The sequence below is a fragment of the Ornithorhynchus anatinus genome, chromosome X5 (genome assembly GCF_004115215.2).
Source record: "Ornithorhynchus anatinus isolate Pmale09 chromosome X5, mOrnAna1.pri.v4, whole genome shotgun sequence".
Classification (NCBI taxonomy): Eukaryota; Metazoa; Chordata; class Mammalia; order Monotremata; family Ornithorhynchidae; genus Ornithorhynchus; species Ornithorhynchus anatinus.
The window spans coordinates 44,387,047-44,459,135 of record NC_041753.1 but is presented as its reverse complement, the minus strand read 5'-3'; positions in this window follow the sequence as shown (position 1 = coordinate 44,459,135).

Sequence of the window (72,089 nt, the reverse complement as noted above, 5' to 3'; positions counted from 1 at the left end):
GAGCATTCAGTGAGAATCAAATGAGGCAGTTAAGGAAAACGATGAGTGCAGGTTGAGTGCAGGTGACAGCCAATCAACTGGGGTAGCTGGTAGATGTGGAAATTTACAATAAAGCAAAGCCAAAATCCCAATTCTTCTACACTAATGCTAGAAGCCTAAAACAGAAAAATGGTGTGTTGGAATGCTTGGCGGCAAGTGAAGCCTTGACATAATTGGCATCTCTGAGACTTGGTGAGGAGAATAAAATCAATGGGCTAGAATGGGAAAATCAATGGGACCTCTCAGCTGCCTTTGACACTGTTGACCACCCCTTCCTCTGAGAAACTCTCTCCAGCCTCAGTTTTCTCAAAGCGATAGTCTGGATCTTTTTTCATTTCCCCGACCACTCCTCCTCAGTCTCCTTTTACAGGCTCTACATCCTCTCCTCACCTTTTAACTGGGGATGTTCCACAAGGCTCAGTTCTGGGTCCCCTACTCATTTTGCTCATTGAGTTGTTTTCTCGGAGAGCTCATCTGCTACTATAGGTTAAGTTTTGAGGCCTAGTGGAAAGAGCATGGGCCAGGGAGTCGGAGGACCTGGGTTCTAATCCCAGCTCTAATCCCAGAGAAGCAGCGTGGCTCAGTGGAAAAGAGCACGGGCTTTGGAGTCAGGGGTCATGAGTTCGAATCCCAGCTCTGCCACTTGTCAGCTGTGTGACTGTGGGCAAGTCACTTAACTTCTCTGTGCCTCAGTTCCCTCATCTGTAAAATGGGGATTAAGACTGTGAGCCCCACGTGGGACAACCTGATTTCCCTGTGTCTACCCCAGCGCTTAGAACAGTGCTCTGCACATAGTAAATGCTTAACAAATACCAACATTATTATTATTAGCTCTGCCACTCCCAGCTCTGCCACCTGCCTTCTGGGTGACCTTGGGAAAATCACTTAACTTCTCCATGCCTGAGCTACCCCATCTGTAAAATGGATATTAAATCTTCCTCCCTCTGACTGTAGGCCCCATGTGTGAGAAGAACTGTGTCCACTCTGATTATCTTTTATCTACCTTAGCCCTTAGTACAGTGCCTGGCACATTTTGTAAGTGCTTAATAAAGTACCAATGAAAAAAAAAGATAAATTGTTACCACGCAAAGGTGCCATCTCCATAGGGTCTACGGATGGGGGCCATTTGTACCCAAGGCCTTATGCAGCCTATATATAATATTAATATGTGTATTTAAACTTTTACTACATGCCAGGCACTGTTCTAAAATTCGCTTGGACACAAGCAAATTGGGTTGGACACAAGCCTAGAGGTCCTGAAGCAGTAGCTCAAGACTCATGTAGCAACCTCAAAGATGTCTAGTGTGTGTTCTTTGACTCGGTGCTGGGGACAAGGGAAGAAAGTGGAGGAGAAGTCATTAGGTGGAATAATGTACTGCAGACCCGTTATTGGGGAAAGATTGAAAAAAGTATCTGACGAGACCCAAGAATTTCCAGTCAGGGCTGAAAACACCTAAAAATAATGACTCGCTAGCCTGTTAGTTCTTCGAAGTCTGTTACTTCCTAGTCCTTGTACTCCATTCCCTTCGTGCACCTCCTGCTCAAAATAAAAATTTGGTACCTAGGCTAACACCTCCAAATCTACTTCATTAGCTTTGCTCTCTCAGCTACTTTACAACCTCATACCTTCTCCTGCCTCTTGGACATCTCTGTATGGATAACCTATTGGTGCTTTAAACTCAATTTGTCCAAAACCTGAAATCCTCCCTCCTTTGCCTTCTCCTTTTTTTTTTTTAAAAAAAAATGATATTTGTTAAGCACTTACTATGTGTCAACTACTGTTATAAGCACTGGAGTAGGTACAAGTTAATTCAGGTTGAGGCCTTTCTCCTCCTCCTTTCATTGTTGACAACACCACTATTTTTCCTGTTCCAGAAACTGGCAACCTTGGTAATGAGAGTCATCTTTGACTCTCTTTTACCTCCCACATTCAGTGGTTCTCTAAATTCCACAGGTTTTCCTCTGCAGTATTTTATGCTTCTGGTCCTTACTCTCTACCATATTGGCGCTACCTTGGCTGAAGTCCTTATCACATCCCAGCTGAATTACTATAGCACATGCATTTCTTGGCAAATGAGCCAAACAAAATGAAAGCTTTGAGCATTTGCAAAGATCCATAGAATTTCTGATCTTCCACATGCTGTGTGATGTATTTATGTCACACTGTGCATGTTGCAGTATGATGACATCATTGTGCTACACGGCTGCTTGATGGCATCAACTGTTATTGTCAGTCAGGGATGGGAAAGATGAGGAGATGGAAAGCAGGGAAGGTCAGAGAGAAGGGAACAGAAGGGTGGCTGAGGGAAAAGAAGGGGAAAAAGGGAAGGAGAAAATGGGAGAGAAGGGTGGGGCTAGAAGAGAGGCCAGGGAGAGAGAGTCAGCAGCAAGTGTCCTGCCCATGGAATTCCACCAGGTGGGACAAGAGGATGTGGAGGCCCCCAGGAGGTCACAGACCTGATTTCCTGGCTTAGGGGCCCCAGGGTGCCTGTAGAAGCTCTAGGGAAACCCAGCTTTGACTGGTAAATTATTTTCCTCATCCATCCAGGCAGGGAGTTTCCAACCCTCGTGACAGCTGGAAAGAGGGGAATCCCCACCGACCCAGGATGGTTCTGTGTGCTTGGCAGCTTTCCATCCAGCTCTTGCCCCCTGGCTCCAGGACCCTACGACACCCTGACTCCCCTACTTCCTGACTCTCATTTTCTCTCCTGCCGTTGAAAGGCTACCGAGCTGGGTGGGAAGGAGGTAGGTAGGTGGGGGGTCACATTTCAATCCCCACCCCTGCCCTGCCCTGCCCACCGGGCCCATTTGGGAGAAGTCACTTGCCCCCTTTAGTGCAAGCAGGAGAAACTGGGCGAGGAGGGGGCAGGGGGACTTGGGAAAACCAGTGATTGTCAGACAGTGGAGAGAGAGAAAGCTGAGAGAGAATAATAGAAAACTAAATTTACATCTACTCCACTGAGGCCTGGACTTGGGGCACTGTTTCTGGATCTGGAACATCTGGAGGCTTGCAATAAGTGGTCGCAATGGTCGCAATACTGCCACAGTGGATGGACTTACTCCCTTCCCTGATGCTTTCCTGCCCAGTCCTTAGCCCCCCTGTAGCTGCACTCATTGTATGTGACCCCGAAGACTGGCTCTTGGCCACAGCATGCATTAATAATAATAATACTGTTGGTATTTGTTAAGCGCTTACTATGTGCAGAGCACTGTTCTAAGTGCTGGGGTAGATACAGGGTATCAGGTTGTCCCACGTGAGGCTCACAGTTAATCCCCATTTTACAAATGAGGTAACTGAGGCACAGAGAAGTTAAGTGACTTGCCCACAGTCACACAGCTGACAAGTGGTGGAGCCAGGATTTGAACCCATGATCTCTGACTCCCAAGCCCGAGCTCTTGCCATTGAGCCACGCTGCTTCGGGGTGAGCAGTCTCCTTCTACTGTCCTGCTTTGGTGCCATTGCTCCTCTCTGCAGTCAGTGCGTGCAGGGAGTGGGGAGAGAAGAGAATGGCTTGAGCTGAGGGTGCCATTCAGTGAAGTTGTGGAGTTGCCATCTTGGAGCCCAGTTTCCAACTCTAGAAGGTGGGACAGGGGACACAGCCCAGCTACTTCATGCTCAGCTTCATGCAAAATATTTTGCTGTGAAGGCAGTGTTAATAGGATCACCTTCACAGTGCAGAGTCTTCAGGTGGGAGCCTATGCTTGAGAACCACATTTGATTCAAAGAAGAGCCATATGCAGTTTGTGAGCATTGGGTTCCCAACCACTGCTGTAAAAGCTTCCTTAACATTCACCCAGTCTCAAAGGCCCTGCCACCCACCTTCAGTCTAGCCTACATAAAATTGCTTGTTTCTTTCTTTTTTCTTTTTTTTTTTGATGATATTTGTTAAGAGCTTACTAAGTGTCAAGCACTGTTCTAAGCACCGGGGTAGATGCAAACTCATCAGCTTAGACAAAATCCCCATCCCACATGGGGCTCACAGTCTAAGCAGAAGGGAGAATGTGTATTTTGTACTCCCCACTTTGCAGTTGAGGAAACTGAGGCACAGAGAAGTGAAGTGACTTGCCCAAGGTCACACAGCAGGTAAGTGGCAGAGCTAGGATTAGAATGCAGATCCTCGGACTCCCAGGCCCGGGCTTTATAATAGTTGTGGTATTTGTTAAGCGCTTAGTGTGTGTCTGGCACTGTACTCAGCGCTGGGGTAGATTCGAGATAAGGCCTGCTGCTTCCCTTTTTTCATCTTACAGTACTATTCAAAACACATCATTAATAACAATCCCTTTATCTTCCCATTAGACAAAACCTGCTATCATAAGTAGCAAACAGCAGGTGGATCATTAGGTGGGAGACTGTATAGATGGAAGAGACACAGTGTAGAACTTATTTAGAGCAGGCTGGGTGAAATTATAGGACACTTGAGCAGGCTTTGTTTGGAGGAAGAGAAGATGGGGTAGTCTACCGATCAGTCGGTTAATTAGTGGTATTTATTGAGCACGTACTATATCCAGAACACTATAACTAAGAATTTGGGAGAGTACAATACAATGGAATTGGCAGAAATGTTCTCTGCCCACAATGAGTTTACAGTCTGGGGAGCAAGGGGAGGTTCAAACTGGTGGGCTTCATATAGCCTAAATTTCATTAATAATTGAATTACTCCAAAAACCTTAAGATTGCTGAAGCATTTTCCTTTTTTGTGTTTCCTCCAGTTTTGCCTACCAATTCTCTTTCGCATCTTCTTATCTCCCAAATACAGTCCAAAAAAATCACAGGCCCTACCATTTTCTGGAAAGCTGCCTCTCCCATTCTTATAATCCTGAATTTTTCTATACAACTGAATGCCTTTCTTGCTCTTCTGCCATTATCATGATGCCAACTGCATAGGACCGTACTGACTCCATGTGGAACCTGCTCCTTCTGCCCTCTCCTTTTTTTCCCAACAGGGTTTATGGAGGTGCTGCATGCCCAGCAATAAGGCTCTACTGTTCAAGTATGTAGGAGTTGGGTACAAGGGCACCCTACCTCACCACCCTCCCGATCTCTAGATCTTTGCCAATTTACTGATTTATGCACTGATCTTATGTAGTTTAGGGTGCATTCAGAAACACCACTGGATTTTGTAATAGACTGAATGTTGAGGCTGCGTGGCTAATGGAAAAATCATGGGAGTGGGAAATTAGAAGACATGATCTAGGGGAAAGGTCACGGACTTGGGTTCTAATCCCAGCTCCACCACTTTTCTGCTTTGTTCTGGAGCCGGGATTAGAACTCAGACCTGGGATCCTTAGTCTTGTATCTAGCCCAGTGGTTGGTACAATGCTTGTCACACTATGCTTATCAGACATCATAGTTATTATTATTAGGAGACCGAGATCTTAATCCCAGCTTTGTTGCTGGCCTGCTGTATGTTCTTGGGCAAGTCACTTAGCCTCTTTGTGCCTCAGTTTCCTCATCTCTAAAATGGAGATGAGATGCATGCTCTCATTGTTTCTTTGATTGTGAGTCCCATATGGGCTAGGGGCTAAATCTAATCTACCTAGTATCTACCTAGTACTTTGTAAGGTCCTGTGCATTTAATGAACCTCATAATTATATAAAGATGACACAAATGTTGGTAGCTTCTCGGTCAGGTAGGATGGTATAGTTGTTGACCATGATGAATAACTTGAGAAGAGGAATGGGTTCAGGAAGGAAGGTGAGGCATTCAGTTTCATCCATGTTGAGTTTAAGATTTCCATGGGACAGCCATGTGGAGATGTCCTGGAGGCAAGAAGAAATGCAAGATTTCAGAGCCAGTGAAAAATCAGGTCTGGTGAGGTAGATTTGGGTGTCAACTGCATAGTGGTGGTATCTAAAGTCATTAGGGGGGATGAGCTCCCTGAGAGAGTGACTGTATAGGAAGAAGGGTAGGTGACCCAAAACAGAGTCTTAATAAGCATGGAGGTATTTAAGTGCTCTGTATAGGTCAAGTGCTGGACTAGTTAGAGCTTAGAATTTAGAGTGGATCAGTTAAAGTCCCTGCCCACATGGGGGCTCAGTCTGAATAGAAGGGAGAACAGGTATTGAAACTTGCCCAAGGTCACACAGCAGACAAGCGGCGGAGTGGGGATTAGAACCTAGGTCTTCTGACTCCAAGGCCCGTGCTCTTTCTAATATCTACACTGCTTCTCTAACAAGATAATTAGGTCACAGATGGTCTCTGTCCCATATGCGGCTCACAGTCTAGGGGCTAGTTAGAGCAGGAATTGAACCTCCATTTTACAAATGAGGAAACTGAGGTACAGAGAAGTGAAGTGACTTGTCCCAGGTCATGCAGCAAGCAAGTGGCAGAGTGGGGATTAGAACCAGGTCTTCTGACTCCCAGGCCCATGATCTTTCCAACATCTACACTGCTTCTCTAACAAGATAATTAGGTCAGACACGGTCCCTGTCCCATATGCAGTTCACAGTCTAGGGGCTAGTGAGAACAGGAATTGAATTTCCATTTTACAAAGAAGGAAACTGAAGTACAGAGAAGTGAAGTGACTTGTCTAAGATCACATAGAAAGCAAGTATCAGAGTTGGAATTAGAACCTAGGTCCTCTTATGGATAAGAAAATTGGTGGGCCTTAGTGACATGGTGGGTTTAGTGTTCCTAAGCTCTAGTTCAGGTCCTTTCAAATCTTTTTTTAGAAACTTTGTCAAGGTTTAACCTGAAGAACCCCCTACCCATCATATATCCCTCGCATCGTGGCTCAGTGGAAAGAGCACGGGCTTTGGAGTCAGAGGTCATGGGTTCAAATCCCAGCTCTGCTACTTGTCAGCTGTGTGACTGTGGGCAAGTCACTTAACTTCTCTGTGCCTCAGTTACCTCATCTGTAAAATGGGGATTAAGACTGTGAGCCCCACGTGGGACAATCTGATTGCCCTGTGTCTACCCCAGCGTTTAGAACAGTGCTCTGCACATAGTAAGCGCTTAACAAATACCAACATTATTATTATTATCTTCCCCCTCATCCCCAACCCCTTCAAACAGCACTCTCCAATATACTTCACTCATTCAATCGTATTTATTGAGCGCTTACTGTGTGTGCAGCACTGTACTAAGCATGTGGGAAAGTACAATACAGCAATAAAGAGAGACAATCCCTGCCCATAAAGAGCTCACAGTCTCCCACAGTAATGCATACAATGAAAAACTTAACCGGAACTAGTCAAATAGCTGAGAGATGATTAAAAAAAGAGCTCTTGTATGCCTTAAAGCTTTTTTTAATGTTATTTGTCAAGTGCTTACTTTGTGCCAGCCACTGTACTAAGTGCTGGGATAGATACAAGCTAATCAGGTTGGACATCTATCTACCGCAGTGTTTAGTACATTAGCTGGCACATATTAAGTGCTTAACAAATGCCACTGAAAAATAATAGTGCGTCTAGGAAGACCTAAATAGGGAGTAATTCCAGTATAAGCCATTGAATATTCAAATGAAAAATCAAACAAAAATGTACATATATACATAAATGCAGAGGAAAACCCTAAATATGGCCCATGTTAATACCACACTCAACAATAGCTATGAAACAGGTGAGGATACAGTAGTGTCTGCTGCTGAAATGGTCTAAATGACCACACACTGCAAATGCTCCCCTTGCCAACTGTTTCACAGTGCGAGCTGTTGGCTACATGGGTACTGAATGGGAGAACGCCGATGGCTCAGCAGAACTCATCATCACTACTGAACAAGCAAATCAAGTACCTGTTCTGCTGACAGTAGGCTCTCCTTTTTCCTCCCCTTCATTTCTGCGCCCCCCCCCCCCATTAAAGCCTTGTGGAAGTAGACAGCCCCATATTGGTCTTGGTTGCTTGGGAGGCAGTCAGTAGTCAATAACATGGATTAAGTGCTTAGTGTGTGAAGCCCCCTACTAAACACTGGCAAGCGTATATGGTCATTGACTCAGACCCAAACTGGCTCATCAGTAGCTCAACAGTCTAAGCAGAGGAGGAGAGCAGACATCCAGGGAAAGGTCAATGATTCATATGAGTCAGAGCAAGGAAAAACCGATTTATGTATGCATTACTCAGTCTGATTTTTCAAGGCACTAGCAAAAATACTCTGTAATCTTTCTATGTATATAGCGTGGAAGAAACCTTTAGGCACAGTCACACAGAAAATGAAATCTCACAGACTTAGTGAGGTCTTCCACATGTGAAGAGCTCCTTGTTCATTCAATTATTCATTCATTCATTCATTCAATCGTTTTTATTGAGCACTTACCGTGTACAGAGCACTGTACTAAGTGCTTGGAAAGTGCAGTTCAGCAATAAAGAGAGATAATCCCTGTCCACACCGGCTTTACAGTCTAGAAGACTGTGGGCAGGGATTTCTTGTGGGCAAGGAACATGTCTACCAACTCTGTTGTATTGTAAATCTTCAAAACACTTAGTAAGAATGCTCTTCAGACAGTAAGCGCGCAACAAATACCATTGATTGATTGAAAACCATACTATATGAGAAGGAGCATGGCCTAGTGGAAAGAGCACAAACTCAGAAGTCAGAGGCCTTGGGTTGTAGTCCTGGCTCTGCCACCTGTCTGCTGTGTGACCTTGGGAAAGTCACTTGATTTCTCTGGGCCTCAGTGTCCTCATCTGTAAAATGGGGATTCAGTGGACTGTGTCCAACCTGATTATCTTGTATTTACCCCAGCCCTTAGTACAGTACTTGGTACATAGTAAGCACTTAAGTACCCCCCCCCCCCCACAAACATATACCCAGAATCACAAACAATGAAATCCTGGCACAGATAATAACAATAATAATGTTGGTATTTAAGTGCTTACTATGTGCAGAGCACTGTTCTAAGCACTGGGGTAGATACAGGGTAATCAGGTTGTCCCACTTGAGGCTCACAGTCTTAATCCCCATTTTACAGATGAGGTAACTGAGGCACAAAGAAGTTAAGTGACTTGTCCACAGTCACACAGCTGACAAGTGGCAGAGCTGGGATTCAAACCCATGACCTCTGACTCCAAAGCCCGTGCTCTTTCCACTGAGTGACGCTGCTTCCATCTCCTATTATGGTGGCTATGCTTTCCTTTAGAGGGCTGTGCTGGGGTGGACATATGAGGAGAATGAACACTGTTACACAACCAAGTGCATAGTTGACATAAAGAGGAGGGCAGCTAGGGGAAATAAAGGGCTTAGTTAGGAAAGGCCTCTTGGAAGAGATGTTATTTTTAGGAGGGGTTTTGAAGGTGGGGAGAGTGATAGACTCAGATATGAAAGGAGAAGGAGTTCCAGACGAGAGGGAGGTTATGGGCAAGGGGTCAGTGATGGGATAGACAAGATCGAGGTACTGTGAATAGGTTGGCATTCGAGGTGCAAAGTGTGTGTGTTGACTTATAGCAGGAGAGCAACGAGGTTAGGTAGGAGGGAGTAAATGATTGAGTGCCATAAAATCGATGGTAAGGAGTTTCTGTTTGATGCAGAGGTGGATGGGCAGCCATTAGAGGTCTTTGAGGAGTGGGGAGATATGGACTGAACGGTTTTGTAGAAAAATGATCCTGGCAGCAGAGTGAAGTATGGACTGGAGTGAGGAGAGACAGGAGGCTGGGAGGTCAGCAGAGAGGCTGATGCTAAAATCAAGGCGGGATAGGATAAGTGCTTGGATTAACATAGTAGCAGTTTGGATGGAAAGGAAAAGGTGGATTTTAGAGGTATCGTGAAGGTAGAACTTACCGGATTTTGTGGTAGATTGAAGTTGTGGGTTGAATGAGAAATATGAGTCCAGAATAATGCCAAGGTTGTAGGCTTGTGAGACAGAGAAGATGGTGGTGCTATCTACAGTAATTGGAAAGTCAGGGGTAGGACAAGGTTTCGGTGGGAAGATGAAGAGTTTGGTTTTGTACAGTTTGAGGGGTTGATGGAACATCATAGTAGAGATGTCTTGAAGGCAGGAGGAAATACCAGCTGCAGAGAAGGAGAAAGGTCAAGGCTAGAAATGTAGATTTGGGAATCATCGCATAAAGATGGTAACTAAGGCCATGGGAGCAAATGTGTTCTCCTAGGGAGTGAGTGTACATTGAGAATATAAGGGGACCCAGAACTATACTGTGAGGGACTCCCACAGTTAGAGAGTGGAAGTCAGGAGAAGAGCCTGTGAAAGAAACTGAAGCAGAGCAGCTAGAGAGATAGGAATAGAATCAGGAGGGGACAGTGTTGGTTAAGCCAAGGTGAGATGATGATTCCAGGAAAATGGAGTGGTCCACAGTGCCAAAGACAGCTGAAAAGTCGAGGAGGATTATGGTGAAACAGAGTCCATTGGATTTGGCAAGAAGGTAGTTATTGGTAACTTTAGAGAGGATTGTTTCCATTGAGTGAAGGAAGCAGGAGTCAGATTGCAGTGGGGTGGAAGAGAGAGTTGGAATAAAGGAAATGGAAGAAACGAATGTTAACGATCCTTTATTAATCAATCAATTAATTAATGGGATTTATTGAGTGCTCTACCATGTGCAGAGCACTGTACTAAGTACTTGGAAAAGTATAATATGAGAAGTAACATGACGTAGTGGATAGAGCACAGGCCTGGGTGTCAGAAGGACCTAGGTTTTAATTGTGGCTCCACCACTTGTCTGCTGGATGACTTTGGGCAAGTCACTTAACTTTTCTTTGCCTCAGTTACCTCATCTGTAAAATAGGTATTAAGGCTGTGAGCCCTATATGGGACATGGACTGTGTCCAAACTGATGAATTTGTATCTACCCCAGTGCTTCATACAGTGCCTGGCACATAGTAAGTGCTTAATAAATGTTATAAAAAAATGCAAGAGTTGGTAGAAATGTTCCCTGCCCCCAGAAAGTTTGTAGACTAGAGGGGGAGACACACATTAATATAAACACATTATTTATGATATATAATTCATAGATATAATAATAATAAGAATATATGGTATTTGTTAAGCATTTACTATGTGCCAGGCACTCTACTAAGTGCTGGAATAGATACAAGCTTATCAGGTTGGACACAGTCCCTGTCCCACATGGGGCTTACAGTCTTTACCCCCATTTTACACATGAGATAATTGAGGCACAGAGAATTAAAGTGACTTGCTCCAGGTCACACAGCAGACAAGTGGTGGAGTGGGATAGGAACCCAGGTCCTTCTGAATTACAGACCCATGCTCTATCCACTAGGCAACAATGTTTCTCTCTGGCAGGATCCTGAGTGCTGTGGGTGACCATTATTACAATCATTATTATTATTATTAACAATTATAATTATCATTATTGTATTTGTTAAGGGCTTACTAAGTGTCAAACATTGTTCTAAGCATTGGGGTAGATACAAGTTGGTCAGGTTGGACACACTTCCTGTCCCACATGGAGCTCACAGTCTAAGTAGGAGGGAGAACAGGTATTGAATCCCCATTTTACAGATGAGGAAACTGAGGCACAGAGAAGTTAATCAACTTGCCTAATGTCATACAGCAGGCAAATGCCAAAATCATGGTTCAGAACCAGGTCCTCTGACTCCCAGGCCTGTGGTCATTCCACTAGGCCACACTGTTTGATGTTTGGAGAGAAATGGTAGGAGGGAGTTGGAGCAATAACTGATGTACACAGGCAAACACTCAATAAATGTGATTGAATGACTGAATAAATTTACGGGAAGAGGGTGTGTGGGAAAGAACACAGGTAGAAGAGTAGAATTTCAGGGTTGGTGAGGGTACAAATTTTACAACTAGTAGAGATGATGAGATAGACTGTGTGTCCAAATTGGTGAGTTGGTGAGGTGGGGTGGACCAGCATGTCGTTGATGGGTGAGAAGAAACGGGCTGAGGAAATGTCACTGGGAAAACTCAGCGAATGTTGAGGTTCCCAATGATCAATGTAGGGATGGACAAAGAGAGAAGAAATGTGAGAAAGGGGTTGAAATGGTTCAGAAAGTTGAAGGTAATCCCAGGGGGCAGTAAATTACAGCAATGAATAGTTGGAGTGGGTGGTACCTCCATCTATATGGTTGAAGTTTCTGCTTGCTTGATTTGTGCAGTGACAGATTCTTGGTGGCAAGTAACTGAGAGAGTTGGGGCAGGGGAAAGGCAAGAGGAGTAGAAGCAGTGGGGAGGAGAAAGGAAAGGAAAACAGCTTAGAAGAGGTGGATAGGGCCCAAAAGTAAGGGGTTCCACTGTATGAAGGCCTGAAGCCAGAAGGACAGCTGCAGGGAGAGAGTTGAAGAATCAGACTTTGGAGAGGAAGTATTAAGTGAGGGAGTCACCTTTCAGAAGCAAAAAATGAGCCTCAGTCATGTCACATCTGGCATGGTCTAAAGTGTGTGTGGAGGCTGAAGTGTGACATTACAACCCACCACACATCATGCACGTGAGAGTCAGCATTTGTTGTTCTTCAGCCCGTGAAACTACTTTTCACAACTGCATGACTGTAAAGGGAAAAGGGACAAGGACTTCTGCAGGAACAGGAGCAATCAATCCATCTATCAAGTATTTATTGAGCGCGTACTGTATGCAGAGCACAGTAGTAAGTGCTTGGGAAAGTACAACACAATAGAGTTGTTAGACGAGATCCCTGCCCATAAGAAGTTGCAGTTTACAGGGCAAGACAGACATATAAATAAATTACAGATAGAGGAAATAGCAGAATACAAGGATGTATGCATAAATGCTGTAGTGCCTTGGGAGGGGCAAATATCAAAATGTTTAAGGGGTACACAGACAAGTGCATAGGTGAAGCGGGGGGGAGGGCAGCTATGGGAGCACTCTCTGAAAAAGTCATAGGGAGAAGCAGTACGGCTTAGTGGAAAGAGCACGGGCCAAGGAGTCAGAGGATCTGGCTTCTAAACCCAGCTCTGTAACCTGTCTGCTGCATGACCTTGGGCAAGTCACTAGAGTTCTCTGCACCTCAGTTTCATCCTCTGGAAAATGGGGATTCAGAAACTGTTCTCCCTCCTAGTTAAACTGTGAGCCCCATATGGAACAGGGACTGTGTTCGACCTGTGTTCGACCCAGTGCTTACTACCAGAGCTTGGCACATAGTAAGCACTTAACAAATACCATAATCAATCTTAGCCTTCTTATTATCATTAGAAGAGCAGGAGCAGGACCACCAAGGCCCAGACCAGTTAGATCTACTGGCTATGATTAAATGACCTAGTGGATCTGTAAGATTGTTTGCCTCCATTTGGAAGCCGTACCACAGGGAAACCCAATCCTTGGGCCTGCAGCAATGACGTCTTGGTATTCTGTGGAGAGCGTTCAATCTTGTGTGAATGTAAAATGTTTCAGGACACTGCAAGCTAGGAGAGTCTCATAAATGTCAACTTGCTATCTCATGGGCAGAAGCACATCTTTACTAAGTCAGGTCATTTTGCCCTCAAGAGCCTCTGGTACCCCTGGAAATAGTTGATTGTCAATTATAGATGTCCTGTAAGAGGTTTGGTTTTCTTGTATCCACCTTGGTGGTGCGGGGTGTAGTGGGGAGGGGGCATGTGCTGGTAGATTTGTATGAATTATATAATGTTTAAGCCTTTTAGAGATATGCCTCTGCAGGCCTTGAAACACACTGCATAGAATCCTCTGAGGATCTGGAGTTCCTGTTGGTTTCCCAAAAGGAGGATGTTTCTCTTTGGTAAGAATGATAATAATAATAGTGGCATTTGTTAAGCACTAACTTTGTGCCAAGCACTGTATTAAACGCTGGGGTAGATAGAAGATCATCAGGTCGGACACAGGCCCTGTCTCATATGAGACTCACAGTCTAGTGGTGAGCTTATCCAGGATGTGTAATATCTGGATGCAATATAGGTGGACAAATCAACTCAAAATTTCAGCCATTAGTCTGAATTGTCTCATTTGTCTGTGGGTTTGTCAGATGCTTGGGGGTATTTTTTCAAAACACTGACCTCAATGTTGGTCATGCAATTTAAACCCCACATGAAGCTTTGAAACCTACAGGGTTTATGGTTTTTGAAGGCAGTTTTTTGTGGTTTAATTGAGTCATGCTTCACTGTTTTTATTGCACATTAATGCCAGTGAAACACTGATTGTTGACAGAGTCCTCCCAATGAAGCATTTTCTGAAATGTCATTCCACTATAGGACTATACTGTAGGAGAAGAAAAGATCTCCTTCAAACAAGAAGGGGAAGATGAAAAAGCAGGAGATAGAGGAGATGAGTAAAAAAAACAGGGAGGAGAAATGGGAAGAAGGGGAAAAGGAAGCAGAGGCCAAAGGGGAATGGGAACGAAGAGGATTTTGAAGGAAAGGTGGTGGGGGAAGAAGGAGAAAAGGAGGAGGAAAAGCATGAGAAACAGTGTGGTCTAATGGAAAGAGCACAGGCCTGGGAGTCAGAGTACCTGGGTTCTAATCCTGGTTCTATCTGATGTGTAGAGCACTATACTAAGTGTTTGGAAGACAGTTGGTGGGGACACATTCCTTGCCCACTAGATCCTTAGAGTCTAGAGGGGGAGGCAGAGATTAAAATAAATTATGGATATCATCATCATCATCATCATCAGTGGTATTTATTGAGCTCTTTCCATGTGCAGAGCACCATACTAAGAGGTTAGGAGAGTACAATACAACAGGGTTGGCTGTCACGCTCCCTGCCCATAATGAGCTTACTGAAAAGACGGGGAGGTGGACATTGATATGAATTAATTGAAAATAAATAATGTAAGTAGGTACATAAATGCTGTAGAGTTGAGGGTGGGGTGAATATTATGTGCTTCAAGGGTAGAGATCCGAGTGCTTAGGCAACACAGAAGGGAGAGGGAGTAGAGGAAATGAGGGCTTAGTCAAGTAAGGCCTCTTGGAGGAGATTTGATTTTAATAAAGCTTTGAAGGTAGGGAGAGTGGCGGTCTGTCATATATGAAGGGGAAGGGAATTCCAGGCCAGAAGGGGGACATGGGCAAGGGGTTGATAGTGAGCTAGATGAGATCAAGTTACAATGAGTAGCCTGCCATGTGATCTTGGTCAAGTCAACTTCTCTAGAGCTTAGTTTCCTCTTCTGTAAAAGGGGGATTAAATTCCTGTTCCCCTTCCTACTTAGACTGTGAGCACCATGTGTGATAGGGACATTATCTGACTTGATTATCTTGATCTACTCCAGTGCTTAGTTCAATTTTTGGCACATAGCAAGTACTTAAATATTGTAATTATTCTTATTATGAGGAGGATGAAGAGGAGGAAAAGAAAAAGGAGAAAGAGGATTCTGACAGGCCAAGAGGAATCAGCTTTTCATATATTTCCACTATGCTGAGGAATTTAAATATTATCTCTTTGTCTTTCAATTTTCTTTCTTTCTGTGTTTTTAGGAAGTGACAAAACTGAATCGGCTCTAGAGAGAAACAAATATTCTAATGCTAACCTTCCCACTGTACCTTGATCTCGTTATCTCGCTGACAACCTCTTGCCCATGTTCTGCCTCTGGCCTGGAACGCCCTCCCTCCTCATATCAGAGAGATAATTTCTCTCCCCCACTTCAAGGTCTTATTGAAGGCACATCTTCTCCAAGGAACCTCCCTGACTAAGCCCTCTTCTCCCACTCCCTTCTGTTATTTATTTATGTGTATTCATGTCTGTCTCCCCCTCTAGACTGAGGGGGAGCTCGTTGTGGTCAGGGAACGTGTCTGTTTGCTGTTGTATTCTCCCAAGCGCTTAGTACAGTGCTTTGGGCACAGTAAGTGCTCAATAAATACAAATGAATTAATGAATGAATAAGCAGGACTTACCTTGAAATGAATGAGGTTTGGGGTGCATAATTTTACTTTTTAAATTCTAAATGAAATTAGATGTGAAGGGGCATTGCTCTCCTTATTCACTAAGTCAATAATTTCACCACACATTCAGTCAGCAGGAGCTTATATGAAAGAGCAGCCACTGAAAAGCTCCTTGGGTTCTGACTGGCCATAGCGACTGCTAGAGCAGTGGCTGCCACCATCTTCCAGGAGATTTGTGGAGGTGGTGTTGGGCTGCAGCTGCTTCTCTCTTTCTCGCTGAGGTAATACAAGGCAGGTCGGGATGGAGGTCCCTCAGTGAAGCAGAGGGCCCTTGATGTTGCAGTGGGAAGTCAGGGAATTTGCTCAATATTGGCATGGTGCACTGACCTGGGTGCTTGGGAAGTACAGAATAAAGTGCTGTCATGATTACTGCCAACAAGGAATTTCTGCATTCAAGTGAAACATCCAGTGTTGGCAATGTTGCCTTGCTGCACTTTCTTGGCCACATTTACCTGCAGTGTGACCTTGGGCACATCACATAACTTATCTTTGCTTCAGTTTCCTCATCTGTAAAATACGGATTCAGTACCTGTTCTCCTTCCTACTTAGACTGTGAGCCTTATGTGGGACCGAAACTAAGTCTGATCTTATTGTCTTGTAGCTACCCCAATGCTTAGTATGGTGCTTGGCACATAGCTAGCACTTAACAAATACTATTATCAATAATAAGAATTAATCACCCCAGAGTTGCACAGGTAAGTATGTAATCTAAGGTACAATTTGCAGTTATGTCACTGGGCTGTAGCTTCTTCAAATGGATAAAATGAGTGAATCATTTTTGCCCTGAGTCTCCCCCCAACAAGAACCATGATGATTTCTCTTTGACTTCTCTTAACCACCTTATGGTGGTAGGAGTAACAAAGCCTTCTGTGGAGAAGACTGTGCTTGGAAAGCTTCACTATTTGAAACCTCCTTGACAAATAATTTAGGATCTGAGATTCCAAAGGTAAAGTTGAATACAATATGTTGCATGTGCAGCCAGCTCTTGAACCTATTGTAAATGCTTTTATGATTACATGAAACACCATCTGTGGATTTACTTGAATTTTTCCCCAAGAGAGAAGAGAGACTCTAAATGCTAACTCTAAGCACTACAGAAATTCCTATGAAGGCAGGTTACCATCTGAAACATAATTAAAACATTTTCAAACCATCTCTTTTAATTTGGAGAAAAATGAACAGTGCTCCCGAATAAGCTCTGTTTCTGAAACATACATCGCTCCAAGAATACATATGCCACATTTCTTTTTTCAGTGGGGAATCTCTTTAGCATCATTTAAGCCTTTCAGAAATCCATGGGGCCTCTTTTAAGTCGATTCAAATCCTGCAGAATATAATACTTGTGAGAAAAGATTTAAAACTGAGGAGATCTTAGATACATCCAAACCATCTTTCCTGAGTAGACTAGCACCACCATAGCCACCATATTTTATGAAATAATCTTGAATTGGGACAGTAATCCATTTTTTATAGATACATATGCCTACCAAATCCATTACATTGTACTCTCACCAGAGCTTAGTACAGTGCTATGCACACAGAAAGCACTCAATAAATAAGATTGATTGGCTGATTGATTGATTACATAGAACATCCATACATGCAGTGAGTCAGATGTGAGTTTTGAACCTGAGAAAGTCAGATCAATGCCATGTGTCTTATGACAGACTCTCCACAATTTTTTTTTTCCTGATTCAGAAAAGTCCAAAAAGAATTAGGCCTGGGCCATTAAACATCAGTCATCCTGGAAAAACACAAGGGTAGCAGTTGCTAGCTCATTCCCGAGAAGAAGACTAAATACAGTGAATCTTTTGAATGCTTAATCAGATACCACATGTGACAGGGAACTCTACCTTAATTTGATAAAGGTGTTCAGTTGGCAGCCTTTTCTTTAACTCCGTTCCATGTCAACCCAGTGATTATTTAGTTGCTTACAACATTAGAAATGTCAGTGAAATCAGCATACTAAATGATACTTGGGCTACTCACATTCCAAATAACAAATAACAAAACCTTGAAAGTCAACTATTTGCAGGGTGGTTCTTAGAGTAAAGTCACAAGAAAGATGAATAAGGTCTTTATGACATTTCACGAATGAGACAGTGTAGTCTAGCAGATAAGAAGAGTACTAAACTGGCTGCCAAAAGACCAAGGGTCTCAGCGATGTCATGGATTCACTATGAGACCTTGAACCATTTAAATCTCCTGTTGCTGGTTTCTCCATCTAGCAAATGAGGATACCAATAACTGCCATCAGATAATGTTTAAAAAAGTGGCTGGAAATCATTTCTCTGTAAAGCCTAAGTGTTCTTGGTATGGAAACATACTTTTTTTTCATAAATGGCCAAGACTCACTGTAACTAGATCAAATTATTATGTTTCCAACACAAATTTCCAGTTAACTCAAAAATGATTTTATTTGTGTTGGAAATCCCTGCAGGGTAGAAGATTTGCAGCGAACCAGAGCAGAGGAGGATTTTTGAACTGCATAATGCCATTCTGCATAATGATGCTGCGTTCCCTCTGCTGACAGAAGTGTCTGGGTCTTGTTTAAAAGTAGGCCAAGACAAACTGGGAGTTTCTTAATATTTCAGCAAAAATGTCATTTTCTCCTCCTTCTCACTCTATTTCTCTCTCTCTCTCTCTCTATCACATGGAAACCCAGCAGGACTTCCAAAAGAGTGCAGATTAAATGGTTGGGGTTATTTGAAAAAGTGTGTGAAGTTCTCCTACCAGCCAGAAAGCATTGCACTAGAAAGTTGAATAATTTGAAAGGGAGGGGTTTCTCCTTTTCATGCTCAATAAAAAGATTTCAATTCTTTAATAACTGAAATGGAATCTACCTCTGTCGGAGTCTCTGAGAACTTCTCATAAAGTCTTATTGTAGTTACAGTTTATTTGAAGGACTGGTAGAATGCACACACTTTCAAGCAGCTTTTAGTTCTCTTTGTTTGATGCATTCTATTTCCTGGAGAGCTCTTTCTGTTTGGAGTGGTGTCTAAGTAATGAGAATTAGACTATTAATGTGATGCAGTTTAATATAGAGAAGAGTGGGTTACATCACAGAAGGGAAACAGTTAGCAAATACATTCTCCAAATTCCCCTTGGGTGGATTTTATCAATCAGTAGTAGTGAGAATTTTCTGTTTTCTCCCTTTTCCTTCTCTGTCTCTTTCCTTTTCTATTGCAATCTTTTCTTCATATCTCCTGCCCCCTTACTTTTTTTCTTTGTTTCCATTCTTTCCTTGCCTCTCTGCTTCTGACCCTTCTTTTCCTCCCCTTTCTTTTCTAGGTATGAATAAAAAGAAATGAAAAGAACAAATAACTTGGGTGTATGGATCCTTATAGGAATGTGAAGTCCTGGGTCAGCTATGCTTGCTGCTTTCAAAACCCACTACAGTGCAAAGCATGAGGGTTCTTTTAAGAGCAGTGCTATCGTGGAATGTACAAGACAGTGAATATTCATTTTTTTCATCACTTTTAATGGCTCGCCATTGTGTTGGATGAGTTCTAGGTGAATGACTTCACCACCTCTTCATTGATGCTTTTGATTATTTTCTTTTGAGTCTCAGTTTCTACATCAGTTATGTAGCAAGCCTACTCATGGCTGCAGTCTCACCAACAACAGCATCACCTTTGAACCGAAAGACACCTCTGTATGTGACAACCACTAGCATCCACATCTACATCTACAATCGTGATAACGTTTGAGTGTTTGGTCTTATTCTCTTGTCCATATACACATGCCTTCTTCTGAAGGAGAAACTTATTCAGTTCTGGAGTTTCTTAGAGCAGTGAACTGCAAATGTATGTCGGTATTTATTTTTATAGATTTAAAATTGTAAGTTCCTGTTGCACAGGGGAACATCTACCTTTTATCTGCAGTACTCTTTCAAGCACTTAATGTGGTGCTTGACAGTAGGTACACGCTCAATAAATACCACTGATTTATTGGTTGATAAAATGGTCCATGATTCAGCTTCACTAGTCCAAACCTGACTGGGAGGACATCTCTTGATTTGAGGAAGAACCATTCTATGGGGCCCTCTAGGCTTTATCACTGAATGTCGTGATTAGTCTTGCAGCGTTGATAAAACTTTACAGTGTTTAAGGAAGCCTCACATGCAATCTTATCTGTAAGATTACTTGGAAAACATAGGTAGCAAAGAAAAGAACAGCATTTTACCATTTTGGGTTGAAATATGATTGAAAATAGATATATTAAGACCAGGAATGTGTTCTTTCTTCCTCTCCTACTGTAAGGATCTCAAGCGGGATGAAAGTAAAATCTCATTTAAACAGATTCCAAGAAGGTAGGGATTCTGTCTACCTACTCTGTTGCACTCTCCCACGTGCTTAATACAGTGCTGGGCAAACAGTAAGTATTTAATAAATACTACTGATGTATTGATTGATTAAAAACTCTGAGTTTTATATACCAATTTTTAAAAGTGTATTTGGGTGTATTTTCAAGTACTAGTAGTAATAGTAGGAGAAGTTGTAGTACTTTCTTAGGACCTATTTGGTACAGTGCATTGTACTAGGTACTTAGGGATTTCACAGACCACATTTGGTTGGAGTTGTAGGTCTGGTGACTGGAACATACCTGTAAACCTGCAAGAAAGAAGAAGGTGCAATAAGGATTTGGCTCTCTTGTTTTGTAATTTCAGGTGTGTAGTTTCCACATTGATCTCCTTGTGCACTCATTTCCATTGTATCTCCAATTAAAATATTATTGGTTAGCAGACGTGTTTAATCAGAGTTTTCAACTTTTTAAGGGACTCAGGCAGGGTCTAAGACCAGATTTCGCATCGTGTGTTTACTTTTGAATGCCTGTATTAGTGCAGGACTCTTTTTTTCTTGTAATAGCAACAAGATGATGATGATGATGATAATAATATTTTAAATACTATGTGCCAAGAACTGTACTAAGCACCAGGTGGATACAAGTTATTCAGGGTGGACACAGCCCCTGACCTATATGGGGTTCACAATCTAAGTAGGAGGGAGTACTGGTATTGAACCCTCATTTTGCAGGTGAGGAAAGTGAGGTCCAGAGAAGTGAGGTGACTTACCCAAGGTCACACTGCAGGCAAGTGGAAGACCCAGGATTAGGATTCAGTTCCTCTGATTCCCAGGCCTGTGCTCTTTCTACTAATCCACACTGCTTCTCTAGTACTTTAGCAAGGTGATCCCAGTCTTACAAAAGAAGTGAGCCTAACAACTGTGTCTTGATTCTATTGTATTCTCTTAAGCATTTAGTATGGAGAATTGCAATTAGTAAAGGCTCAATAAATACCATTGATTGAGAAACAGGATCCAGGCATTTTCTCACTTCCCTGTAGCCTCAGAGTTCAGGTGGAAAATGAACTAAGAAAAATTTCTTACGGTTCCTTACAGAACTTCTCAATCCCCACTTTTAGAATTTTTTATAAATAATGATATATTTTTGATGTATTTAGAAAGGTGTCTCATTCTTCTGTTGTACTTTTCTAAGTGTCTTGTATAATGTATTACACTCAGTGGGCACTCAGTAAAGACCTTTACTACTCCTACCATTACATGTTCCCTGCCCACATGGAATTTACGCTTTATGGTGGAGACAAACATCAACATATTTCATTTCAAAGTAATAAGTTTTTCAACTTAACCAATGCATATCTAGGGTACCCTAAGGGTCTTTGAATGAGAATTTCCTGTCTAATTTTGGACCAGTAGCTGATGTTCCATATAGGAAAATTACCAACCTCCTCCCACAGTTCATTTTTTCCTCTTCCTTTCTAAGCGAATTAAAGGACATTAATCCTGAAGTGTGAGATCTATGATAGATCTAAGAGATCTATGTTGTGCTACTTTGGGACCACCCCATTTTCAAGCCTCACACATGCCATAACAGGCCACTTCACTTGGGCAGCAGCTCACACTTCAGCAGTGCCGAAGAGTATAGCAAGAATAGACATTAAGGCCTTTAACTCTCAGTGTGATAAACCTCAGAGTTTTAAGTCATATCAGAGTCATGTGACATCAATTCAAATTCACATTAGGCAAAGTAGTCCAAGACAGCTGAATAAGCTATTCTATTTTCTAAGAACTGTGTATGCATATCTTGACATGTGCACATAACTTCCACCTCACATTCAATGCTACACACATTTTACTTCCTGAAATCACACAACTGTCCAGCTCTGGTTAATTTCAACCCTTCCTCTGGTTGAAGAGCTCCATTATGTTTGCTTGGCTTAGTAACCTGGACACACAAATACTTGACTTGAAATTGAACTTCATCATCAGAAGGGAAAAAGGTATATTTCATGGGAACCCCTTTCTATTGATAGGCATCTGGCCAAACACTTGAGGGGCCAATTGTTTATAACACTCAGCAGTAAAATAGCTGTCTTTCATAAACATAAACTTGAAGGCATATTTTATTTCCTCTTTGTTGAAAACCCTGTTCACTCATTTTTGAACTCTAGTTTGAGCCTATCTGACTTTGCCTTTTTTCCCAGGAGGAAAGGCAAATCTCATCTTTCCCCGCCAGCCAACATCAGACTATGGGTGGGGATTGCTGGGTGTTCTGAGGAGCCACTGCTTGGCTACTTTGTGTTCAGAATAAGAAAGAGCTGAGATGGGAAAAGCATGTGTTCAGGCAGAACTGAGTGTACTTTGGTGACGTGTACTTGGGTAAAGTACACTCAGTTCTGCCCAAACGCATGTTTTCACTAGGTGTTCTGGCAAGACCACATCTGCAGAATTAGGGTACTCAGACACAGCATGATGCAGTAACGGAAGAAACAGTTGCACAGAGGCGTGCAGCACTGGATAAAGTTCATACCACAGTGCATTTTCCTTAACTTAGGATTCTGCAAGAACACCCCCCGCCCCCACATTCCCACATTATAGGAGAACTCTGTGTACCTGACACCTCTTTGAGAACCGAGTACATTATGGCCTATGGGATCCTTGTCCCCCAGTTTCTGAAGAAAAAATGGAGGCCAGGGCTGACCTCCACACGCAGTCTTTCCCATCTCACCACATCACGAACAGTCATACCAGAGAAACATAAGAAGCCATTCCAAGGTAGAGAAATAGCCTTGATTGCCACTTATATTTCTCATGGTAGCAACTCATGTAGATGACTGGTTATAGGTTAGACAATTGGAGCTCTTTCATGATGGCATGAAAGGGAAAACAATTTATGCTTTCAAATCACCCTCATTCCCCACTAAAAGCTTTGGAAGCCCACGACATTGACCCACATAACCAACCTAAAGGAGACCAGCTATTTTATTGCAGTTTGTGCGCTATTCTGGAAAAGTGAGAGTAACTGTTTACTTTGAAACATCTCAAGTAATTTCTTTTTCTACATCTTTCACCTTCAAATTATTGGCTAGGTAAAAAACTCGTTTGAAAGACACTCCACATCCAAGTAGTGAACAAGAAGGGATAATTTAACTCAGGAATAAAAGGAGAATTTATAGAAACTGCTGATGTTCAGAAAATGAAAGGGCTGATAATAGCAATTAATGATTGTAAAATCTGGGCCTCTGTTCTGTGAGTCTTAAAATCAAGTCTAAAACTCAGAGAAGATTAAAATACATATTGATCTGCTGAGGGGCCAAAGGTAAGGTTTAAAAGCAAAGAATTGACCAATATGTATTACATTAATTAAATCCTTCTCTACGGTGTGAATAAACACAACCTGATAACCAGTATCTGTAAATTCCTGATTGATTACGGATTGAGTGGACTTCAAAGATATGATGCCATGTAAACTCAAATTCGCCTTCGGAAGACTCTCTCCCTGCTGCTCTAATACACCAAAAGACATTTTGGCCATGTCTGCCTGGGCCATTGTTATAGCAGGTTGAATTTTTTAACAGAACTAAATGCTTCTTCAGGTCCTTTATGGTTATTTGAGGCAAATTGGAATAGTTATTTGAGGCAAATTGGAACCAGTGCGGTTTGCCTCAGTTCAACAGGGAAGACAGCAAAGCAATAGGTTGAGGTCATATAGACAGGGCATTATGCTTTGTGATATTGTGTCCTCTGGCCTGGGAACCTGGTTGATGAACAGCCTCTACCCAGCCAGGGTGGCAGAGGAGCGTCACGTCTCCTCCAACTCCCCTTTCCCTCAACGAAGGAAATGTTGCTAAACTTGAAATATGTGCTTTCTACCCTTCCAGTGGCATGCTTTTAATGCTCCGGAATTTGGTAACATCGGTAGTATCCATTGTTGATGTCATAAAAGGTGCTATGTAAATAGTAATTTGTTGCCCACTTTTGCTTGCCTATGTCTGGGGACCAGCAGCAGTATTTCACCCTCTGTTCACTATTTCCTGGCCTATGGCTGCCAACCTACAATTTTCTTCCCCCAGCTCTCCACATCTCTGGACAGCTGCTGTGCTCATTCAGGGCTCAGGTTGGGCCTGGCAGCAGTGAAGATATCTCAAAAGAAGAGTTGAGAGTGTCGAGTGAGAGGCACATATGGAGAGGGACAGCGTGTGGATACAGGATGGGAAAGGATCCAAGAAAAAGAAAGCAGTATGCCTGGGAACAACATAAAATCCCCTGGTAGGGCTCACAAGCAGGTGCAATATCCTGCACCTATGATTACCACCCCAGTGCCAGCAGATGCTCTGTGCCCTGGGGAAGAGTAGAAGCATCAGCAGTAGCTCTAGCAATCTGTCCCCACCTTCTCTCTTTCCTGAGCTCTCCAGATCTAAGACTCCAGAAGCAAGACTTCATTTTTCTCCTCCCTGCCCGCTGAGACTCCAGGAACTGCCCTGAGACCATCCCGCTCATCAGCAGTAAAAGGGGACAGAACTAGGTGAGTGGGAAACCCTGAAAGTCAAGTGGACACTGAAGTGTCCTAGTGTCAGAAGACCTGGGGCTGCTTGGGAGGCAGGACTAGTAGCAGGATGTGCATTAAAAACCCTGCTTTATTCTCACAGGGCTATCCCTAATGGCTTTAATTTGATGCTTAAATTTAAACTTGTCCCCAGAGATTTGAGGCTAAAACACAGTTGTCTCCCGCTGAATTTCTTTTCCCTTAAAAAGCCCCTTTTCATGCTTAAGAGTCCAAGTGATCCTCTTATTTTGGGTATCCGACAGCTGAACTATGACGAGTGGCTTTAAAGTGTGAAGCTGGCTGGAGGACGTGCTCGTTAAAAGCTCAACTCGGTGAAAAGAGTGTGAGAACTTGATACTGAATACCCAGAGAGAACCCAGATTTTACTAGTTTCCCAGATATAGGTTTTTTCATTCATTTTTCAGTAGTTTTTCAGCACCTACTATGTGCAACGCATTGTACTAAACACTTTGGAGCATCCAATAAGTGCAACAGACATGGCCCCTGCCCTCAAGGTGTGTACACACTAATGGGGATCTGAGGGTCAATGTAGAACCACTTACACGATTGGCAGAAGGCCCTGCTTCCCTCAGTGCTTTTCCTCTGACCTTGGTACAGTGCTCAGCACACAATAAATGCTCAATAAATTGATTGATTGATTGTTCGATCAAAGAGACCCTCCATGGCCATTGGGAAACTCACCATTCTCAGGCAGGCCCCCTGTCCTCATCAGAGGGGACCTTCTTGACCAATAATAATACTTGTAGTATTTGTTAAGTGCATACTATGTGCTCATAGTCAAAGGGGGAAAGAGGACTGGTATTTAGTTCTCATTTAAAGGTGAGGAAAGTGAGGCACAGGGAAGTTAAGTGATTCACCCAAGGTCACACAGCAGGCAAGTGGTAAAGCCGGGAATAGGACCCACATCTCCTAATTCCTAGGCCCGTACTCTTTCCACTGGGCTATACTGCTTCCTGAAAGCATCACTCTCATCTTCTTCTTCACTGCCAAATGAGAAAAATGTATCACCATCATGCCATTAGTCCTGAAAATGCCAACATATGAAAAAGAGAATATGACATGCTCTGCACATGAAGTAATTCTGCATTCTTGACTCCCTGAATTTTAATAATGGATTATTAAGGGGGATCAATTCTTACTCTGAAATAAAATGATTATTATTTATTTTTAACAGTTGCCAGGATTCAGTTCTCCTATAATGCATTTTCATCTTGAAGAGATTATTACTACTTACTTGCTGTCCACATGCAAGATTCATTCTTTTTTCAAATTTATTTATATAGCAGCTTGCTAAAATATGTTCTGTTAAGAATTGGTTCAATTCTTTCATATAATTGCAGGCCTTAAATAACTCTGTGGTCTACCTGGATTTTACAAAAGAGTGAATGAGTGTAATTTATATACACATCACTCATTTTAAAGACACGTCGATGTTCCTCGTTTTCTACTGTTTTCCTCTTAATGTATATGATTGCATTTATATGATTGATAATGCAATTGTGAAGATAGTTAAACTACGCCTGTTCATCTATCAGAGCAACTCAAGAACATGGTGGGAAGTATTTAAAAGCATGACAAAAGGAGACAGCTGGGATAAGGGCGTGCAAAGCGGAGGACTCATTCTAAACCCAAAGTTAAATGTCTTATTTTTTCATCATTTTTCAGGGGAGCTCAGCCCGAATGATGGCTTCACAATGGGGCTTCTGAAGAATCAACATGGTGTGGGAAGAGAATTTTAGGACTGGAAGAATACTTGAGAGATTACATAGTCCATCTTCCAAGGGTCAAGGAAGACCACAAGTAACCCATCCTTATCATTCATTCATTCATTCATTCATTCATTCATTCAATAGTATTTATTGAGCACTTACTATGTGCAGAGCACTGTACTAAGCGCTTGGAATGTACAATTCGGCAACAGATAGAGACAACCCCTGCCCATTGACGGGCTCACAGTCTAATCGGGGGAGACAGACAAAAACAATAGCAATAAATAGAGGCAAGGGGATATACATCTCATTAACAAAATAAATAGGGTAATAAAAATATATATACAAATGAGTGGACGAGCACAGTGCTGAGGGGAGGGGAAGGGGGAGGGGGAGGAGCAGAGGGAAAGGGGGGAAAAGGGGACTTAGCTGAGGGGAGGTGAAGAGGGGGGCAGAGAGGGAGCAGAGGGAAAAGAAGAAGCTCAGTCTGGAAAGGCCTCTTGGAGGAGGTGAGCTCTCAGTAGGGCTTTGAAGAGGGGGAGAGAGTTTGGCGGAGGTGAGGAGGGAGGGTATTCCAGGACAGCGGGAGGACGTGGGCCAGGGGTCGACGGCGGGATAGGCGAGAACGGGGGACGGTGAGGAGGTGGGCGGCAGAGGAGCGGAGCCTACGGGGTGGGCAGTAGAGAGACAGAAGGGAGGAGAGGTAGGAGATGTCAAGGTGATGGAGAGCCTTGAAGCCTAGAGTGAGAAGTTTTTTTTTGTGCAGAGGTTGATAGGCAACCACTGGAGGTTTTTCAGAAGGGGAGTGACATGCCCAGAGCATTTCTGCAGGAAACAGAAGAAGAGGATCTATTCTTTTCTCAAAGACCTCCTTCCCAGGAGACACCCTGAAATCTCTTAGATTGTAAGCTCTTCTAAGGCAGGGATCACATTCATTATTAACTCAACAGTGCTCTCCTCTGCACAGAGTAAGCACTCAACAAATACTTTCAATTGAATGACTTAGACTCCTTGGATTGATGGCATAATTGAATATTGAAGAACTGTGCCTTAAATCGAAATCTTGCAAGTCACAACCAACTTTTGCAAGGTTATAAAAGGGGAATTGGTTCCTAAACCAAACTTGGATACCCTATTTTTACCCAAATTATGTAGAATTTTTGACTCCATCGATTATAGATGAGTAGTATAGCTAAGTTAAAGTATTCATTTTGTCAGAGAGGTTCCACAAGAGGGTAGCTGACTAAAGATATTAGAAGTTAAATGGTTGTCTCGACTTTCTACTTGGTATTGGGAATCGTGGGGAGGGGAGTGCATGGGAGCTGTGGGGAAACAGGAAATCAATTTTGGTGAAAGAAAGGGGCCCTCTTTGAAGAGGGCCAGGGCAACAGGGAAAGGTTGTGGAGGCACCAGGATTACTTGATCGCCAGGCAAAATCAGCAAGGAGGATTGATACATCTATCTCATCTCCAGTGAAATATTTTGCTGAAAGATGGTAAACAGAGCTAGTGTCATAAAGGAAATGAGTCTTTTAAAGTCGTTGTGTTGTGTTGTTACTGTACAGTTGTGTTGTACAGCCCAAACAGGGCATACATTTGAAATCTGTAAGTACTGTTCATCGTAGCTCAGAATATTAGTCAAGGACTACTGCCAGCCCACACCCACTGCCTAATAAACCTCCTGGTCAGTTATTTTTTCCTTAGTTGCAACCTAAAGAATGTAAGAAACTGGGAGAAACATTGCAGTTGAAAATTCTTCCACCTTTTGTCCACACTGCAGACTTTATATAAACTGATGAAGTCTAGGGGGCAGTTTCCCTAGTTTGGGATATTGTACGTCTTTTTTTTTTTGAAAGCATGTTTTCTTAATTTTCTGGCCGATTTTCTGACTCCTATTGTTGAGATGACTCAAAAAATAACCCTTCTTTCACTTATTCAATGTATCCTGCATCTGAGTCATACATAGTTTTCAATATGATTGTTGGACATAAAGACTGCTTCTCAGGTCAAATTATTTCAACTGATAATGCCTTGTGTTTCTGTCCATTTTTCTTTCTTAACTGCTGACTTTCATTACTCAAGCTTTTAGTGTACTGATGGAGAAGGCAAAATGAATTGACATCAGGGCTAGTCATTTCTTGCACTTCTATCACATTTTCAGACAGCTGTGCTACATCATCGGCCAAGTTGCTCACTTGTTTCTCTTCATTCCCATTTGAAATCCTCATTAGATTGTTCAGTTGATTTCTGCTGCTGCATCACCCAGTCAGTGGCAGCACTGCAGAGGACGTGGTGAAAGATGCAATCCCAGTTGTGCTCTAGCTTTTACTGTAAACCCTTCAGGATTTCCTGCTGTTGGTTTTCACACAACAGTTGGTGTGTTACAGAAGCTCCTGGTAATGCTTCAGATCTCTTTAGAAAGGCTACACGGGTAGGGGAAATCTCCTCAGTGAGAGCTTGTGGGTACTATCCTAGGGCTAGGAATAATCAAAGGCTTAATTTTCAGTATCCTCATCATCAGCAATAATGTTTGTCGAACATCTACTCTGTGTGTGGAGAACACTGAACGAGGTCCTTGGGAGCCATACAGAAGAAATAGAGAATGCGATCCCCATCCTTGAGGAACTTAAAGCATAAATGGCAGGTTTCATAGGCTTGCTGTGGAAGAAAGTACTAGCATTTTTACATGTGCCAAAATTGATTTTTAAAATAATCTGCAGTATTATTCAGATACTAAGAGGATTATTTTCACAGATGTAGAGAGAGAAAAGTCCTCTTTTAATACTTGGTTTTTGCATGATATATGTGCTATATTTCCTGCAACCCTTTCAATGCCTTTTAGAGATACACAATTGTCACATTAGCACTGACTGTTATAATACTGATTCACCTAACACATTTTCATGTACACCCTGTTTTTTACTCAGATTTCTCACCCAACTCTAGACATTATCACATAGCAGCTATATTTTCCTCAACTGGTTTGCTTGAGTTTTTTGGCCAATCAGAACTATCATGGAGAAAGTAGACAGACAAGTGGATAGAACATGGGCCTGTGAGTCAGAAGGTCATGGTTCTAATTCCAACTCTGCCACTTGTCTGCTGTGTGACCTTGGGCAAGTCGCTTCACTTCTCTGGGCCTTAGTGACCTCATCTGTAAAATGGGGATTGTGACTGTGAGCCCCATGTGGGAGAGGGGCTGTGCCCGACCCTATTTGCTTGCATCCACCCCAGCACTTAGTACAGTGCCTGGCACGTAGTAAGCACTTGCCAAATACCACAATTATTAATGCAACCAGACCTGACAATTACCACCTCAAGTTTCTTATCTTTAAAGGAATGAATTAGTCTGGTTCTTCTTCAGAGCAAATTATGAGGGACTCTAAGACTCTGGAAACAATGGAAAAGGAAGCAGGTGCTCAGTATCCTTAATGATCCTTCCAGTTGAGGGGAAGGATTTCCACAGACTCAGTGACTTTCTCTGATTTATTTTTTGTTGCTCCAGTTCATAGTCTCCCAAATACTGATTGATTAGCATAGAAGGCTTTGGCTTCCTCAACAAAAGGACATTTTCACAAAAGAGAGCCTCTTGAGCTGGAGTGGTATATCTTTCATGAAGAAAGAGATGTGTAGATTCAGGAACAGACTGGTTTGCCTAGCATGGAGGCCTTAAACAAATGTATACTCAATGACCTGCATTTAGTACCCTGATAAGGGTAGTCTGTAAAAAAAAAAAAAAAAGTTATTTTTCAGCCTATTTTTTTCCAGGTTTCCTATAGAGGTAACAGCGTGGCCTAGTGAAAAGAGCACTGACCCTGGAGTTGGGGGGCCTGGGCTCTAATCCCAGCTCTGCCACTTGCCTGCTGTGTGATCTTGGACAAGTCACTTAACTTCCCTGGGCCTCAGTTTCCTTACCTGTGAAATGGGGATTAAAATACTGGTTCACCCTCCCCTTGAGCTTCATGTGAGACAGGGTCTGTGTCTGATATAATTGTATTGTATCTGCTTCCAGTGCTTAGAACAGTGTTTGGCACATAGTGAGCTTTTAACAAATTCCACTATCATTATTAGGTAGACAAGTCTCTGTTCTGGGTCCCCTCCTCTTCTCACTGTACACCCACTCCCTTAGGAGTTGTGGGAAGGGCTCCTCCTCTCTCATGGTTTCAGCTTCCACCTCTCTGAAAATGACTCCCAAACCCACCTTGGTAAATCTGAGCTCTCTCTGCACTCCTGCATGTTCTCTTGGCTCAAGAACACCTCCACATGGATGTTCTGCCAGCATCATAAGTTTGATACATCTAAAACTGAACTCAATTTCCCTTCCAAATCCATTCCTCTAGTTAATTATCCAAACACAGTCAACATCACCATCATCTTCTCTAGCTCTGAAATCTGCAAGTGAAATATTATCCCTGACCATTTCTCTTTCAACTCTCAGCTTGTTGTTAAGCTCCACTGGTATTTCCTCCACAGCATTTTCAAGATCCACCCCTTTTTCATTACTTGAACAGCCACCATCCTATGTCCAATGTTCACTGTATCCCAGATAGATTGTTGTATGAACCTCTTCGCTGGTTTCCCTGTCTCCAGCTTATCATCCTCCAGTCCAAGTTGTACTTTTTGTTCTTAATGGTATTTGTTAAGCACTTACTAGATGCTGGGCTCCATACTAAAAGCTGGGTACAGGTTAATCAGGTTGGACCTAGTCCATGTCCCACATGGGGCTCCCAGTCTCAAGTCCCACTTTTACAGATGAGGGAACTGAGGCAAAGAGAAGTTAAGTGACTTGCCCAAGGTCACACGACAGACAAGTGGCGGGGCTGGGATTAGAACCCAGATCCTTTTGACTCCCAGCCTGTGTTCGATCCATAAGACCATGCTGCTTCTCTGCTTCCTGGATCGTTTTTTGAAAATGTCAGTCTGTACAAATCTCTCCATTCCTCAGCAACATTCAGTGGTGATGCAGACCTCTCTGCATAAAACAGAAATTCCTCACCATTGACTTTAGGGCATTCCATCATCTTACAGGTAGGGGAAATCAATAAAGTGTAAATATATATTCATAAGTGCAATGGGGAGTGTGAGTCTTCAAGTGCTTAGGTGATAACAGAAGTGCTGAAGTGGCAGTTGGCTGGGCAGTTGCTTCCACCTATCTCTAATTTATTTTTGTGCTTGTTTAAGCTCCTTGAGGGCAGAGATTGTGTCTACTAACTCTACTGTACTCCCCCAAGCACTAAGTAAAATGCTCTAGTTCAGTGCCTCAGCATTTAGTACTGTGCCTGGCACACGGTAAGTGCTAATAATGATAATAATAATGTTGGTATTTGTTAAGCGCTTACTATGTGCAGACCACTGTTCTAAGTGCTGGGGTAGATACAGGGCAATCAGATTGTCCCACGTGGGGCTCACAGTCTTCATCCCCATTTTACAGATGAGGTAACTGAGGCACAGAGAAGTAAGTGACTTGCCCACGGTCACACAGCTGACAAGTGGCAGATCTGGGATTCGAACCCCTGACCTCTGACTCCCAAGCCCAGGCTCTTTCCACTGAGCCATGCTTTACAAATACCATTATTATTATTATTACTATTAGTGTTGATTGATTTAAAATGATACATATAGCTGTTTTTAGGGTTTTGAAGATGAGGTTTTATCAGTCTGGGCTAGAGAGGTTATAACGAATAATGAGAGACATTAAATCCCTTCCAAATCAGAAGCATGTAGAGATCATCACATTTGCTATCCTGGGTGCCTGGCATCATTTTCAACTCTGTCCCTCTATGTCACAATCTTTATGAAGATTTTACACTAAGAAAGCTAGCTACCCCATTTCTGATTGCCAAACACTACCGATCAACAAATCAATCTTTATATACTGAACATTTACTATAATAATGATAATGATGATGGTATTGGTTAAGCATTTACTATATGCCAAGCACTGTTCTAAGCACTGGGGTAGATACAAAGTAATCAGGTTGTCTCACGTGGGGCTCACTGTATCAATCCCCATTTTACAGATGAGGTAACTGAGGCACAGAGAAGTGACTTGCCCAAAGTCACACAGCTGACAAATGGTGGATCCGGGATTAGAACCCACGAGCTCTGACTCCCAAGCCCGTGCTCTTTCCACTAAGCCACACTGCTTACTATATGCCAAGCACTGCTGAACACTCTACTAAGCATCTGGGAGAGTAAAATAGGGTAAGAAGACATGATGACATGATCTGTGCCCTCAAGAATCTTACAGTCGAGTGGGGGAGACAGACATTAAAATACATGACAGGGAGGGAAGGCAACAAAATATAAAGATATGCATGTAAGTGCTGCAGGGCAGGGTTGGGGTGAGGAGATAAATACATAAATCCTTAGGGGGTACAAGTTCGATTGCATAGGTGATCCAAAGGGAAGGAGAATGGGATGGAGAGATGAGAGATTATTCAGGAAGGCTTCCTGGAGGAGATGGGATTTGGGCAGGGCTTTGAAGATGGGGAGAGTGGTGATCTGTTGGATAGAAAGGGGAAGGGAGAATGTGAGCAAGGTGGTGAAAGAGATGAGAGCAAGAGCGATAATATTAGAAGAGTGAAGTGTAAGGGCTGGCTTGTAGTGGGAAAGAAGCAAGAATAGGTACAGTGGACAGAGCTGGTTGAGTGCAAACTCTGGACTGGTTTGTCATCTCCTGCTGCTTCCAGAAACACAATATTATGCCATCTCATTTGACGTTTTATTTCACTGTTACTTTCAATCCTTTCTTCTGGTCTCCTTGTTTACAGTTCTCCCCATTTCAGCTCACCAGACAGTAACTGTATAAGTATTCTATGGCTACCCATCCTCCTCACAGATAGCACTCACTGAAGGCATTTTAGACAAAAAACACTATTTCAGTGCTGGTGGACTAACTGCATTTCAGGACCATTGCCATTTACTTTTTAAGTATGTCAAAAGGGGATACTGTAGAAAAGCAGCATAGACTAGTGGCAAGAGCACGGGCTTGGGAGTCAGAGCTTGTGGGTTCTAATCCTGGCTCCACCACTTGACAGCTGTGTGACTTTGGGCAAGTCATTTCTCTGTGCCTCAGTTACCTCATTTGTAAAATGGGGATGAAAACGTGAGCCCCACATGGGATAACCTGATTACCTTGTATCTACCCAGTGCTTAGAACAGCATTCAGCACATAGTAAGCACTTAACAAATACCATAATAATTATAATAATGGAACTTCTCTAGGAGTCAAATATGTGACATCTGTGGTGAGCCTGTAAGCTCCTTGTGGACAATGAATGCATCTACCAACTTGGGTTGTACTCTCCCAAGCACTTAATATGGTGCTCTGCATGCAGTAAGTGCTCAATAAAGACATTTGGTTGATCAATTAATAGACTATCCCTCTCTGCAGTTGCTTTGGCTTAGTGGAAAGAGCACGGGCTTTGGAGTCAGAGGTCATGAGTTCGAATCCCAGCTCTGCCACTTGTCAGCTGTGTGACTGTGGGCAAGTCACTTAACTTCTCTGGGCCTCAGTTACCTCATCTGTAAAATGGGGATTAAGACTGTGAGCCCCATGTGGGGCAACCTGATTCCCCTATGTCTACCCCAGCGCTTAGAACAGTGCTCTGCACATAGTAAGTGCTTAACAAATACCAACATTATTATTATTATTATTATTATCAGTTTAATTGAATCTTGACAGTGGCACACTGTCTGCCGATCTCACTAAGGTCATAAGTGCCCTTTTTGATTCATCTATGCTCTTGCATCATTGGACAGTGTGCTGCAAGAGTAGCAGAATTCACTGTCAGTGACAGTATTCAGCTTCATGTTGCCAATGTGTCATTGTTATTTCTTTCAGAATCTCTTTTTGTCTCTGAAGAGGGTGGAGCTATTTAGATTCTCCAGTGCTTTCATTGTGGTGGATACTCTTCAGGGATGTCTAGGTGTCCTTAGTTTAATTTTTGCTTGCCTAGTTTTCAATCTTTTCAGCCTTAGCATCTCACTCTTCATACATGTTTATGATTGCCTTCCAAGTGCCACTATGTGGGGTTCCATAAATACCCTTTTGTACAGGTCAGAAGGATCCTCAAATTGTTTTAGATACATTGCTTTTTTATGGTATTCATTAAGCATTTACTATGTGCCAAGCACTGCACTAAGCCCTGGGGTAGCTACAAGATAAGCAGGTTGGACACAGTCCCTATCCCACATGGGCTCACAGTTTAACAGGAGGGAGTAGGATTTTTTTATGGCATTTGTTAAGCATTTACTATGTGCCAGGCACTATACTAAATGCTGGGATAGATGAAAGCTTATCAGATTAGGCATGGTCCCTGTCCTACACGAGACTCACATTCCTAATTCCCATTTTACAGATGAAGTAATTGAGGCACAGAGAAATGAAGTGACTTGCCCAAGGTCACACAGCAGACAAGTGTTGGAGACCAGATTAGAACCCTACCTGATCTTCTGACTCCCAGGTCTGTGCCCTATCCACTAGGCCACTCTGCTTCCCTGCAAGCAGCTTTTTGACTTCACAGTCTTCTCATCTAGACCATTCCAAGTGTTTGTTGTCTGATAGCAACATAGCTCTTTTTGCCTAGTAAATTATCTCAAAGACATGGACTGGTAGAAGCAGATGGGCTTTTTTGATCCTATAGGCTGCTTCAATGTTGTTGGCGTTGAACACACTCACTGAGTTGCAGCAATATACCATAGCTACTGAGCTTATAGGTGCGTTGAAACATCCCAACACAATGAGCTTGTCATATATCAACTTTGCTTTCATAGTTCTCTCAGATGGAGTATCCCATTATAAATATTTCCCCTTTCGAGTAATGAAGACTTTGGAATCGAGAACTTGCACGCTCTAAGGTATTGATTCTAATGCTAGTGGTTTGCTTGGCACCACTCGCACTTTCTTGTCCCTTCCAGTCATGGTCTTACTGGGGCAGTGAGTGCAACAAGCAAGTAGGCAGTCAGGGGTGCAGCACATTATGAACTGCACACAAGAATTTTATGAACAAAATCCATTTGTGACCAAAGTGACTGCAGCATGGTGCTGATGTTTTCCTATGGAGCCACAGACCAGCAGCCATTTGCCAGTAAAGCAGCTCACTAATCACTGTGATCTTTGCTCCCCATGTTATCTAGCTAATAATAATTGTGATATTTGTTAAACAACTACATGTCAAGTGCTGCGCTACATGCTGGGGTAGATATGATCAAATCAGATCAGACACAGGGTTTGCAGCCTATGCTGGGGAGAGAGAAAAGGTAATGGATCCCTGTTTTACAGATGAAACTGAGACACAGAGAAGTTAAGGGACTTGCCCAAGGTCACAGAGCAGGCAAGCAGTGCATCTGGGATTAGAATCCAGGTCTCCTAACTCCAGTCATGTACTCTTTCCACTAGGCATTGCTTGTCTTGTCTTATGCTGTCGAGTCATCTCTGATGCATAGCGACACCATGGATACATCTCTCCCAGAATGCCCCACCTCCATCTGCAATTGTTCTGGTAGTGTATCCATAGAGTTTTTTGGTGAAAATATGGAAGTGGTTTACCACGGCATTCTTCTGTTCAGTAAACATGAGTCTCTGCCTTGACTCTCTCCCATGCCACTGCTGTCCAGCACAGGGAAGTTTTGACTTACAGCAGATTGACTTCCACTCACTATCCACTGGCCACGCTAGGAATGGAAAGTGTATGCCTCTGTTTGACTCTCCCTCCCATCGTCAAAACTGGTAGAGTACTGGAAACTCTCCAGGTGCCATGCTGGGAGGGAAATAAACTTGCTTTTCTTTTAGAAGATGTAAGATCATTAGACACTCACTAATGTTCCAGGGCACACCTGGAAGACATAAAACAAGTGATTTGCCTGCTTTCAATGCCTCCACCTGTGAGTCTTCACATGGAGGAAGGAAGAGTTCTCTAGAAGGTGTATCTAGCTCCTCCTTCTAGAAGCTGTCTTTTATGAGGAGGTCTTTTCTTCTAAGTGTTTCTAGTATCTGGTTCACCTGCAATACGTTTCATTCTCTTTAGTGCAGCAACTATTGGTCTGATCATCATATAGAGGCTGCATGTTTCACAACGTGGGCTTCAAACCCAAGAGGGTAAAGTGGGTGAGCCACAGTTAAGTTCCTTGGGCAACTTAACCAAGCAGGCTGGGGGTGTTTAGACTGCATAGAGGCTGCCCTTCTTGAATTCATTCTTGTAACAGGAGAAAAACCAGTCAAGGTTTTAAAGATAAATAGTACCCTTAGGGGATGAAATTGCGAGATGATTCTAAAGAAATACTAAAGAAAGAGAAGAGAGAAGTAAGATGAAGAAAGTGAAATTTAAGAAAGCAAATTTTAAGAGGCTTAGGTCAATAGAAAGGAGGATGTGGTGGAAAAACAGTCTAAAGGTCAAAGGTGACCATGAAAGATGGCTGTTCTTCAAAAAAGCAGTTCTGTAGGCTTAGAGACAAGCATAGCAAAGACAAGAAGGGTAATAAAATAGCCAAGTTGTTAAACCAAGACTATAAAACTGAAGGGTAAATGGGAAAGTTACAAAAAGGGGAAATTGAGCCAGGATGCTGAAGAGGAATATAAAACATAGAACTATGTAGAGGCAAGATTATAAAAGTTGGACAGGAGATGTAGCTAGCAAGAGACAGAAAATGTAACAGTGGCATTCTTCAGGCACATGGGGCCAAACAGAAGGGCCAAAGAAGGATAGAAAGGAAACGTGGGAGAGCAAATGACTATGAAGATAATTTTCTTCACTTATTTTTTGGTTTGTCCCCAGCTGTTTCACTAAAAAGAATGGTGACCAGCTGACCAGAGCAAGTCCTATTTGCATTGGAAGGCTACGAAGCCAAACAAAGAAATCATTAAAGAAAAACCTAAAAAAAAAAAGTGATGCATTGAAATCCTCAGGGCCGAATGACATGCCATCTATTCAAAGAATGGGTAGATGTTATTGCAGAGATACTAATCACTCTTTCTGAGAACTGAGGAGGAGGGGGGATGAGCGGGAGGAGTCTCTGGGGATCTGGAAAAAGGCAAATAATGTGTCGGGAAGTAGCATGGTAGAGAAGCAGCGTGGCTCAGTGGAAAGAGCACGGGCTTTGGAGTCAGTGGTCATGGGTTCGGATCTCGGCTATGCCACTTGTCAGCTGTGTGACTGTGGGCAAGTCACTTAACTTCTCTGTGCCTTATCTGTAAAATGGGGATTAAGACTGTGAGCCCCACGTGGGACAACCTGATTCCCCTGTGTCTACCCCAGCGCTTAGAACAGTGCTCTGCACATAGTAAGTGCTTAACAAATACCAACATTATTATTATTAATGGGCAGAGCACAGGACTGAGAGTCAGGAGACTTGGGTTCTGGTCCTGGCTGCTGCCTGCTATGTGCCCTTGGGCAAGTCACTTAACATCTCTGGGCCTCAGTTTCCTCATCTGAAATAGGATGAAATATCTGTTATCCCCCTACCTTCACAATGTTGCTAAAACCCACCCTTTCTTCTCTAACCAAACTGCTACATTGTCAACTGAAGCACTTATTCCTGGTCCACCTTGACTACTGCTTCAGCGTCCTCGCTGACCTCCATGGCTCCTGTTTTTCTCCACTCAATCAATCAATCAATGATATTTATTGAGTGCTTACTGTATGCCAAGCACTGTTCTAAGTGCTTGGGAGAGGACCATACAAGAAAATTAGCAGACCCATTCTCTGCCCATAATGTCACTCTGCTGTCCTGCTCATTTTTATTAAAAAAAAAATCAGTCAATTTTTGCTAACTCCTCAAGAGCCTCCAGTGGTTGCTCACCCACTTCTGCATCAAAAAGAAACTCCTCACCATTGGCTTTAAAGTTTTCAATCACCTTGCCCCCTTCTACCTTACTGCCCTGATTTACTACTTCAACACAGCACACTCACTTCATTCCTCTTATGCCAAACCGCTTACTGTATCTCAAGCTCATCTATATCGCCACCAACCCCATGCCCATATCCTGCCTCTGGCCTGGAACCTCCTCCCCCTTCATAGCCGGCAGATTCATTCAGTCATTCAACTATATTTATTCAGTGCTTACTCTGTGCAAGGCACTGTACTAAACACTTTGAAAAGTACAGCATAACAATAAACAGACGCATTCCCTGCCTGCATTGAGCTCCCTGTCTAGAAGGGGAGACAGACATTAATATACACAAATAAATTATAGATATATACATAAGTGCTGTGGGGCTGGGAGAGGGGAATGAATGAAGGGAGCAAGTCAGAGCAACACATATGATCATTCTCCCCACCTTCAAAGCCTTTTTGAAATCACATCTCTTTCAAGAGGCCTTCCTCAACTAAGTCCTCATTCCCCCTACTCCCTCTCCCTTTGTGGCACCCTTGTATTTGGATTTATACCCTTTATTAACTCCATCCTCAGCCCCCCTGTACTTACGTACATATCCAGAATTCATTTTAATGTCTGTCACCCCCTCTAGACTATAAGCTCCTTGTGGTCAGGGAAGTGCTCAACAAATAGTACTGTTACTATTATTGTTATTATTCTTATGTAAGCATGTTGTGGGGAGAGAATGTGTCTACTAACGCTGTTATATTTTTATATCATACTCCCCCAACACTTAGCACAGTAAGAGCTCAATAAATACAATTGGTTGATTGATGATTATTAAAATAATGCTTGGTGCAGTATTCAAATCAAGATATGACAAGTGCCTGGATAAGTGAGGATGGCCATTTGGATGGAGAGAAGGGGCGAATCCTGAAACTGTGGAGGAAAAACCAAAAGGATTTGGTAACAGACTGAATGTGGGGGTCAAAAGGGAGGGCGGAGTCGAGGATAATGCCAAGGTTGAGGGATTTAGAGATGGGGAGGATAATGGTTTTGTCACCTGTCAAGGGAAAAGTGGAGGGACAATTTAGGAGGAAAGATGAGGAATTCAATTTGATTACCCTAACAGAATGTTCAGCTGCAACTCAACAATACTTCTCAGGCTGACACTTCTTGTTCCTCTCATGGCTCTGCTAGAGAAACTAATCTGGAAGATGTTGCCCAGTCAACAGACTGCTTCTAGCAGTTGACCTGCCTGATGTGAACAAGGGGAAAATGGACATTACTGGACATTGAGTGATTTGGAGGGCTAAAATAAAGAGACTAAAACTTGAAGCTTGCATCTGCAAGGATGCACTACCAAAATGAGAAAAATAAGAAGACCTCGAAGCTGGGTGACAAGCCAGAAGTAGTGCTAGACAAAGGGGTCATTCACTGGGATTGACTTGAAGTAACCCAGCACAAACACACCTGGTAGAGACTCAACTGTGATGACACCCTGGGGAGGTGGCAATGGGGAAGAGTAGGTAGAGGATGATGAAGATGGGGAATAGCACAGAGGAGGAACTAAGGATGCTGGCTCAGCCCAGCTAGGGATATTTGAGGGATGGTAAATGTTGACTGGATGTATAAAAGGGAACTGTTTTCAGTTTCTAGTGGCTGCTGGAATCTGTCCTCGTATAGCCCGTGTGGGATTGAAGGGCACTAAAGACTTCAGGTGTGGTGTTGTGTTCTTTGGTCTCATCTGAAAGGTGTGAGGAGTAAATTCTGGTATTGCGGATTGGATCTCTCCAGTTTGTGGGGATGAACACAGATGGAGTAATAATGATAATGGTATTAACTAGACACTTACTATGTGCCAAGAACTGTACTAAGCACTGGGGTAGATTCATTATAAGCACATTAGTCCCTATCTAACATGGGGCTCACACTCTGAGGGGGAGTTTTACAGATGAAGAAACTGAAGCACAGAGAAGTTAAGCACACAGCAGGCAAGTGGCAGAGCTGGGATTAGAAGCCAGGTCCTTTGACTCCCAGGTTCGTGCTTTTTCCACTAGTCCACGCTGCTTCTCATTGCCCACTGCTGAATGCCTCCCATAGAGTGATTCCTTTCCAAGTGGTTCTAGCAGAAGGAAGGAAAGAATGACATTCTCTTCTGCCTTGGATTGAGTGAACTCATTTACTCTTCTATTTCTGGTACTTTTCCTTGGCAAAGTTACTGCTCTTCTTGGAAAGGAAAAAAAAAATTGAACCTTCATAAATGCTCCTGCCCAAATGGGTGAGAAGTTGTGAAGGCATATTGAGGTTTGGGAGCTGCTAGGATTCTGAAATGATCAGACCACCCCACAGCTCTGGAAAGTCCCCTGCAATACTCCTGGGAGAAGCTGCAGTACTATCAACACTGTATTAAGGGTTATTTGTTTAACTTCTGACTGCACAAGCAATTTTGAATGTGAGTGAAACTGGTGTAGCTAATTCTACAGGATACCTAGCAAAGCTGATATGCCTTCCTCATTTGATTTTGACCCTTTAAGAGGTGGCAGGGATAGTTAGCATCAGTCAATTTTCCTATAGTAGGACAAACATGTTGCAGTGGAGACAATTCAGCTTCACTGTTTTCAAGAGTGTAAGCTCATTGTAGGCAGAGAACTTACTTTGTGCTTCTGTTGTAGTTTCCCAAGTGCTAAGTACAATACAGCAAACCCAGTATATGCTCAATAAAAACCATTACCATTATTATGACTACAAAATTCACTTTCATTGAAATAATATGGCCTTAACCTTTCATTCTAATATATTGAATGTCTCAGCAATTACCAAGACATTTAGCAAATGATTAATCCAACCCAGAGTAAAAATTAAATGTTCCTGATAGTTTTCCCTTTGCTGCCTGACGATTCAGCTTCTAAGCTCACCGCACACAAAGACGCATGCTTTTTGGTATACCTCTCAGGTTTACCACTAAGTTTATAAAAGTCACTAGAATGTGCTTCAGACTTGTGAAGCTAAAAGGCCTCCTATTATCTAGTGAAAAGGAAGGTGATGATGATGATGATTAATGTGACGAGCTGCTTTCAGGTTTAGTTTTCAGTAGTATCCATCACCAGTGAGAGAGCATATACTCTAATAGCCCAGAAGGGAAGTCTTTCATTTACTTGCATAAACAAAGAAAGTTGCCAGCTGAGGAACCATGTTTTGATATGTGTGTGTAGGCATATGGACATATTAGGGAACATGCCTGCCAATTCTGTTGTATTATATTCTCCAAAGTGCTTAGTTCAGTCTCTGCATTTAGTAAGCACTCAATAAATACCACTGTTTGATTTGAAATTGAAAATCTTTCGCTTTGCCCATCGTAACAGAAGAATCACACATAGCATTATCCCTTTGGTCTGTGACTGAGACGTCACAGCTCATCAGCTGATTTCTCACCAAGTAAATTACAGATGTTGAAGAAAATGATCTGCAACATGGAAAGTCAACATCTAGAATCCCTTTATGAAATTCAATACATTATTTGGGACACAATTCCTCTCTTCTCCTGTTTAGACCATCATTCAATCTCTCCTTTCATTTTTTGCTTCCCCCTTAATAATAATAATAATAACATTTGTTAAGTGTGTGCCAAGCACTGTACTAAGCTCTGGAGTAAATAAAAGATAATCGGGTCAGACATAGTTCCTGACCCACACAGCATTCACAGTCTAAGAAGAAGGAAGAACAGGTCTTGAATTGCCATTTTACGGATGCGGAAACCGAGGCCCAAAGAAGTTAAGTTACTTGCCCAAGGTCACACAGCAGGCAAGTGGCAGAATCGGGATTAGAACCCAGGTCCTCTGACTCGCTGGGTCGTGCTCTACTAGGCCATGCTACTTCCCCTTCTCAGGTCTTGGCAACATTTTGTCTATTTCAGGAGAGGAGCCTACTGATTATGGCCCTAGCTCAGGACATTGTCTGCAGCTACCTTCTGGCTTCAGTTCTTCTAGGGTAGGAGAGAAAATTCATGATGCATTACTCAAATCTTCCAGTTGAACCCATAACACTTTCATTGCTCAGTGGAATCTTTTCTATTTGCCTTTATCATATGTATGTTATTAGCAATGAGCCCTGTTTTTGGTCACTGGAGAGAGTATGACTCTGGGAAGAGACTTGAGTTCTAGTTCCAGTTCTGCCTCATGGGGCTATGGCATCAGTGGCTTAAAAGGAATATCAGAATAAATAATCGAATGTGCAAACCAAAGAGGTTCATGTTGTCAGATGGATGTTCCCTAATTCCCTAACGACATTCTAGCCAAAATGCCTAGTGAAAATACACAGTCTGGCAGAACTGGATGTGTGGATAATTGACTCTTTGTGCTCCGAGTTCTTTGAGGAAAAGACCTTCCATCAATCCGAGGGAGAAGTATATTAGTCTAAGAAAATGTGAGCTGATGGTGGCAATGAGTTGAAATTTGAATATTTCCATACCAAATTCCTTTCCAACCCTGGCTTTTTCAGGACTCCCACACCTTCTAACCTGGACTGAATTGACACTAAGACTCTTTGTTGTTATTAGAATTCCATGGCTGACGCTAAATACCCATTCTGAGAATATCAAAAGTAGGAGCGAACTGGGGTGATCTGGAAGTTCAGCAGAATCCTATCGATCAGAGTCTGAAACCTGAGCTAGAATAGGGGTTGGCAATCAATCAATCGATGGCATTTATTGAGCCCTTACCATGTGTAGAGCACTGTACTAAGCCCTTGGGAGAGTACAATACAGCAGAGTTGGTAGACACAATCCCTGCTCACGAGGAGCTTACAGTCTACCCAACCTTCAGCATGGCAGCCCAAGGCCTAATTAGGATCTCCCAATTTACTGCTGTGGCACCAGGACTCCCATTACCATTTCCCACCTCCTGTCACTGCCAGAGGGTCCCTAATGTTCTTCCCCTACTCGTATTCCTTTACTGCTCAGTATGCACCCACCCTGTAACTTACCAACCCTGTCTCCCCAGCATGAAAACATTAAAGCATCACCAATCCCTCCTCGCTGGTAGGGAACCAACAGAGACCTAGGGACGTATTCCCAGCCAGGGAACGTGACCTCTCAGTTCTCAAACTTGACATTGTGATTGGGATCTGAGGAAGGTTAGTTCGGTGCCTTCTCAGCCTCGGGTAGAATAAACAGATGTCCCTGAGCTGATTCGCCCAAGCATAATTACACTCAATGAGTCAAAATGTTTAATTAATCAGGCCTCTTGTCATTATTATCCCCTCATGGGGTTTCACTGATAATGACCCAGAGGAAAATGCTCCTCCTTTGTATGAATGATATTTTATTTAGAAGGTTTCATCTCATCATATGATCTTAGTTCTTTTACAGAATGAACTGGCAGAGAGAGAAAAAAAATTCACTGTGACCAGCAAAAAGAGCCTGAAAGCTCCACAGCTCAGAGACAAGAGGATAGTGATGGAGGTGAAATATAGCTTTGTGTTTGCACAATCATTTGCCATTACTGTTCTGAATAACTTACTATCTCACACTATCTGAACCATAGGATTCAACAGATACACATCTATTTACCCCAAAGCAGAGAGCAGAAAAAAGGAAAACAAAAGGAAGTTAAAAGAGAGTCCTGGATATGGGGAAGAGAGGCAAAAAAAGCATGTCTGTTTGGAAATTGCCCGTTGAACTGTCGGAGCAGAACAATAACGGAAGAGAGGCCCTTTCACTAACAAGGTAACTTCTTCTTCAAACCCAGTGTATAGCATGAACACATTAAGCAGGACATTGTTTGCATCAAGGGGCTGAATTTTCCAGTGCATAATCATCAGTGAAACTCAGTGAAGGGCAAACGGGGATGGCAGGCTGATTAATTAAACATGGGCACTGGTGCTAAAAGCAAGACTTATCCTGTTGGTTTTACAAGAGTCAGTGATATTAATGCCACAGGCTCAATTTGGGAATCGCTGTTTGCTGAATCCATTTGCAACAGAAACACTGGCGGAGCATTGTCTCTCTAAATATTATGCCTATTTTAGCCCCTTCTCATTATGCTGTTTTTAATGCTGCAGCTCCTCTGATTTCTGAAAGGGGCAGGTGCCTGAGTCTTATCTCTGAGGTTTTTAGCTAGCTCTGGTCTTTAAACTAGGGAGGCATAAGGGTAAGGAGAAGATAGGTCTGTTTTACAAAATCCAAGGCAAAAGATAAGGACTGCATTAGAGGAATGCAAATAAAGCAATCAATGTATAGTGTAGTGTTGGCTTGGGCCTTCATCACTCCAAGGCTATTTTTCCTTATATGGAAATCATAGTCTGACAGAAAGTGATCAAATTTTTGTGAGTTCATTGGGCTTCACGAGGCATGGAAAATCCAGCTATCAAGACACAAGGATGCACAGCTTTGGCATTTATTAAGCACTTACTATGTGCAAAGCATGGGGCTAAGTGTGGGGATAATTGTGAAGAAAATGGATAAGACCTGGTCCAAGTTCTATGAGTGGTGAAGGTAAACAGTTTTTTGAGGGAGGGGTCCTAACATTCCTTTGTGACTCCAGGCAGAGTTAGTAGTAATAATAATAATAATTGTAGTATTTAAGTGTTTACTACGTGCCAGGCACTGTACTAAGCACAGGGGTGGATACAAACAAACAGATTGGACACAGTCCTTATCCCATATGGGGCTCCCAGCCTCAATCCCCATTTTACAGATGAGGTAACTGAGGCACAGAGAAGTGAAGTGATTTGCCCAAGGTCACACAGTAGACAAGTGGTAGTGCTGGGATTAGAACCCATGACCTTTTGACTCCTAGGCCCATGCTCAATACACTACATTTGGTGCTGAGCAACAAGACTTCTGCTGCCCAGATTCATGGTGATGGGGCTCCTGCTGGGCCAGCAGAGATGCTAATCAATCAATTGTATTTATTAGGTGCTTACCGTGTGCAGAGCATTGTATTAAATGCTTGGAAGAGTACACCATCACAATATAGTAGGCTCCTTCCCTGCCCACAATAAGCTACAGTCTAGATGCTAGCATGACAATAGGAGATGGTGGTGGTGCTGGTGTGGGGGGACACCCAGAGTGCAGTCTTGGATTTTTTTTTTTTAATGATACTGGATTAAGCACTGGGGTGGTAAAATAATCAAGCTGGACACTGTTCCTTGTTTCCCATTCCTCATTTTACAGATGAGGTAACTGAGACACAGGGAAGTTAAGTGACATGCCCAAAGTCACACAACAGACAAGTGGGGGAGTAGGGATTAGAACCTGGGTCCTCTGACTCCTGGGCCTGTGCTCTTTCCACTGGGCCACATTGCTTCCTTAGCCTCCTGTAAGATGTCCTAGAGGTTTCCAGTGGAGCACCACCACATTTTAGTGGTCACATAAGAAGCCTTGATGAATGGAAGCTGCTCTCTAGACTGAAAGCTTGTCATGGGCAGGAAATATGACTGTAATGGTGTTGTGTTATACTCTCCCAAGTGCTTAGTACAGTGCTCTGCACACAGTAAGTGCTCAATAAAAGTGAATGATTGACTAATGTGGCCATTCCAGTGGATGAATATGCTGCAGTTGAGAGAAAGAAGTGGCAGTTCCACTTGCTTCCTTCCCTGCTGCTGCTTCTGGGCAACTACCTTCATGGTTGGCAGGTCCTCCTCCTGCAACTATTGGATATTTGGGGAAAAATATTAAGGATGAGGATTCCCTGAGTTGTACCCGTAAAAGCCATACTGCTTTTCTGACATCAACTGGAGTGAAAAATAAAGACCATGTACACAGTATTAGTTAGGACCTGCTGGTTTTTTTTCATTCTCTAAATTCAGTAAGTGGGTGGTTAGAACTGCACCAATGTAAAATTCATTTGAAAATAGGTTTTTCAGTTTTCTCTAGGTATTCACTTGGAAGATATTTTAGATTCTAAAGCCTAACTAGATGATATAGGTTGATAGAAAATTATTGTAAATAAATATTTAAGATTTTGTTTGCTCCTCACTCTTCTCCACATTTAAGCAAAACAAGCCAAAACATTATAAAAATGAACAGGAAAAGATCTCAATTCAAAGAAGCAGCGTGACCTAGTAGATAGAGCACAAGCCTGGAAGTCAGGAGGGCATAGGTTCTGATCCCAGCCCCACCACTTGTCTGCTCTATGTGATCTTGGGCAAGTTACTTAATTTCTCTATGCCTAGTTACCTCATTTGTAAAATGGGGATTAAGACTGTAAGCCCCATCTGACACATGGCCTGTGTCCAACCTGATTAGCTTGTATCTACCACAGCACTTAGTACAGTACCTGGTACATAGTAAGTGCTTAAAAAATACCATTTTAAAAAAAAGTAGTGCCCAAGCTGGAACACGTTATGTGGGAAGCAGCGGGGTGAAGAATTCACTGGTCTCCATTTTATGTGACCACAGGGTTCACTGGCATTGACATGAACCATATGGGATTCCTGCTGCATGACTGGTAACATGGTTCTGTAGGGAACATATATATTTTTCCAGTTTCTTCCTGTTTAGCCATGTTGAAATTGCTTCATATTTCCCCAACATTCTCTTTATAAAAAAAACCCTCTTTTTCTTACACACTGATATTTGGGTTGTGAGTTGTGATTAATGCTCATTCATTCTGTACTGGATACAGTTTTCCATTAGTTAAATTATGCCCACTTCCTGTGCTGGTGACAGCTGGTGTATTTTCTTCTTTTTTTCAATTGAGTCAACTTCAGAGTGACTCTTGTATTTTGTAAGTGTGTGAAATGGCTGGAGTGAGTTGTTAACATGCAGCCATTGCAGGATAGCTAAATTTAAAGCCAGTTTCAGTATTTTGAATGCAATGAAATTCATATACTTTTCCAGTACATATAAGGATATCATAATCTCTTTGTTCTCCTCCCACTCCTCTATTATTCCTTCTCTACCTCCTTTGCTAGATTTCTCTCTTTACTTTTTAACTAGATGTATCCTGTAAGGCTTGGTACTGTAACTCAATGCTCTCGGGGTGAATTATTCAACCATTCTTAAGGACATAACAATAATTGGAATGTGTCCGAATGTAATTCCAAACCCTTATGAAACTCGTTCAATTTAACAGAATGGTAGCATTACCCAAATCCTTGATTTAAATGGGCATTTCTGTATGCCAGTGACTTCAGTCATACACACAAGAAGATACACCAATGTAATAATGATAATAATACGAAGATATGAGAAGTAGCATGACCCAGTGGAAAGAGCACAGGCCTAGGAGTCAGAGAACTTGGGTTGTAATCCCAGCTCTGCCAGTTGCCGGCTGTGTGACTATGTACAGTCACAACTTAGCTGGGCCTCAGTTTCCATATCTGTAAAATGGGGATTCAATGCCTGTTCTCCCTCTCCCTTAGATTGTGTGCCCCAAAGGCTGTGTCCAACTTGATTAACTTGTAACTGCCCCAGCACTTAGAACAGTGCTCAATAAGAGCCTGGGCTTCGGAGTCAGAGGTCATGAGTTCGACTCCTGGCTCTGCCACTTGTCAGCTGTGTAACTGTGGGCAAGTCACTTCACTTCTCTGTGCCTCAGTTCCCTCATCTGTAAAATGGGGTTTAACTCACGTGAGCCTCACGTGGGACAACCTGATTACCCTGTATCTACCCCAGTGCTTAGAACAGTGCTCTGCACATAGTAAGCACTTAACAAATACCAACATTATTATTATTACTTACCAAATACAACAATAATGCTGATAATAATAAGGGCTTAAATACAATAATAATATATAGATGACTATGAAATGCTTTGGTGAATCAGCAAAGGATTGGCAATTTTCTTGATGAGGACTGAGATTATGTGAAGCCCGTGTCTGGAAAACCCTATGTATAGTTATGGAGCTCCTTCTGTGACCCAGCTGAATGCAGTCATTGATTTCTGCTACCTAGACAGCACATTGTCCAAAACTGCAGGGAAAGGCAGAGAGAAAACTAAATCAAGAAAGCTTTGAACTAAATTAAAGGGCTCTAGAACAATTGTAATGTGCACCTGCTATACCACAGCTGGGAGACTTGAATTTACAACAGGGGAATCATCAGATTTCTAGGACAGTTTCATTAACATCTATTACATGCCATATTCAACATCAAATGGCAAGAAAGGGTCCCAACAATGAGGTCCTGTAATTGTGTCAGACCACCAGCCCCCAGTGTAAAACCTATTGCCTCATTGGGCAGGACATGTGAGCTGAATGAGAAACCAGTAGGATATATGAACTACTATTGTATGGTGGGGGCAATCAAAAACAGGGAGAGGCAGAAGAAATGTTTTAAAGGTGCATTGAAACAAAACTACACGTGAGGTGGCCTAGCCATGAACAATTTGGGGACAACAGCGAAGACAGAACAGTCTGAGTTACAGAAATTAGAGATGGGATTCTCTTAGATCAGAAGCTTCAAAAAAATCACAACACAAAGAGACAGAATGAAAATGGTGTTAGACATTGTGAATAATAAATGCAACAGTGCATCAGGTCTGAGGAAGGAATATCAGTTACAAATCAGCCCTATCAGACACACTAACAAGAGCTCTCCAAATGTAGCATCATCTTCAAACTGTAAGGGCAAGTGTAATTATGTATACATTCCAGTGTTTACTCTCTATTCATATGGATATGGAAAAGCTGAAATTCACCGGAGTAAGCACCGGAGTAAGCACATATAGTGCACACATGCATTATTCGGTTGGTATTCAGTGTAAAGTGGAAAATGCTCATTGGATTAGATTAAAAGTTTTTCCAAATTTAAAATTTCTCAAGATTGCTTTATATGTCTATCCTAGCATAACACCCCTCCAAAAGGAAGGAATTCTTCAGACTCTGATCTGCTAATGCTAACCCACCAATTTGCACACACTAGTAGAGATATTTCCAGTCACATGTGCATTCTCAATCAAAGGCAGGTAATTTCTGAAGAATTAGAATGTATTGCCACAGAATTCAAGGCAACAGAATGGCTTCTCTTTTTAAATTGCAAACCCCAGTGTGTCCTAAGGGCCTACCATATGCGGTGAGGAGAGTGCTTTTTTTTTTTTCCCATTCATGCTCCATTTGCTCTCTTCACAGTGTGTCAACTACTGGCTTCAAATCATGTGGAACATTAATTTTTCTGGAGCTAGGAGGGAAAATTGATATGAAATCTGCCTGGCTTGAGCTAGAAAGGAAGAGTCAAAATTTGGGACATCCCTTGCAGTTTGTGCTGAACGTTAAGCATGGCCAGGGGCATAGTAATATCCTGTGAGATCTGGAGGACAGATGCCAAGTTAGCTTTGGGGCAGGAGTCTACCAGGTTTTAAGGGGTCACCAGAGGGCACCAAGCAATCAGGTTCTTCGTTGCCACTTGCCATGCTGTATTTTATCTATTCATTTTAAATGAATTTCCAGTTGGGATGAATGAGGTTTGAAAAATATGTGTGCCCTGATTTGCTCTGGATGAATTAGTAGTATTTATAGGGGTAGGCTAAATTACCTGAAACGGTTGTACCCGAATTGCCTCTTGTAGAAATCAAGCTATTCATTGCCAGATAGCTGTTCTTTCAACTGTGTCTGTATGGGGCTTTAGGGATAGCCAATGACCAGTTAAGATAACCACAGGTGTGAAATCCTTATGAGTCTCCTGAGGACTGCCTGCTGCATATGTTTCCCAACCACAAGAAGTGTTCTGAATTCCCACATTTTATCATCGTCTACTGAGGCGGGGCCTCTTCCTGCCCACACAGGGCCAGTTTTACTAGGTCCAATTGGGTGGAACTTGTTTAGGTTGAAAGGCTACCGTGGCATGATCGGTCCTCCATGTCTGAACGCAGAGCATTTCTGAACTTTAGCTTGTGTTAGCACATATAGTGGAATCAGGACTTACAGGTGGCCAGTCATGAAAAGCATGGCAGAGAAACAACTCCCCGGGCCTCACTTAATCATTCCTTTCTCACTAAAGTGGCAAATGTCCCCAGCATTGTTTAATCAATCGAATGGTGCCAACCAGGACTGGAGCAGAGTCCATAGTTCCAAGGTTTTCTGGGTCCTATTGCTAAACTACCATTATGGGGAACTAAATTCTCAGCCCCCACATTCAGTTTAGGCACAGTCTATTACAAGTGACATGCTGAGATGAGTTTTGACACTGCTGCTGCTACCTTGTTTTCTCTGGAGGAGAAGGAATCAATCAATCAATCAATCAATTGTATTTTTTTACAGTATTTGTTAAGCACTTACTATGTGTCAAGCAATGTTCTAAGTGCTGGAGTAGATACAAGTCAATCATGTGGGACACAGTCCCTGTCCTACATGGGGATATCAGTTCAAATAGGAGGGAGAACAGGTATTCGATCCTCAGTTTACAGATGAGGCAACAGAGACACTGAGGAGTTAAGTGACTTGCCCAAGATCACTCAGCAGGAAATTGGCAGAGCTGAGATTTGAACCCAGGTCTTTCTGACTCCTAGTCCCCATGCTTCTCTTCACTAGGCCACGATGTTTCCTTGGGAATGATTGAACATGAACTCTGCAGAGCACTGTACTAAGCACTAAGGAGCTTGCAGTTTAAACCAGAGCAGTAGTCTAGCCATTCCTACACTGGCACCAAAGGACACTTAGAAGAAGGGTGGTACTGTTGCCCTCCTTCACATTCATCCTCAAGGTTAGGAATGTCCTAACATCCCCCAATTTTTCCCTCTGATAACCCAAGACCCCAAGCACTAAAACTACAATATAACAGAGTTGGAAGACATGGTTCCTGCCTACACAAAGCTTACGAATGATAGAACTGGGTACTAATGCACTGAGATCAGAGAGGCCCAGATGAGCATGAGTTCATCGGTACTACAGAAATCTGGTAAATTCTGAAAAATCTTAACTTTTTTTAAAAAAAGATATTTAAGTCATGTCATTTTACACAATAATCGTAATGGGAAGTGTTACTGTTACTTTCGTCTGCCACTGACCTGCTGTGGGGAACATGGCAGAAGGAGAAGCCAATAAAGGGGGCCATATTTAAAGCAGGAATCAGGAAAGAGTACTATGGCAAGTAATGGTGATAATAAATGAATTCTAAAAATACTCCATAGGATGAAGCAAGAAGGGATTTTTGAGAAACAGGTATAAGAAGGAGGAGGAGTTAAAGAAAACACCCAACTTTTGCAGTGGATGAGGCTGATTTATGAAAACTAAGAAAAAGGAAGACAACTTGAGCAAGGAGGTGGATTTGTTCAGTCTCAAGGTAAGCATGAAGTGGTAGCAAGGCACTTGTTGGGAGCAGTAGACAGAAATGTCACCAAAATGCTCAGTAACTTCTGGAAGAGTAGCGAGAAGAAAAGAGAAAATAGAATTTCACCACGATATAAAATGATGGCATGTCTAAAATAATGGATGCAATTCTAGTAACACTACTTGAGGAAGGACAGGACAGAGCTAGAAAAGACCCAGAAAAAGCCTATCAAAATGACCCCTAGAGAATGGAGCAACTTCCATTTGAGTGCAGACTGAAAAAGTTGGGGCATTTCAATCTGGAAAACGCAGATTTGCTGTTCACCACAGCACATGACTCCAGAATTAGAGGGCACCCATTGAAGCCCTGAGGTAATAGGTTCCCAACCCAAAATGAGCATGTGTGTCTTGTAGGAGGAAGTCAGCAACTGGAATCTATTGCTTCTGCAAATTTTGCAGCCAGAAAGTATCAAAAGGTTCAAGAAGAGATTGGGGTAAATTTATGGATGAATGGTCTAGGATGGGTTATTAGAGGAAAAAACTGGGGGTAATAGTACATTCCTAACCATGAGGATGGATGTAAACGAAGGCAAAAGTCACACCCTCCCTCCAAGTGTCCTTTTGATCCATTCACAATGGATTCACAACTACTGCCTTCAAATAATGTAGAACCTTAATTTTTCTGGGACATAGAAGGGAAAATTGATATGAAATTTACCTGGCTTGAGCTAGAAAAGAGGAATCAAAATATGGGACATCCCTTGCAGTTTGTATTGAATGTTAAGCATGGCTGGAAACATAGTAATATTCTGTGAGATCTGGAGGACATAGCTTTGGGTCTGGAGTCTACCAGTTTTTAAGGGGTCATCAGAGGGAGGCAATCGGTACTTCATTTTCACTTGCCATGCTGTTTTTTATCCGGTGGATTGACTATTGCTCAAACCTAGACTGCAAGTTCCTTGTGGGCAGGGGATGTGTCTACCAACTCTATTGTATTGTGCTCTTCCATGTGCTTAGTACAGTGTTCTACACACATAATCACTCAATAAATACTACTGGTTCATTGATTGAAGTAGTATGGCAATGATTATGTCTTTATGGAAGAGGAGAGGATAGGGAGGCAGGTAGAAACATGGGAATGGGTCAGAGGTGTTGCCAAAATATAAAAATGGGACAAAAGCACACCATACAGTGAAATTTCATTTTTATTGGGCATTCACTAGGCTTAGTTTCCTTGGGACAAAACAGTGCAACTACACTGTCTGATCTCATCTCATGCTGTGGGCAATCAGAGCAGGAAGAGTATCATAGTAGTTTAATTTAATTTAATTGTGGAATGTATTAATTCCTTATTATGTGCTAGGGGTAGATTCAAGATAGTCAGATCAGACACAGTTCCTGTAAAAGTTAGCACCATGATCCAAGAGAGAAAGAGTGCAGGTATGTTATCCCCATTTTACAGATGAAGGAACTGAGGCACAGAGTGGTTATATGTCCTGCCCAAGGACACACAGCTGGTCAGTGGAAGAGCTAAATCTAGAACCCAGGTCTCCTGACTCCCAATCCTGAGCTCTTTCTACTAGGCCATGTTGCCTCTCTAATCATTAGAAATTGTGCTATTATGCATGTGTACCAAAGGCTCTTTCAGTATACTTCTGGGTACAGTGTACAATTGTCACCTGCCAGGAGATAATTAAGACTAGGATCTCTGTCAAGTTGGGCCCATTTATTTAGAGTGGTATAAATCTGTTTGCAGGCAGTAAACTCTTAAAACAATCACTCCCCCAAAGTTAAAGCAAATCAACAGAGATCAAACCCCCTGAAAAAGATGAAAATGAAATGGCCCAGGTTAAAACAGTAGAAGTCCAGGAAGATATTCTCAGAGCTTGGCCCAAAGGCTTGGAAAATCCCAAGACAATATGCTTGGGAGACTTACCATTATTATTATTATTATTGTTATTATTATTATTATTGAGATCCCCCTGTATGGCTCAGTGGAAAGAGCTCGGGCTTGGGAATCAGAGGTCATGGTTCTAATCCCGGCTCCGCTGCTTATCAGCTGTGTGACTTTGGGCAAGTCATTTCACTTCTCTGGGCCTCAGTTACCTCATCTGTAAAATGGGGATGAAGACTGTGAGCCCCATGTGGGACAACCTGATTACTTTGTATCAACCCCAGTGCTTAGAACAGTGTTTTGCACATAGTAAGTGCTTAACAAATGCCATAATTATTATTAAAAGAGAAGCAGCGTGGCTCAGTGGAAAGAGCCCGGGCTACTTGTCAGCTGTGTGACTTTGGGCAAGTCACTTAACTTCTCTGGGCCTCAGTTTCCTCATCTGTAAAATGGGGATTGAGACTGTGAGCCCCACATGAGACAGGGACTGTGTCCAACCCGATTGGCTTATATCCACCCCAGCACTAAATACAGTGCCTGGCACATAGTTAAGTGCTTAGCAAATACCATTATTATTATTATTATTATTTACCAAGTACTTTTCCCCTCTCAGGATCACTCCTGGAGAGTTTCCAGTACTCTACCATCTTGGCTACAGGAGGGAGAGTCAAGCAGAGGCATACCCATTCCATTCCTAGCTTGGCCAATGGCTACCAAGTGGAAGGCAATCTGGTAGTCAAAACTCACCTGTGCTGGGCAACAGCATCATGGGAGAGAGTCAGAGGCGGAGACTCAAGTTTACTGCATGGAAGAAGGCCACGGTAAACCACTTTCGTATTTTTACCAAGAGAACTCTATGGATGCACTGCCAGAATGATTGCAAATGGAAAGTGGGGTGTTCTGGGAGAGATATGTCCAGAGAGTTGCTGTGGGTCAGAGATGACTCGACAGCATAAGATATGACACCTACTTTTCAGACCTTAGAGGTTCCTACAGCAGCTTGATTGAGAAAATAGGTTCAAAGTGGACTGAACCTCATGAGCTTTGGGGTCCTCAGAGACACTGTCTCTTGGGATGCTGGTAGAAGGCCAAGATTGCTTTGAAATAGGATTAAAATGGTTCCAGCCCAGGGCACTGAGCTGTGGAAGAAGCTGAATGTGACAGTGGGGAAGTGAGGGAAAGGGCTGAGCCAACCATCAGTGATGCCTATGTATTGGCTGCTCAAGATACTCAGAGTTCTTGAAATGGCTCTGGGCAAGGAAAGTTCAATTACTTAAGGCTCATAAACTTGAATGAGGATAGTAAGAATGCTGAGTCCCATTCTGGTCTGTTTGAAATTTCTTTATCTGAACTCACATCCAAATCCTCAATGAGCCTTCTGGTGCGTTTTCCTCATCTGATTTCAGGGAAAGTCAGTGGGGATCATGTGATTCAATCCTGACCCAGTTCCACAGAGGACATGATGATTAGGGAATTATTCACACGTTCCCAAGCCATCTTCATGGTCATCTTGACTTCTAGTCTGTAGCTGTCTTGAGTAGCACCATTGAGGAAGGTAGGAGACTTCCAATCCCAGTCCTTTGATCTGTTTTATATGTGGAGTCAGATATTTGTTGTAACGATTTATTCAGGTCACTTATTGTGCGCCTTCCAGGAATTTGGCTGTTTGTGGTTGTAAAATGAAGGGGCTTGGATATGTCATGAGCAGAGGGTTAAATCATTGTGTGTTTTGTAATGGCAGCTCTAAAGTATGTCATACTTTCTCTCTGTGTGGGTATTTCTTCACTAAAAATTCCCAGGGTGAGTTTGCATGGTTTAAATACTCAAATGGACTTACAGTGGTAGCAAAGCAGTGTGCCTAGCTTTAAAAGTTCAACCTCCCTGCTACTCCCCTGCAAAAAAATATATATTTTTCATTGAGAAATCCCCCAAAGATACTCTTTTAAGTTGTAAAAACCCAAATACCACAGTATTCTTATGATCTTCCAAAATTTTTACTTCTATCATCCCACTGTTTCTATAAATCAAGAACAGTCCTGATCAAATCAAATGATGATGAGGTCCTATTTGGTTTTTGAATGAGTCGTGGTTATTATTGCTATTATTCACATCCTCATATTCATTATTAATGTATTTTCATTCATTCATTTTCATTCAATAGTATTTATTGAGCGCTTACTATGTGCAGAGCACTGTACTAAGCCCTTGGAATGTACAAATCGGTAACAGATAGAGACAGTCCCTGTCCTTTGACGGGCTTACAGTCCAATCGGGGGAGACAGACAGACCATTCATTCATTCAATAGTATTTATTGAGCGCTTACTATGTGCAGAGCACTGTACTAAGCGCTTGGGATGAACAAGTCGGCAACAGATAGAGACAGTCCCTGCTGTTTGACGGGCTTACAGTCTAATCGGGGGACAAGAACAATGGCAGTAAATAAAATCAAGGGGAAGAACATCTCATTAAAGCAATAGCAAATAAATAGAATCAGGGTGATGTACATCTCATTAACAAAATAAATAGGGTAATGAAGATATATACAGTTGAGCAAACGAGTACAGTGCTAAGGGGATGGGATGGGAGAGGGGGAGGAGCAGAGGGAAAGGGGGGGAGAAGAGGGTTTAGCTGTGGAGAGGTGAAGGGAGGGGTAGAGGGAGCAGAGGGAAAAGGGGAGCTCAGTCTGGGAAGGCCTCTTGGAGGAGGTGAGCTTTAAGTAGGGTTTTGAAGAGGGGAAGAGAATTAGTTTGGCGGAGGTGAGGAGGGAGGGCATTCCAGGACCACGGGAGGACGTGGCCCAGGGGTCGACGGCAGGATAGGCGAGAACGGGGGATGGTGAGGAGGTGGGCGGCAGAGGAGCGGAGCGTGTGGAGTGGGCGGTAGAGAGAGATAAGAGAGGAGAGGTAGGAGGGGGCGAGGTGATGGAGAGTCTTGAAGCCTAGAGTGAGAAGTTTGTGTTTTGTGCGGAGGTTGATATGCAACCAGTGGAGGTTTTTAAGAAGGGGAGGGATATGACCAGAGCGTTTCCGCAGGAAGATGAGCCGGGCAGTGGAGTGAAGAATAGACTGGAGCGGGGAGAGACAGGAGGAAGGGAGATCAGAGAGAAGGGTGACACAGTAATCTAGCCGAGATATTACGAGAGCCTGTAGCAGTAAGGTAGCCGTTTGGGTGGAGAGGAAAAGGCGGATCTTGGCGATATTATAAAGGTGAGACTGGCAGGTTTTGGTAATGGATTGGGAGCATCAACTCTGAGCATGATGCTATACTATAACAAACAGATTTTATTTATTCATCCAACTCACAGCAATGAACTTCATTTTCACGATTCTCTCCCTGGATCTCAAGGTCCACTTTATTTGTAGCTCATGATCCTTTGCCCTTTTCAATGGCATCTCAGGCAGACTTTGCCATACATTGATCTCATAATAGTGAATTTGAGAGAAAATCCAAGAAATAAAAATGGAGTGGAAAGAGCTTTTAAGTTGGGGGCCATTGTAATGAATCCATAAGGGAAAGGCTGAGGTTTCATTTTGCTTTCAAAAGAAGTACAAAGTGTATTTGGATCGTGATGCAGACTTCCAATTTAGGTACAGTATCTTCCTTGCTGCACCGAGAGATGAGAGTCTTGGTCTGATCAGTCAAGCTGCTTAGCCTTCTGTTCCTGTGGGGTAGAATCTAGTGTAGTGAATCCAGGGAATATACAGAAAAACAGTTTGAATGGCAACATCCATTTTTAGAATTTGTAAAATAATTTGTAAAATAATGAAATCTATGGCTCTTCCAATGGGCATTTCCTTCTCTACTCAGTGATCACAAATTTCCCCACCTCCCCTGCCCCCGAGAAAAATGATTCCAATAAAAGGGAGGGGAAAGAGGAAGGGGTTGGTAAGGATCAAGCAACTTTTGTTCAGTGAATCATTTCTGACCTAAATATTTTCTTCTGATCTCTAATTTCCTCTTTGACTTGGCAGAATTAACCAAAGGAAAACAATGTCCCAATACTTCTCTCCTTCCAGCCTCTGCCAGAACAAGAATCCAGTTACTACTTCCAAACTGTAAATGCTGGGTTTCTAGTGTTTTTTTTTTTCAGTTGCACTTATAGCCCTTAATGGCAAGACGAGTGGCCTATACTGAAAAGCCACGGTGAATATAACTAGAATGAAATATGGAGGTGAAAGATATTCCATTATTTTTGGTTCTCTAAATGCATTGTGGAAGAAATTCTCTTTGAGTGATACGTTCTATAGCTGAAAGCAGATGTAATGCCGTGATGTTGACACTAGCAACCTTCATTCATGTTGATGATATATGTGACCATTTTGTTCCCTACCACATATTGTAAGTTCATGTGGTGGAGAAGCAGTTTTGATCATGACAGATGCTAATAGCATTCATAAATTTTTCAACTGAAACTGGCCTGTAGGAGGATGAGCTTGGTGGTAGCTACTGTGATGAAAAGAAATCCAGGCCATTGGTGAGCAGGTATCAGAAGCTGATGACCATTATCCATCCTGCCACAAAAGCATGAGATCGGAAGAACACCGAGAAGGACAGTTTAATATTTAAACAAGTCCCTGAGTGTTTGAAATGATGGATTTAAAGAGATATTGCACACCTAATAATAAGCAGTTGTTTTCTCTTATGGAGTGCTAAACAACAACAGTGGCTTTCTTTGCAGCAGTGGAGATTTGGGCTTAGATTTGTTGGGCTTGGGATGCTTCTGGCTGGCCTGGTGATTTTAAAGATTGGGAAGACTGCTGAGTGATGCCATCCTGCCTGGAAGCGGGTGGATAGATGACACAAATTTTCAAGGCCCATTCCGATCTGGGTGATGAGAAGTGTAGGCATGCTTCTTTAGGGTTCATCTTAATTGTTGACTGCAGCAGAGTGACTTAGTGATCTGCCCAAATGTGTAAGACAAAAAATCTAGCCAACTGGTCTCAGTTCTGTTGCTGCTGCTGTTAGCCTCCAAAGAAATCCTGAGGCACTTTTAGAGCTTGGGTTCTCCCTTTGTAAAATGAGCACAGTTAAGGATTGTGAATCACTGTCATAAACAGTGGTGGAAGTAGAGTAGCACCAGTTTGAAAATGTTCATTTAGGACATCACCTTGGCTAAAGCGTTACATGGCACTTAATCTCTTTAAATTTCCCATAAAACATAAATTATACATAGTCCTCTTCTAATCATAACAATGGTGTTTATTAAGTCCTTACTATGTGCCAAAGTACTGTGCTAAGTGTAAGGTTAAATGCCAGATAATCAGATCAGACTCAGTCCCTGTTCTTTATAAGACTCACAATCTAAGCAGTGGGGGTGGGTAAGTCTGAGGAAAATGAGTCACACAGAGGTTAAGTGTTTACCCTAGGGCCCACGAAAAGCCAGTGGTAGAGCTGCAACAAGGGTCTCCTGTCTTCCAGTTCCATGCTCTTTTCACTGGGATGCATGGCCTCCTCAAAGAAGAAACCTCAGCTAATGCATCTGGAGGATTTGCCAGAACCAACCTATGAGTGGGGGAGAGCTCAAGTGGTGACAGCCATGATGATAATGATGAGGAAGAGAACAGATGAACCTCACCTGACTCCAATCACGGCCTATCCAAGGGAGAGCAGTAGATGTAATGCGATTGGAAGATATCTTTATGCTGCACTAAGTCCAGTTTATCGAGGGACTGTAAAATTTTTGAAAAAAAAAAACCAAAACAGAGCTCACTGTGCCCCTAGCAAGTGTGAGAAGCCAAGAGAGAGCATATATCTCATAAGGGCTGTAACCTGGCAGCCATATTCCTTCTGAATTAAATTTCCCAGAAACACTTGGGAACAAAACTGGTGGCTGCCTGAAGCCATTGGTAACTTAGTTAATGGAACCAAACATCTCCAGCCCTGCATGTATAACAGAGAGTCTCATCCTCTAGCCCAGTGTAAGTGCTGGAATCCTAACCCTCTAGCCCTGGATGGACATCACATAGGAACCAGGGTATCCCCTCCCTTGAGCCATTGTGGGCACTGATATTCTCTGCCCCTCAGCTCTGTGGGCCTATGTGACCCAAATATATTTGTACTGGCCCAAGCACTCTACAGCCTGGCCAACCCTACCCCCAGACTGCAGGGTATTACCTGGTATTTGCTGTGCATTTAAGCCAGCCTATAAATCTCTGTGGGCTGCTAGCGATCAGTCGGTGCAGACAACCATGTATGCATGAAGGCATCCACCAGGTACTTGGAGACCCTAACAGGAAAGGATAAGGGACCACACTGCTCTATCCCAACCTGGCTTCAACCTGCTTGGGGTTTATTTCAGCCAACACAGTCCTTTGGCTAAATCAGTTGGGAATGTATAATCATAATAATGGTGATGTTTATTAAGGACTTACTATGTGACACACTAAGGAGTAGACACAACATAATCAAATCAGATACAGTCCCTGTCTCTCACAAGGCTCACAGTTTAATTAAGGTGAGGGCAGAAGTCTCTCCAATTTACAGATAAGGCAATAGAGACACATATAATTTAAGTGACTTGGCCATGATCACACAGCAGACAGGTGGTGGAGTTGGGACTAGAACCCAGCTCTCCCGACTCCCCTCCCTGAGGTTTTTCCACCAGGCCATGAGCTGTCTCCACTCCAAAAGTGCCATAAATTATCTTCACCGAGAATCACACAGGTGTCATGTTTATTAGGACCTACACTGACTACCCAGGGAAAAAAAATACAGGGTCATAGGAACACAGAAGCATTCAGTCTCTGTGTTGCTCTGCCTGAGTTATACTATGTAAGGAATAATGATGGTAATAATTGTGGTATTGGTTGAGTGCTTACTATGTTCTATGGACTGTACGAGGCTTTGGGGTAGAAACAAGATGATCAGGTTGGACATAGTCCCTGTCATACATGGGGCTCACAGTCAAAAGAGAGGGAGAACAGGTGTCAATGAGAAGCAGTATGGCATGGGCCTGGGAGTCGGAAGATTACGGGTTCTAATCCCAGTTCTGCCACTTGTCCACTGTGTGATCTTGGGCAAGTCACTTCACTTCTCTGGGCCTCAATTATCTCATCTGTCAAATGGGGATTGAGACTGTAAGCCCCATGTGGGACAGGGACTGTGTCCAACCTGATTAATTTGTATCTACACCAGGGTTTAGAACAGTGCTTGGCACATAGTAAGTGCTAAACAAGTACCAGAATTACTATTATTATTAAAAGGGTGAGCACAATATATTATTGGTACACAGGAAAAAATGTAGGGCAGTTGTTACAGACCCACTTCTAATCACAGATTTTGTCTTTTTTAAAGTGATAAGATGTTGGTAAAGCAAGGTGTGGATTGAGTTATCACATTCTGACTTTGCCTCCCATGTTGCAGGTACCTGCTGTCCCAAAGCTCACTGGTTTGTCCTGTAAGCTCTTTTTTCAGGACAATTAAGGGCTCTAGAATTTGTCTAGAACATGATAAATTCGCCCTGCGGGACAACTGTAAACATTTGGAGACATTATCTACAAATGGAGTTTCAAATGGCAGAGAGGCGAGCTGAAAAGCAGAAAGTAGACAGAATTGTCATCTCTTAGCTCCACGAAGTACCCTTTGCTTCTGTCGTATTCTAGAGTCCCCTACCCATTTGGATCTCTGCTCAGAAACACAAAGGACAGGGATTTGAAGCATATGCATGCAGTATGTCAAGGGTATAAGACCCAACAAAGTAAAAAGGTGGTTGGATAGAAGGGAAATTTGAAGAAGAGAGTGGCTGGGGTGTGGGAGCATGGCTGGAGAAGTAGCAGAGAACTGTGTGGAGCAACTACATGGTGAACCCTAGAGCTTAACTATGATGATTATCTTTCTGACATTTCTGTGTATAAAGTTGACCCCAATGTTTGTTGTCCACTCCATATTTAGCCTGTTTCTGGACATCCACCCTCTGCCTTCTTGCTTCTGCTGCTCTTCTTTCTCTCCAGAGCCCTTCCCTTATCAACATCGTAGTGCTTCTTCTGCCCTCCCCAGTGCCCCTTTCTCTCTTCCTCTTTCTAGCGCCCTGATTCTTTCCATGAAGGCACTCACCGCTCTCTGCTGATTTCCAGTGGATTGTGGCCAAGACACTGAGTGAACCCATCCTATTAAAATTCTTTCTCTTTATTTTCAAACCCTATGTGCTCTTTTTGAGATTCACCCCATTCAATCATCCAGCCATAAAATTCAGCTACATTTAGACCTTTAGCTAACACATTGGCATCCACATTTTCCAAATAATCCTTTTACCAGCCAAGAATACTCTATGCAGCTACAACTTCTGTGATTTGCTCCAACTATAACATTCACAGAGTCTTAAAATAAAAAAAAACTCCAGTCTCCTTAGGGATCTGTCATAAATGGAAATTCCTCTCAAGACAATTATGTATTGGGATTTATCCTCAGATTTCTTTCCTCCCACTCTGTCTATGCCAACACTTTTCGATATTTGCTAATTTCCACTGTGCTTACTCTGTGCAGTGACCTAGTAGAAAGAGCCTGGGCTTGGGAGTCAGAGGTCGTGGGTTCTAATCCTGGTTCCTCCACTTATCAGCTGTGTGACTTTGGGCAAGTCACTTCACTTCTCTGTGCCCCAGTTACCTCATCTGGAAAATGGGGATTAAGACTGTGAGCCCCACGTGGGACAACCTGATTACCTTGCATCTACCCCAGCGCTTAGAACAGTGCTTGGCACATAGTAAGCACTTAATAAATACCATGATCATCATCAAAAGATATGATACACTTTGTGATCTCAGTTCATTTGCTACCACTGTTGTGATAGGTGTACCTCTTCCCTATACCACTATCACTTCTGGTCCTTTTCTCTTATTGACTGATTCTTCTCTTCATGCTGGAGAACTCATATTCACTGGGTCGGGAGGGGCAGGAGTGAAGAGACAGTAAATTCTTGACTGACTGATGGGCTGCCTCCACTCTCCTCCCACACAAGGGCACACTGACTTTTAACACATTCCACCGTCACAGACTCTGTCTCTGGCACTCTTAGCACATTTACTTCACTCAACACGAAACCTCGGAAATAAGGTTCACAGATTGTTTGCCCCTCAGGGGACAAGGTCCATGTCTAATTCCCACCTGTGTATTATTTGTCAGTGCTTAGTACAGTGTTCTGTATGTAGTAAGCACTTAATAAATGCTATTGCTACTACTGTCATAAATACTGGGGTTTTAATGGTGACTTGACAGTGAGATCACATCGGTGAGTACACATGTGGCTGATAAAGTGGATACATGACTTGCTAGTGCTTGTAATAATGGTCTTTTGCCATGCTGTTACTTTCACTGGTTGCACTATTTTCTTTTCTGTCACTTGGTGTCAAAGTCAGTCAATGGTTTTATTGTGTACCTAGTGAGAGCAAAGTCCAGTACAAAATGCAAGGCACAGTTTTCCTTACCTCAGGATGGTTAAAGTCACAATCTTCTCAGAGCCATCATATTGTACCTTCAGACCACAGGAGTATGTAGAGGAGAAGCAGCGTGGGTCAGTGGAAAGAGCCCGGGCTTTGGAGTCAGTGGTCATGGGTTCGAATCCTAGCTCTGCCACTTGTCAGCTGTGTGACTGTGGGCGAGTCACTTCACTTCTCTGTGCCTCAATTACCTCATCTGTAAAATGGGGATTAAGACTGTGAGCCCCACGTGGGACAACTTGATTGCCCTGTGTCTACTCCAGCGCTTAGAACAGTGCTCTGCACATAGTAAGCGCTTAACAAATACCAGCATTATTATTATTATTATTATTATCTTTGCAGCAAGAACAGTGCTTGGCACATAGTAAGCACTTAACAAATACCATCATCATTATTATTAGGTCAGTTTGAAGATGATGCTGTCGACGATGAGACTATGAGTGTGAATGTCCTTGAGAAACACTTGTACACAGTCCATGAAAATAGAGTTGGGTACTTTTTCTGGCCCTTTTCCTTTTGTGATGTTAAGTGGGTAAAGGTATGTCTTACTGTCAGTGGGACATGTTCTATTCAGTCATTATTATTATTATTATTATTATTATTACTATTATTAAGTACCATCGAGTCATTTTTGATTCAAAGCAACCCCGAGGATATACTTTCTCCAGAACGTCCTGTCCTTTGCCATAATCCGCAGGCTTTCTAATGGTTCTTCCATTATTGTTATGGTCTCTATCCATCTAGATGCTGGTCTGCATAGCAATGGGAAATATTCTTTTGTTCCATAGGTTAGGGCTTGTTTTTCTCACTCTGTATAATTATCTTCTAACTTGGTCCCAACACTCAGTGCAATATAGGCAACAGAGTTTCTCCTGGTGCCTGTGCTCACTATCAATCAATCAGTCAATCAATGGTATTTATTTAGCATTTATTATGAACAGAGCACTGTAGTATGCGCTTGCGAGAGTACAGTACAACAGAGTTGGCAGGTACTTTCCTTGCCCACAATGACATTAATATAAATAAATAATTTAGAGTATATAATTTAAAAATATGTACATAAGTTCATTTAATTGTATATATAATAATAATAATGTTGGTATTTGTTAAATGCTTACTACATGCAGAGCACTGTTCTAAGTGCTGGGGTAGTTACAGGGTAATCAGGTTGTCCCACGTGAGGCTCACAGTCTTCATCCCCATTGTACAGATGAGGTAACTGAGGCACAGAGAAGTTAAGTGACTTGCCCACAGTCACACAGCTGACAAGTGGCAGAGCCGGGGTTGAACACTTACTGTGTGCAGAGCACTATACTAAATGCTTGGGAGAGTACAAAACAACAACAAACGGACACATTCCCTGGTCACAATGAGCTTACGATCTAGAGGTGGGTGACATTAATATAAATAAATAAATTACAGATATGTACATAAGTGCTGTGGGGCTGGGATGGGGGAAAAACAAAGGGAGCAAGTCAGTGCAATGGAAAGGGAGTTAGAGAAGAGGAAATGGGGGCGTAGGTAGGGAAGGTCTCTTGGAGGAGATGTGACTTCAACAAGGCTTTGAAGTGGGGGAGAGTAATTGATCAGACAGAGAAATGATATTTTCATGTCCCTAAGCTTTTACTCTATCGTTATCTATAGAAAGGAGTGCCTGTGTGAATGATTCAATAATTTTCTATGAGGTTCATAGCTTTCGGGGGTTAAAAGAGTTTCCCAGAGGAACAAAAATGTATTCTGAGACCCCTCGAATACCCTAGCCCAAAAAAACTTTTCAAGTTTCTGTCCAAGACAAAAGGTCACTCTACAGATTCTGATGGTGCAGAGCTCAGATTTCTGACCTGAAGGTAGCCATTTGTGTTGGTGGCAAAGGTCACAATCCTGTCCCTAGTCTCTACAATAGGCACAAAATTCCCTTGGGTGGTGCTGGTTCTGGATTCTAGATGCAGCATCACTCCATTAAGTGGCATTAGTTTAGGACCATGGAAGCGGGAGCTTCTCTTTAAGTGCTATTGTTGATTTAATGAGGTGGATACTGTCCAGGAATTCTCCACCAGGTGTTGAGGTCCTAGGTAATCAAGCTAGCCCTTGGCAATCAGCTCCCTTGCCTCTCTAGGCAAGAGAGACTCTCCAGTTTGCCTGAGTGTGCCCTCCTTCAGTTGGCTCACACCCACCAATGGTACAGCATTCCCAGCCAGTAAAGCATCTCCCAAATCACTTGAGATGATTTATTTTTTGATTTTTTGTTTCACTAAATAGTGGTCTTGCCTGCTCCCACCTCTTCCTTACCTCTCCCCCGACCCCCATCCCGCCCAACAAAGACACCTTTTCAGGGCCAGTGCCCTTTGGTCAAGGGACCCTTATTACCTCATTTGGCCCTTCCCATCAAGTAGACTCCAAATCATAAAGTCTTTGCAGCTTCACTTATCACCAGGAAACCTAATATATGCAGTGTGATGAAACACTACATTAGGTATTTGTTTCACTCTAAAGCAATTTCTAGTCGTGTATAAAAATAAAGTATTACTCATATTTCATGTTTGAAATGTTCTTACCATTGTGAGAGTTAATACTTTGGGCTCCATGACATGTGTAAAATGAGACTCTTACACTCAAATGGAGGGAAGAATGGAATTGAGTTATTAATGGAAATATTCCAGAATGAAGCTCTCTACCTTCTGATTGCTGAGTGCAGTCTTAAACAAGACGAAGCAAATAATAATGCCAACTAATTGCACTTTGTGTGCACTTACATCACTTTATTAGTAGTTGTAGAACTATTATGATGATGATGATTATGAATAATATGGCAATATATGAACCTTCTGCCTTTAATCTGAAGAGTTCAAACCACTTGGCAAGCATCCTGTGAAGTAGGCAGCAAGTCTTATTATCCCAACTTTAAAGAGGAGGAAATTGAGGCACATGGAGGCTAAGTTCCCAAGGTCACATCACAAGAGGTAAACCGAGACCTCTGACTCTTTAAATATCAAAGGGATTTATCATTTTTAGATCAGTGGCATAGATTACAGAAGGAAGTCTACCCAGAAACGGCCTTAAGAAAGGCAAGTTATTAAGCATTTAAAAAAGAGTGTCATCTGTACACAGTCCAGTGATACATGGATGGACAAGGAATTGGAAAACAAAATCGAGGTCAGTACCCTCAGTTCTGCCAGAACCTGTGTTTGCACTCTGTGCTTTGGATGGAATGTAACAGCAAAATTAGGGAATGTTCTTCTGATATGAGTCTGGCTGGATGAATTGGGCACATACATACATCTCCTCCAAGAGGCCTTCCCCAATTAAACCCTCATTTCCCTTACTCGCTTCCACATCACCCATACATTTGGATCTGTCTACCTTTTAAGCACCTGATATTCACCCTACCCTCAGCCCCACAGCACTTATGTACATATCCCTAATTTATTTTAATGTTTGTCTCCCCCTCTAGAAGAGAAGTTCCTGTGGGCAAGGAACACGTCTCCCATGCACTTACTTCAGTGCTGTGCACACAGTAAGCCTTCAATAAATACCATTGATTGATGCTTGGAACTTCGAAAATGGGGTGAGTGTTACAGTGTTAGGCTTGGACCTTCCATAGAAGGCACATTTATCTTCACAAGCAGTTTCCCTCTACTTAGCAGCAAATGGCAAGATGCTATCACCAACAGTGTGATCCTAGACGAGTCAATCCGCCACCACCTTCAACATTATCATCATTATTCATTGAGTGTCTACTGTACAGAAAAGTCTATATGCTTAGAAGCAGACAGTAATAGTTGAAGCTGTGGTCCTCATCTTTGATGAACTTACAACCTAATGGGGGAGAAAGACTCAGACTGTACACACATAATGGGAGCAAAAGGGAAAATCATGGATTCAACTGGTAACAGCAAAAGTAAGCAAAAATCAATGAATGCATGAATAAATAAACTGATGCACACATAAGTGCTAAGGATTACAGTTGAGAATGACATGATCAGGGGTTGGATATCAGTCAGGGAATGATTCCTGTAGGACACTTATTTTCAAGAGGGCTTTGAAGGTGGCAAGGGATGTGGGTTGGGCTATTTGAGGGAGAGGGCTTTCCTTGTAGATGGAAGGACATACATGAGAAGCTGGAGGTAGGAGAATGGAGATGGAAGTACTGTTTAGAGGTCAGTGTGGGAGGAGTGAAGAGCATGAACTGGGGTGTTGCAGGAGAAGAGGGCAGCAGTCAATCAATTCTATTTATTGAGCATTTGCTGTGTGCAGAACAATGCACTAAGCATTTGGAAGTGTACAATATAACAGAGTTGGTAGACAGGTTCCCTGCCCACAACAAGCTTCCAGTCCAGGGCGGGGAGACAGAAATTAACATAAATAAATAAATTATGAATATGTACATACTTGCTGTGGGGTTGAGAGAAGGGTGAATAAAGGGTATAAATCCAAGTGCAAGGGGGATGCAGAAGAGAGTGAAAGAAGAGGAAATGAGGGCCTAGATGGGGAAGGAGGGCAATCTAGACCAGAAGCAGGATGTGGCTGAGGGGTTGACAATGAGATAGACAAGATTGAGGTACAATGAATAGGTTGGCATTAGAGAAGCTAAGTGCAGGTCAGGTTAGAGTAGGGGAGTAGCGAGGTGAGGTAGGAGGGGGCAGGGTGATTGAGTGCTTTGAGGCCAATGTTTAGGAGTTTCTGTTTGATGCAGAGATGGATGGACAACTGCTCATTGAAGGTTCTTGAGGAGTGGGGAAACATCGACTGAACAATTTTGTAGAAAAATAGTTCTGACAGCAGAATGAAATATGGACTGGAGTGGGGAGAGGTAGGAAGAAAGGAGGTCAGCAAGGAGGCTGATGCAGCAGTCAAGGCAGGAGAGGATAAGTGCTTGGATTAACGTGGTATCTTGGATGGAGAGAAAAGGGTGGATTTTAATGATGTTGTGAAGGTCGAACTGAACAGGACTTGGTGACAGATTGAATACATGTGAATGAAAGAGGTGAGTCAAGGATAGTCAAGGTTACAGGCTTGTGAAACAGGGAGGATGGTGGTGCTGTCTATAGTGATGGGAAAGTTAGGGGGAGGGAAGGGTTTGGGTGGGAATATGAGGAGTTCTGTTTTGGACAAGTTAAGTTTGAGGTGGCGGTACATCCAAGTAGAGGTGTCCTGAAGGCGGGAGGAAATGCGAAACTGCAGAGAAGGAGAGAGATCATGGCTGGAGACATAGATTTGGGACACATCCACAAAGAGATGGTAAGAAGGTAAGGTAAGGTAAGAAAGAAATATCTGGTTGAGAACTTTGAACCCATGATTAGAAGTTTCTGTTTGATGTTGAGAGGAATAGATAAGCCATTGAGGATGCTGGAAGAGGTTTGGGCAGTGGGGTCTGCATTTTGAAGAGAATTAGGAAGATGATCCCGGCAAAGACTGTAGAACAGGTGGTTGGGGACAGAGAGACCAGTAAGGAGGCTGATGCAGTAGTCCAGTCTTGTTTGGGTTGGATGGCTGCAAGGATGAAGAGGAGGAAATGGAACCGAGAAATAATTTGGAGGAAAAACTGGCAGGATTCATAATCAATCAATCAATCAGTGATATTCATTGATTGCTTTGTATGTGCAGGACACTGACTAAGCGCTTGGGAGAGTAAGCTATTATAGATTTGGTAAACACATTTTTTGTCCACAGTGAGCTTACAGTCGGGTAGGGGAAACAGAGGATTACTATAAGTAAATAAATTATGGGTATGTACATAAGTGTTGTGGGATGTACATGGAAGATGGTCTTCAGTCACACAAGTGTTCATGGATAAAATCTTTCCTTCAGAATAAGTATTGTATTCCCATACAAAGGATAATGATATATGTAAACTCTACTCAGCATATATTACATTTTGTTGTCTAGTAAAGCTTGTGGATCATGGTTGGAAGTCTCTGAAACTAAAATTCCATTAGTAAGGGTTAGGGGCTTTCAAAGAGATCTTAGTGCTCTTCAAATAGCAGTGTGTTATTCATGTTCTCCCTCTTTCACTGTGGCCAGCATCATCTTCAAACTGAAGGACAAACTACTACCATACATGCTGTGGAGTGTATAAGGGCAGAAAGTCCTTTCCTTTCCGTTGGTCCATTCCTATTTCCAGTGGCTACCAGTTTCAGGGGCAGAAGTTTTATCTACAGAATATGGGTATCCCTCGGGATGGGGAGCTATCCAAGGATAATTCCTTCATTTGGGGATTTTTAATAGGTCAAAGATTTTCTCTCAGAAGTCCATTTCCCAGTGGGCTTTGCAGCAACACCAAACATTAAAGAGTTATCTATGAGATTCATAGAGAAGCTGGGATGCCCCGGCACCTTGTTCTGATTTTGGGTGGCCCTGGATTTATGCAAGTAAGCACCACCAGCTGGACAACCTGTATGGGCAATTCTACATATTGAATAAATAAAAAAAATGAACTAACTGAAGATTTTCAAATCTGAAAACAAAGTCCTTTTTGGTTCATGTTTTGGGGAAAGGGCTGAGCCAGATTTTTTTCTAAACAGGTTCATCCATCCAAGTACTGTTCACAGCAGGAGGACGTCCAAAAAAATGAAGAGTAGCTCTTTTTCGAGACAGATATCTGGAACTCTTTCCCTCCCTTCCTCTGAACCACTTCCTCTCTTCAAATCTCACTTTAAAACCTTCCTGTTTGCTTTAGCCTAAGACTGAGTCAATCCCCATTCATCTTTCCCTCCTCCTCCCCATGACCACATCCTTCCATTCTCCTCTCACTGTAGGCTTTGTGAGAACACTTGCCTGATTCTTTACTGACTTTATTTTTCAGCTCTCTTTTTCCCTTTACTCTTCAACACCTTGACATGTCAGTTTTCCCTTTCTGCCTTCATGAGTCACTGCGTCCAGTTGTTCAGAATGTTAGGTTCTTTCTCTGTGTGGAGACTCTCTTCTCTCATTTTCTGAACGGGGAAAGAATTTCTGCAGGGCTTCCTATACTCAATGAAGGATTTAAAATTTCATAATTGTTTTAGAAACTTAGAAGAAAAACACTCAAAGGACTGTTAATTAATGTCCAACAAACACCTTGCAAAGTTTCCCTTGAGATGATTCAGATAAAATTTGGGAAGGATATTGAGAAGAAAAAAAATCATACCTAACAGTATATTTTCCTTATGTTTGCAATTTTATCTCCATTTGCTTTTTTTTTTCAGAGAACAATGCTGCCCTTCATAAAATAGTTGAAATTGCCTTCTCTGGACATCCAACTTGTAGAATAAAGTGGATTTCAATTATTCATGCTATCCCACTCCTCCATTATCAGGGCTAATCAAGATTTGGGTCCTGGTGTGAAACACTTTGAGGTACCTGGATAAAAAGTGCTAAATTTAAGATGCTACTATTCTGATATTAACCTAATGACAGAAAGGGCCATTTGACTGGAATAAGGGAAAACTACTGGGATGACAGCATGTAACATGTTCAGGATGGGCACTGCTGACCACCTATATCAACATCTAATCACTTCTTTCTTTCCAGTTACTGTATTGAAAAAATGGTTAAGATTCTGTGTAATATTTTCCTGTTTGCTTTCTCTGTAATGGAAGGAAAGGGTTTAGTCAACTTTCCGAGCACAGTTCATGCTCCATTTGCCTGTCTGCCTGGGCAGGGTGCGAGCCCCCAACATTCACCTCATTCCCCACAGTGGAGATGTTGAGAGATCCATTCCCTTTTTTCCTATTGAGCTTCTGTAGAATTCTTGCAGAGGGACGCTGCTGAGTGTGAAAGTACACTGTCTTTGAAAACTTTCAAATCCCAACCATTTCCTCTGGCTAGAAGATGGCCAGAGGAAGTCATACTCATCCATCATTGGTATGTTATAAAACGCTGAATATCGGTCTTCGTATGCCATGAAAATTCCTCATTAAGGCTAGGTTCCCTCTTCCTGAGATTTCTTACATTTCCTATTTGGCCCTCCTGAAGCCCAATTTACAAGACTTATAAGTGGCTATCCTGCCCACCTTCTTCCTTCCCAACACATAATCCTCTGCTCCCTTGACTAGCTTCAAGATCCAGGCTTTGTAAGAAATTAATACAAAACCTTAAGATTGCTCATATTCTGGATCACTTACAGAGGGCAGTACCTAGGCATTTTTGCATCTTGGGCATGGTCCTTAATAATCCCCTTCAAGTCCTCCCAGTTGTATTTTTAGTCCTACATTGGCCAGGTGGCCAGCAACTCATTTAGTGCCAAAACAGGGTACTAGCTTTGAAGATTCACTGTCCTGGCCACCATAAACCCTACCTCTGGACTTCTACAGTGGAGGACACATTTACACCCACGATTATATGGTAATAGTAGCTTGGCACTAAAGAAAAGGAGATCATTTTTTACCTGACTCTTGCTATGGCTTTTCTAAAGAAAAACAAATTTCAACTACGTCTCTTCTGGGTTTAATCAGTAAATCGGCTGCTGACTAACTGATCTCGTTCAGGTTCTGAGTGGCCTTGGAGCCAACAATGAGGGAGAAGGAGAAGTGTAGCTAACTATTAGCAGCAGTTTGATGGCAGAGCAACTCTTATTTCTCAGGAGTGATTTTATCAGGCAGCAGACAAAAAAAAAAAGAAATTGCTGTTCCTTAAAACTGGGGGTTTTGTTGGCATCTGCAAAGGCCAGGAAGAAACATCCAATAAGGTACTATCCAGATGGTACTTTTATACTCTGTTTAGACGATCTGGGTGATGGAATTGAGAGTGATCATTAAGTTTTCAAATACCACCAACTCGAGGAATGCTGTTTCAGAGCAAAGTGTCATCTTTTCTACAGAGCTAATTAAAAACTCGCTCCTGGTATCCACAGTAATCTTGAGACTCCACCAGCTCATGGTTTAACTTTGTTAAGATGAGGGCACCTCCAAATATAAGACAGTTTTACATTTTGAATGTTTCCTTTGTGAGGTCTTTCTGCAAATCTAAGAAAAACTGGTATTTTTGTGCTTCACTTGATGAAAATAAATCCCTGGGGAATTGTCCTTTTTTTAGAATTTTCAAGACCCAAAGTGGGGCCAGATTTCCCAAATTATCCTTGCAAGCATAATAATAGCAATAATAATAATAATAAAAAAAACAACAATAATAATAATAGTCACATTTGTTAAATTCTCCCTTTGGAACCTGGGTTCTAATCCGGTATCCATCACTAACCTGCTGTGTGACCTTGGACAAGTCACGTAACTCTCTTTACCTCAGTTCTGTCATCTGCAAAATGGGAATTCAATACCTGTTCTCCCTCCTTAGATTGTGAGCCTCATGTGGGACCTGATTATCATGTATCTACCCCAGCACTTAGTACAGTGCTTGGCACAGAGTAAGAGCTTAACAAA